The sequence below is a fragment of the Vicia villosa genome, unplaced genomic scaffold, assembly GCF_029867415.1.
Source record: "Vicia villosa cultivar HV-30 ecotype Madison, WI unplaced genomic scaffold, Vvil1.0 ctg.002086F_1_1, whole genome shotgun sequence".
Taxonomy (NCBI): Eukaryota; Viridiplantae; Streptophyta; class Magnoliopsida; order Fabales; family Fabaceae; genus Vicia; species Vicia villosa.
In genome coordinates, this window is record NW_026705834.1 from 1 (window position 1) to 53,135 (window position 53,135).

Below are 53,135 nucleotides of genomic sequence, written 5' to 3' on the forward strand. Positions count from 1 at the left end.
TGTCGCGGGCGAAAAATCGTTTTGTTTCCTCTTTTTTGTGGATGAGACACCTGATGCCTTCTTTGGGCTTGAGTGCTCAAAAAAATGATTTTTCTTTGTTTCGACCAAACTTTTTATTGTTTCCAAAGTAGGAAAAGGAAAAAAGCTGCAATAACCTAAAAAGCGGGGGAGAGATTCCGGGTAACAGGGTTGGTTATACGAAGGGAAGGTATTAGCACCCAACGTATCTATAGTACTCTATAGGTTTCTTTGTTATGTTTATTCCATTCTTGTTGTGGTGGAGGTTCTTGTGAGAAAGAGGTGGGACCTAAGGTGTTTGTTTGATTATGCTCGCAAAGATCATCGCGATCCTCTGCATACATATCCCTTAGAGGGAATCAGAGCATCTGTAGCTCGGGGTCTACGGGTGCTAAGGTTTGAATGGTTTTTTTGTGTTTTGTTTTGCTCGCCAAGGATCGACCTTGTGCCTACGTATTCTCAAAGGGATGTTGAGAAAGTCAGAGCAATCGTAGTTCCCACTTATGCTAGTGGAAGCAAAGGAAAATAGACAAATGTCGTCTAAATGCTAGATGTATCTAATCTATATCATCACATACATCTGTTTGTTTTTGTTTGAAAATCTTTTCATTATAAGCCCGGGGCCATGCCACTTAGGGTGCTTAGAATGATAAAGATGTTTTTGTGCTTAACCAGCCTTGTGGCAAAAGTTTCAATGAAGTCAGCCTTGTGACAAAAACTTTGATTAATCAGCCAGCCTTGTGGCGAAAGTTTCAATGAAGTCAGCCTTGTGACAAAAACTTTGATTAATCATCCAGTACGGTGGTAAAACAGTTTGATTGATTAGCCAGCCTTGTGGCAAAAGAGTTCGGTTTATTGATTGATTGATTGTGATGATATAAAAGAGATACTCCTAGCATAGAGATGAAAAATGTCTAATCTCCTAGGGTATTTGTTTTGGATATTGGGGATGCTTATAAGAAGCCCGTGGGTCCTTGTACGAAGCCCAAGAGGAGGCTATCCGAGGGTCCTTGCATTATAAGCCCAAGAGGAGGCTATCCGAGGGTCCTTGCATTATAAGCCCAAGAGGAGGCTATGGGAGGGACAATCCAGGGTCCTTGCATTGTAAGCCCAAGAGGAGGCTATGGGAGGGTCACTCGTTTGTACAAAGCCCAAGGGGAGGCCTGGTATAGTTGGTTTGAGCTCTTAGAGCGATTTCACCGGGAAACCATACTCTATGTCCTAACCTAAACTAGTGGAGATTCTTTGCACGAAGCCCAATAGGAGGCTATGGGGAACCTAGTGTTGTACTAAGTTGAATAAGCATATAACACAATCACAAGTATGAACAAGTACGAACAAACATGAACAAGTACATGAACAAATATGAACAGTTATACATATATGACAAAGTGTGTGTGTATAATGGAGTTTATGAAGGAAATATACCTGTAAGCATGATCCATTTGTATACACAGGGCTCGGGACTCACACTCGGGGAGAGGTCCACTTGAGTTTATTCAAAGCTATGTAAACAGGTATTTACAAAGGGGCTTGGGACTTATACCTACATGGAGGCCCATGGTATATTTTTTGGGAAGATTTAAAGAAACCTTCATTTTTGGTTTGTTATTAAAGTTAAAACAAATAGATTGAGCTATGTACCAAAGGCGTACAATGAAATACCTAATTTCATGTACTAGAGTGGGTATGTACAAAGGGGCTTGGGACTTATACCTACGTGGAGGCCCGTGTTTTATTTACAAAACATGGTTGACTGTTTATTTACAGACGTGTTGTTTGAAAAACGGTTTGAAGATTTGTTTTGAAAGAGTTTTCTGTACAAAGAAAAACTGTATAAAGAAAAGGAAAGGGACTTATACTCTCTAATATTCGAGAGGCCCATGTTTTATTTTCATAAAACATGGTGGATGGTTTAAAAAAGAGTTGAAAGATTTGTTTGTTAAAAAAAAACTGTTTGGAAGTTTATTTGGAAAAAAGTTTTCTGTTAAAACAAAAACTGTACAAAGAAAGACGAAAGGGACTTATACTCTCTAATATTCGAGAGGCCCCACATCGTTTTGAAAATCAATTGATCAATTAAAAGATTTAATCAATAGTTTCAAAAAGAAATGGTTTATCGTTTTGAAAAGAATCGTGATCGCTCGTTTTTAAAACGATTTGAATTTTGAAAGAAATCAATTTAATCAAGATAAACAAGAAGATTGTCTTCAATTAACATTTAGATGATTAGGGTTTGCTTCAAAAAATATTTACAAGTGATTAAATTTGAAAATCAAATGAAAAATAATATTTAAAAGTATTAAAATTACTTAAAAACAAGTCATTTTAAAACCAATTAAAAATGTATCAAATAAATATTTTTTTGATGATTTTTTTTGATATTCTTAAAATATATATATTAAATGAGAGGTGTGTAAAAAATGAATGAAAAATGAATTGATTTGGTTAGTTAAATAATTAAATGAAGTTGTGTGAAAAATGAGAGAAAAAAAGTTGTAAAAAAAGGTTTTGGTCCCTAAGGGTGTTGAACCCACGACCTGGAGGTTATTTCTCAAAACAAAAGCCAACTGAGCCACGCTTGTGGCTTGTTACATACGCGCGTCCATTCAATTATATTAAGAAACGAAAATTTGAATTTTCTGAACAAAAAGCGCGCCAAGAACATCATCCCCTTTTGATTTTGAAAATCTTTGAAACTGGACTGTTTTGATCAAGTAGATAGTCTATCTCACTCGGTTTTTCATAAGGAACATGATGGTGATCTTTAATTTCATTTATTTTCAATCTAAGGCTATCAATTTTCTGATGAACACGAAGAACCCTAGAACTGAAATTCAATGTGAAATCGTGTATGATCATGTTATGATGCAATTGATTGAGGGTTAATGATCCTCATAGGTGCAGAAACAAGATGGTATGCTCATATTTCATTTATGATGCGTGCAAGTATGAGTTTGAAGTTCAAGTGACTTACCTTCAAAAACGGCCAAACTGGAGATTTGATTCTTCAATATAAGTGTTACAGATGCTTTGTATCAATCTGGATAGCTTCAATGATGATTATGGAAGGTGTCTGGATGTCTGGAACAAGCTGAATTCATCTGAGCATGGCCATGGCACCTGAACTGCAGTTGCTTCAAGTATGAATCGAATTTGAAGATGGAGGTGTTACAGGTCGTATGTGAGTGTTTGGATCATTCATATGAAGTATATGGAAGGTGTTAGAAGTGATAGTTTGGACAGAAATGATCTGGAATGAAAATTGGCATGATAAGGTTCAATATGTGTTCATATGGAAGTGAGGTAGTGATTTTGAGTTCTGAGTGTTTTTGGGGTGTGTGGATGGATCAAACACTTCACATTTGATGTTTATGGGATGTTAGAACCCTCACTTTGCTTAGAAATTGCAAGAGATGGAAATTGCAATTCTCCCTCTTTGAAACTCATGAAACTTGTAACTTAAGAAAGAAGAGAGAAAACCTATGATTATGAGGTTTTGGTGTGATTTGAAGAATGTTTTGAACCTCTATTTATAGGCCAAAGTTTCTGAACTCCAAGCTTTGCAAGTTGATCAAAGAATGGTGATTTGGCACTTAAGAGATAAAATGGAATCTTACCATTAAATGCATATGGTTAAAGTTACCAAACCATGGTTAAAATTGGCTATGCTTCTTATCTCTTTCCCATCTGTCTCAAATCAGAAAAATATCTCCAATTATTGCCTCTATGCATCATTACTTGGTCCATTTGGCAATTTAGTTCATAACTTTGTGAAAATGGCTTGAAATTTCAAGTGAAAAGTTCACTAATGGCAAAATTCAAAACCATAGCTACACTCCATATTTTTTCATGCTCTTGGACATTTTGGAAAGCTCATGTTACACACTTCAAAACCTTAGTTGAAAGTTTCTTCAAGACCTTTAAGGAAATGGGTGAAAAAGATCCATGAACTTTGAAGAAAATGAGATTTCAAGTGAAGTTTTCAAAAAGTACCAACTTTGAAGCACCATATCTCTTAAATGGTTGATCTTATGGAAAAAATTTATATGTGTCAAAGTTGTTTATTGGATCAAAATCTACAACTTTCATGTTGGAAGTTTTTTTTAGTTTGTAGGTGAAATTTTGAGAAATTCCCTTTCAAAGTTTGGAAAAAAACCATGAAAAACACTTAGAAATTTTTCTAAGTATGAAAAGTCAAACTTTTGACTTTTGATTCTTGATTATTTTCTTGATTTTTCTTGATCAAATGACTTCTCATATCATATATTGATGATTTTAAACTTCAAAAGTCATGGTTGACCAAAATTCCCCAAAAGTCAATGGTGATCTTGTACAGTTGACTTTTTCAGACGAATCGCGTTTCTGGAGATTCCAAATGAAACATGCTATCCTCACCATATGAATGGTATGAATGAATCACATTGAAGCATTAGAGGATATTGAGTCATGTTTTGAGTTGTGGCACCATGTCCTGATTAAAAGTCAGTTGTTCAGTGAATTAGGTCAAAAAACCCTAATTGTCGACCTGATGAAATTGATGACTGTAGGTCTTGAATTGAGATGCAATTTCCATGGGATATTGTCATAGGGATTATTTGAGGATGATTGAAACCTTTGATTGACTTCCTGGGGGTTTTTAGGGTTTCCCAAATGTGATCCCTGATTTCAGTCCCTGATAGTTCAAAACCCTGATCTGAGGATTTGTCTGATCAATCTTTGTGTAGGAGATATTCTGAGCCAATGGATTAGGTCAAAGTGATGTACTTGGGGCCTTGAGGTCATGTCCCAATCCATTAGGTCAAATTCTGAGCAAAAGTCAGGGGTATGCTATCTTCAGGCAAAACCCTAATTCAGTCGATTCAAAGCTGTTGAGTTTGTTGAAATGAATCTCTGAGGACCAAATGTTGATTGTTGATGAAGATAGTTCTTTTGAGATGAAGGGAGAACAAAACCCTAATTGATTGTTACTTGTACTGATGAGTGATTTCCTGATTAAATCCTGCTGAGTCACAAGTAACAAACACAAGCTATGCAGTTTGTTAGAGATGCAAATGATGCATATGCAAATGATATGAGGTGGTATCTTAGGTCAAAAATTGGGGTATGACAATGTCTTCTGTAAGATTACTTGAAAAGGTCTTTTTGGAATGGAAATGAATGTTTGTCTTAAAGAAGACTATCTGAAATGATTTATCGAAATGGTAGCAATTTGTCTTAGAGAAAACCACCTGTAAAGGCTCTTAGAGTAGATAGAAATTCGTCTTAAAGAAGATCACCTGAAAAAGTTCTTAGCAAGGAATGAAGAATGTCTTTAAAGACGACTACCTGAAAAGGTTGAAAGATGTCTTGAAGAAGACTACCTGAAGAGGTTCCTGAGAGGGATGATGAATTGTTTTTTGAAAAATACTACTTGAAAAGGTACTTAGGACAAGAATGTCTCGAAGAAGACTACCTAAACAGGTGCTTAAAAGAAAAATGTCTTGAAGAAGACTACCTCAAAAGGTACTTGGAAAAAGAAATGTCTAAAAAAGACTACCTGAAAAGGTGCTTAGAAAAAGAATGTCTTGAAGAAGACTACCTCAAAAGGTACTTGGAAAAAGAAATGTCTTAAAAAGACTACCTGAAAAGGTGCTTAGAAAAAGAATGTCTTGAAGAATACTACCTCAAGAGGTACTTGGAAAAAGAAATGTCTTGAAAAGACTACCTGAAAAGGTGCTTAGAAAAAGAATGTCTTGAAGAAGACTACCTCAAGAGGTACTTAGAAAGGTAATGTCCTGAAGAAGACTGCCTGAAAAGGAACTTAGAAAAGAAATGTCTTGAAAAAAGACTACCTAAAGAGGTTCTTGGAAATGGTGATAATTTGTCTTGCATGAGACAGCTTGAGGAAACTCCTAGAAAGGATTGTAAGATTCGTCTTAAAGAAGACCACATAAAGAGTTACGGTGTAATGTATCAACCAATGTATGTAATGCGTGATTTGTATGTATTTGTGTGATGCTCCAATGGTAGGTTATTAATAACCAAAGCGTATATAGTTCGCTGGAGTTGCAGGTCTGTTTGATAAGATGGGGTGTGATGCTAGCGCGATTCCCCGATCCTTGTTTTTGCATTTGAAGATCGTAGTTAGGAGAAAGATTTGTAAAGTGTGGGAACACCTTTTTTCTTTTGTTGTGCGCCTTGCCCCAGTTTTCCCCTTTGAATTACTCCACGCCTTTAACCTTTTGAATTGTTTACTTTATGGATTTGATATCCAATGCCCCAATGTTTAGTGGCAAAAGATGCCTATGATCTCCAAGCCATGAAGGAAGTGCCCTGAGCAATAACCTTGTCATATGCTTCGACGTTTTAGATTGCAGGGTATGCTCTTGATCTCCAGGATATGGAGGGTTAACCATGGCGTTCTATCCTTTGAATTTGAATTCTTCCCATATTTGACATGCCCCTGATTGCTGTTGCTTCGAGATGTGCCCCAGGTCATTTGAACCTTAGAAAGAATGCCCCTAGTTAATAGGATTTTTGCTCGTATGCCCCTGCGATCCTCGAGTTTTTGCCCCTGTTAAGGGGAACCCCCTAGATGTGATTCCCCCCATTCCAGAGTCTTTATTAGGAAGATCGTCTTTTATTAAAACCAATTTCGAGGTCTCCTCGATGCTAAGTGTATACTTGTAGATGACGTTGTACCCTTTGAGAAGTAGCTCCAATGGAATGCGTATGCAAGTTTTGAAATCGAAGTCCGTTATGAATTAGGACTGGATGGTTTTGAAAAGAATGCTTGAAGAAGCGTAGTGATTAGAAGTAGTTTTAACAAACCTAGGAGTCGGTATAACAAATCCTGCTTAATATGCTTTCATAGTTAACCTTGCCTCAATTAGGACTTTTGAATGTTGTAACTTGGCCTGGTTCATGTTTTAAGAAACAATGGATATAAGGCTCAAAATTTTATTTAACCCACCCCTTTCTCCTTGATGTTCTCCAGATCCTAAAGTTCGCCTAATCCAATGTGTTTTGTTTGTAAGAGAATCGTTTCAGTTGAGCAGAAGCCTTTAGTGAAGATCCAAGCATTGATGTGAAGCTTTGATGGTTTAGCAGTCGTCAGATTATCCTTTGTATTTCGCCTTTGTTTTTATCCCTTATTTTTGCATGAACCAATTTCTTTGAGTTTGGTTCATCAGGATGCCCTAATTTTTGCCTAAGTCATTTCCGTTTTCTTTTATGAAATTTTCATTTTGACTTAGCGGGCGTTTTCCTCTCTTTTTTTTTTTTGAATGCTCCTTTTGATCTTTGGATTTTGAATATTATGACTGCCATGTTGACTTTGATTTGTAAGCTTCGATTTTGATACTTCCTCGATCTTGAATGATGTATTGAGGAAGAAATATGTTGTAAATGTTACCTCCATTGCTTCCTCAATCTTAGATGAATGCGAGGAAGAAGATGTGCTTGAACCTTGCTTGGATTGACTGATTCTCTTGACAACCAAAATACACCATTGAATTAATCGAAATCTACCCTGCCCCTGGTTAAAATCAAGGTTTATTTGAAAAGTATAAACAAACTCCAACTCCTGGCTCGACGGGGGTAACGAGGGATTAACATCCTTATATCTCCACTGTTTAGGAATTGAAGCAATGCCTGTACATCCTCGGCTCGGTCTTACCTTGAAAGCATATGTTTAGCTGGACTTAGTCATTTGTATTCGTCATTCTCCCTCAATTTTGTTAATAATTCTAAAAATAGAAGTGTGCGACTAGAAAGTCGTAGTAGTGAGCGAATGAATCGACTCCAAAACCTGCATGGTCATCTTATTAGAATTGCTAAATCCGAAGGTACAACTTCTATCCTGAGTGACACTTAGCGATCGTAGGGGTTGAAATTCTGAGCATGGTAAACACCTATTGATCCTAGGGATAATCTCCTTTGTAGATCCACTGACCTTGTTTCACTCCTTAGTTATTTAGACTTGTAGAAGTGAGGGCAACCTCGAATTTTCCTTGGGCACGTCAAACCTGTCGAGAATAAATTGTTAGCGGTGGGTTTTCGTCGTATCGGAACTTCATGAGTTTCCTTTGACTGAACCTCTTTTGCTTTCCCTAAGGATAGTATCCCACCATTGCAACCTTTAAAGTTTGTAGATTGATAGAGAGAACGCCTATGACCCTTTTGCCCCTTGGCGTGGAGTTAACACACGTCGCATTTCTCCATCGTATTTATGCATCTTTGTTCAGGATTTTGCCCCAGTTGGACTAATCCTTGCCTCCAGGTTATCGTAGGGCATCCTTGTAAGTTTGATATGTTCTAAGATGAACCCCTTTATGACTAGATACATCTTGAGTGTATCTATGAGGGAACTCTTTGTTGAACTAATCCTTGCTCGATGACAACCTTTATTGTATTTATAATCCTGTTATGACAAGGCATGGACATGCGGCTGGCATGGCGGAAGGCATCCTTTTTTCCTTAGTAAGACTAAGATCCTTCTCAATAATTTATCCTCCTTTCTCCATAGTCTACGATCCTTTGATTTTCTTCGGGAGTTTTGGGAAACCGGCTAGCACGGTAAGTGTGGATGCGGGTGAAGATAGAAATGCAAATGTAGATGCAAATGTATGACTGCATGAAAATGTGAATGCATGGGTATGCGGGACTCCTTGTATAGTAACTCCGTGTATGCAATGCAGACGTGTGACGTGTGATCCTAGGGATAGCCTTAAAGGCGACATTAGACCCTCGTGGAATCTTTGCAGGATAGATGTTATGACACGCTAAGGGAAATCCCTTAGATTCGAGAGTATGCAGAAGGTAGCGGCTGATGACTGTTCAAGACAGTCACCAAATCTCATGGCCATCGAGAGGCCAATCAACGTGTGTCAATGAAGTTGTCCTTGGTGGGAAGGTTCTCTATGCGGAACGCAACCTATATAAGGACGATATCGAATGAAGTGAAATCCCTATAGGCTAGGGACAAAAGATGTATAGATGGAAATCCAAAACCCTATAAATTAGAGAGTGCGCGGAAACAAACATGGAGTGACCGTTCAGGACAGTCACTAGATCTCATAGCCATCGAGAAGCCAATCGAACGCATGCTAATGAAGTTGTCCTTCGGGGAAGGACGCGTCGTTGTGAAAACACATGGGTGTAAAAGAAAAATCCCTATAGGCTAGGGAGTACGTAGGAGTAAGCATGGGGTGACCGTTCAAGACAGTCACTAGATCGCATGGCCATCGAGAGGCCAATTGACGTATTCTAACAAAGATGTCCTTCGTATGAAGGATGCGTTTTTAGAAATATAATCCCTACAGGCTAGGGAACGCGTATATGTAAGCACATGGTGACTGTTCAAAGTAGTCACTGGATCGCATGGCCATCGAGAGGCCAATCGACGTGCGTAAACGAAGATGTCCTTCGTGGGAAGGACACGCAGTTGTAAGAATACAGAGATATATAAGGAAAGTCCCTACAGGCTAGGGAGTGCGTAGATACGGGCGCGGAGTGACCGTTCATGACAGTCACTAGGTCTCATGGCCATCGAGAGGCCAATCAACGTGCATAAATGTAGATGCCCTTCGTGGGAAGGACATGGTCTTGGAAATAGAGTCCCTGCAGGCCAGGGAACGCGTAGGGATACCTGCAAAAATTAAAATGCAAGGCATTCGCAGTATATAAATTGCACATATATAATAAGCATGTAAGCACATAAGCCCTAGGTTCATAGGTTCGACGTAGCGGCTTAGGGTGCCTACCCTCCCCATTGGTATGTTCTAGAAGGTCTCATGGGGTCGTTCGTAGCCGCCGAGACTTTCTGTCTCTTTGGATTTTAGAACAACTCATTTTATCCATGAGGTTCGAGTTTTAGGGGTAGGTTCCCAGAGAGATCAGCCAAATACCAAGTCCAGCCCTCAACAAGGTCAAGCCTCGTATCAGACCTTTCCGGATATTCAACCCACTCTGAGTGGAATTATAATAAGACTCGTAGGCGATGTAATTCCCCTCTGGTCATTATTATAATTCCCACGCTTAAGTTTAACAACGATTTATATATCCCCAAAATTTACAGTAAAACAAATAATCATTTAAATAAACATTTATTTAAATTACTATAAATAATTACTGTAAATAAAAACCGTAAATAAATAAATAAAATAAAATTTAAATATTTATAAGAACCTGATCCCCAAATCCGCCATTTATAGCTCCAAAAACGCCGTACAACAATAAATATTAACGTAGACAAATATTCATTTAAATTGTTGTAAATAATGATTGTGAACAGGAATTGTAAATAAATAAATAATTAAAAAAATTAAATATTTAAATAAAAAAAATGAAAACCTAAATCCTAATCCAAACCCTAATCTTGGCGAATTAGCCAAACCCTAAAAAGTTCGCCAAAACCTAAAAAAGTTTGCCAAAAATCCTAAACCCTGCCAAACCTATAGGAGCATAATAATTTACAATTTTGTTATCACTATCCCCAGCAGAGTCGCCAGCTGTAGCAACCTGCCCTAAAAATTAATGTTTTAGAGTCGCCACCTATTCTGAAGGGCGAATAGGAAACCCTACGCAGATATGAGATTCGGGGTAAGTTATTATAATCAGGTCGAGGGAAGGTGTTAGGCACCCTCAACCCTTTCCTAAAGGCTAACATTTAAAGATAGAGGTTTATGGCAAAAGATAAGGTTTATAGCTAATGAAATGAAAAGGGTAAAAATTAAGATTTAAAACTGAATTGAGATTTTAAAGGGGGAGACTCGCCTTGTTACCAAGTGCCTACGTATCTCCTTAGGGAGAATCAGAGTCAACGTAGTTCGGGCACAAGGTTGTACGCCTTTGAATTTGAATTTGAGATGAAGTTGTTTGAAGGCTTTTTGAATGGCCTGTCGTAGTTGTTGAATTTGTGGTTTGAAAGGCATTTTGAATTGCCAGATTGGAAAGGATGAAAATCCGTAGTTTGTGGTTTGATGTGTTTTAAGTGTTTGGGCGTACAACCCTGATTTGATATGGCACCGTTAGATGCGGTGACCAATAGATTTGGTCAGTATAGCTAACGGATTATGGGGCATTGCTGGTTACTCAGATCGATAGATTGATCATCGCGGGCAGCAAATTAAATATGTTTTAATTTTATGTATTTTTGCTTTATTCAGATATTTGATCAGTACGACATAGAGAGTCGACTAATTCGAAGGCGGGATGAAATAGATATTCATCCGCCATTTATCCGTTAAATGGGAAGTTAGAGTTTATTGTTTTTATTATTTTTATCTCTCGTCTACTGCGACTAATAGATTTAGTCGGGTCGAGGAGAGAATTGATTAAGGATTAATTAAATTATTTTATCCCTCGTCTAATGCGACTAATAGCTTTAGTCGGGTCGAGGAGAGAATTAATCGAATGTTTGGTGTTTTGTCAAATGCAATGGGACTGGACAATTGTCAAATGCAATGGGACTGGACAAACTCTAATATGCATATTTTCCTAGGGTTCTTCGTCATTTTCAATAATTAAAATTTATTAAAATAAATTAAATTGAAGAAATCGAGATAATCGGGATAATCCTAATTAAATATAATCCTACTCCTAATTCTAATTTAATTACCTTACTAATTTAATTTTAACACTTAAACTATATGTATAAAGATATATTAATCTAATTGTGCCATTAAACAAATAAATGAATAAACAATTAAAAAAAACCTGGATCAGATCCTGTGTGTGTTATCTTTGAAGGTGCATGATAGACCTGCTGGTTCCTAGGCGTTAGATCTTTGATGATGCTGATCCATTGGCCAGATGATGAGGCGCATGGTGGGTGAATCTTGGCTGTACGCATCAGATCTGTAGGCAAATGAGTACACACAAGTAATAAAAATAAATGGTGGACCACTAGGATCGAACCCGGGTCCGTTAGGTCGAGTACACAAGGGCCTTGCCACTGATCCGTGTGCTTTAATTTGTCATGCTGGGAGAACGATAACATGATAACAATAGATAATGTTTGATTTGAACCAAACACGCACCAGCTGGTCCTTCTTCTTCCTCGCGATACACGTCGATACAGCCATGGTTCTACTCCATTGCTAAAAGATCTATCCCATTCAACCTGTAAATTAGCTCCGAAAACCACAATAAAATAGCACAGATTGAGTATAAACCACCTCACGGATTCGATGAACCTATTAATTTGACGTGAAATTGATTCTAACAATTTATCCCCAAAATCAAGAATATAACCCTAACTATGGTGAATTATTCAAATCGCAACAAGAATCAAATTAACTGTGCAGAAACAATCTCATCATCAATCTAAACATGATTACGTGATCGAAATCTATTCTTGATGTCCCTGCGAGCGTGATTAGGCATAAGGCAGAATAGTCAAACTCGAGCAAACGTGGGGGACGGTTTCGTGTGCTTCGAGCGTCCGACACCATCAAGTTCAATCCAGGGGAGGTCGTAGTCATGGTATTAATCTTCAAAACCGCTCGAAATCTCCTCCCACTCCTTCTGCCATGGCATTCGTTTTTCACGGTTTGAACTTGGAGGCATCGTTCTTCAGCGGCACCAAATCCCCCCCCCCAGGATTAGAAAAAAAAGGTCCTTTTATCATCTACAAATTAGGTTAGGTTTTTTTTATTGCTAGTGGGCCTAGTATCCAATCAACCTAATAACCCAAAATTGATATACTTATAATATTAACCTAAAATAAAATACTAATTATTCTAATCCTAATAATAATAATAACTTTAATCCGAATAATAATAATAATCATAATATTATTTCAACTGTTTAATAATAATACTAAATCCTAATATTAATAAATAATAATGGTTTTAATAAAATTATAACAATAAAATAAATATTGATTAATTATTATAAAAGAAAACAAACCTTCTACGGATAAATTGGGCCAACTGGTTGGGCCCAAATACCTGTTGATTACACCCCTGCTTTAACTCAAAACGGTTTATAAGAGAATGAGTTTAACAATAGAGATGTTAAACCCCATGACCCTTATTTTAATACCACTGATGAATTAATAGACGTAGATTTTCATCGGGCAAATTTTGGGGTATGACACTTGCCATTTTGATAATGCCAAAGGAGAAGAAGTATACTATCAAGGGGTAACATACACTCTCTATATTTTTCATAAAGAGTTTAACCACTCCAATCTATCCTCTTTGTTTCGTTGTTTTTCCACCAACCTGAGATATGTGTTGTCATCATAAAAAAGAGGAGAATATAAATCTACGAGCTTAAAGGTATAAAATTAGCAAAAACCTGTTGATTTAGTTTTGATGTTGACAAACATCTTAATAGAATTCTTTATCATAAGGGCTTTTGGTTTTGGTAATGACAACTGATATCATCGTCTAATGTGATTAAGTGATGGTTCTTGTGATCAAGGGTTAATGTGATCATGTGGTGATGGTTGAAGATTAAGGTTTAAAGTGATCAAGTGGTAGTGCTTAATGATCTAGATATCATTTGTTGAGATGATCATGTTATGTTGATCAAGGTGAGTTAATCAATATGAAGCTTGAAGATCAAGATGATCGAGTTATGTTAACTAGTTGGAGTTTAAGAGTTTGGATGTCATCTGATGCAATTATCTAGTTGATGTGCTCTTGAAGATTAAACTAAGTTGTTTTGGTGATCAAGTTATGATCACTTTGTGATTAAGTTCTTGGAAATAAAGTTATCAAATACTACCTTTGAGAACAACACCTTATGCAAAGCACCGTTTAGTGAATTTAGTGAAGATATTTGATCAAGTAGTTGTCTAATGGTGGTGTTTATTTTGAAGAGTTATCACAAGCCTCATCAGAAGAATATTCAAGTCTCATCACAAGTCTCACCGTTAATAAATCAAATTACACATACACTTTCTCCACCTGTAAAGCCTCTATATATTCATTCAAATCACCAAAAAAGTGTTTTTGTTCCTAGCTAATTTCATAAGAGCTTGAAAATTTATTCATGGAGGGTTTTCACACTAAATAATCGATTAGCCATTAAAGATAATCGACTATTCAATTTGCAACGCCTTAATAATTAACTATTAGGGTAAATAGTCGATTATGAAACAAATAATTTGAAAACCTTCCATTTTTGGACTTGATAATTGATTATTGGATAAGCATAATTAATTATCAACCTTTAAAAGCCCATGGTGGTGTTTAATAGTTCTTTTCAACCTAGATGTTCATTGGCGTTGATGGAGGTTCTTAGTAGTCATTATGGTCTAGTTGATTTTGGAGTACAACGATCGATGATTATTATATCACTCCAAATAATGTTTAGCAAACTCTCGTATCTAACAATGTGTAGATTTGGGGTTTTGACTAAGGTTCGTCATTCCTTCCGAGGGGCAGCTTTTTAAGAGTTCTTGATATTATGAGGGAAAGCGATTGGTAGATAATTAAATCAGAAAACTTTGAGAAAATCATTTGAAAAGTGGTCTATTTATGCTTAATGATTTAAAATTTATTATTGGCATATTTTTATCAGGGAGTTTTTTAAAGCCCTTAAGCCACAATGTACAAAGATATAGGCTAAAGAGGTGCAAGTATGATTTTTAGGGGTGTCAAAGGTAATATCTTTATCCCAAACTCATGTGAAGGCCCAAAGTAAGTAAGGAAAGCTAAAAACAACCTGATAATTGATTAGTACAATGGGATAATCAATTACAGCTTACTTCCTCCTCGAGTTTTCAAGTGAGATCATAGCAAATCGCTTCCTAAATAGATCAAATAAGCTATTATTAATCTCAAAATAACTGAAGATCTAATCAATTATGCCTTAGCTATAATCTATTAGATAGCTCATTTTGGAATAATTTCCCAATCTTCTCTTTCTTGGAGAAAATTTCCATTAAGCCTAGAAGCAAAAAGAATGAGAGCCTCATCTTCTCCCCACCTCTCCGATGACTTCTCATCCCAAGAATAAGAAACAATACTTTTTAAGATTTTGTAAATAAGATTATCTTACCAGTTTATTCCATGGATGAAATTGAGGTTAAAGATTGTGAGTTATTCTAGAGTTTTGAAGAATTAAACTTGAAGGGTTTTATCAGCAATCCCTTAAGAAAGATGTATCCATCTCTAATAAAAATGTTATACCTAAATCTCTACAACATTGATGGTATTATCTATTCCAAAGTAAAAAAACTTAAGATATACATTCCATTAGAAGAGTTTGGTGAAGTTCTGGATCTACCCTATATCAGACCTTTCTTCAAGTCAGATGAACTAGAGGAAGGCAACAACTACAATTATGAGATTGATGATTCATCCTTTTCGCAAAATATAGCTTCCAGTATTTCTACTTCATTCACTATAGGCTCTGTGCGCCCAGGTATTTGTCTCATTCACTATGTAAATAACGACATTCTTTTTACAAGGAAGAGTAACTTTAGTCATCTAACTAGATTTGAGGTTGTCGCAATACGTCAATTTTTAATAAAGTTGAAAAAAATTGAGCAAATGTAGTAATCTACCACATGTTAGGAGAAAAAACAAAGGCATGTGTCTTCCATATAGCGATTTGATTACGAAAATCTCAGAACATGTTGTTTTCAACCTTGGAGGAGAGGAAACAAAACAACAAATAACAATAATAGGAGAAACTACATTAGGAAAACAACGCTTCAAATTTTTTAGGGGAGATATTTCAAAAGCCTCCAAAAGGGAAGAAAATATTTATAGGTCAACAAGAATCAAAATCATCTTCTAGGAAAGAAGACTCTGTAAATCTAGATGACTTCGATTATGAGATTGAGATCCCTAAAACACCCTCCATTGAAGCCCTTTATCCAAGAAGTCATCCCAAGGAAGAAAAGGATAGATAAGAATATCAAATTCATGGCTCATAATTTTACTTAAGATATAGTGTACTTTCCTCTAGGGTTGTTCAATAATGATGATGGGGACGCTGAGTAGTTATCTCACTTTTGAGTTTCATGTTTTTCGCATTAAACGCTTATGCATGCATTTGCTGATCTATGTGCTTGAATACTTTGCCATATCCGTTTATTTTTTTTACTTCTGTTTTGATAAGGCTAAAGGAGAGAAGTTTTCTCATAGAGAGAGTAGGGTATACTCTCTCTTTTTTTCAGATGGAGTTTAACTTCTCCAATCTATCATCTTTTTCTTTGTTTTTCCACCTCCAAATGAGATGCGTTGTCATCATCAAAAAAGTGGGGGAGAATGTGGATCTATGTTCTTGAAAGTATGAAGTTTGTAGCAACCTGTTGATTTGGTTTAGATTTTGTTAAGGTTCTTAAGATAAGTCTTCATCAGAAGTACTTTTGCCTTAGATGATGACAAGTGATGTTATCATCTAATGTGATTAAGTGATGGTACTTGAAGATCAAGGTCAAACGTGATCAAGTGATGGTGATAGAAGATTAAGGTCGGATGTGATCAAGAGATGATGCTTGAATATCTTGATATCTTCTCTTGAGATAATCACTTTTTGTTGATCAAGATGAAGCTTGGGGATCAAGATGATCGAGTTATGTTGATTAATTGCAATTGAATTGCCTAAAGGTCATCTGACGTAGTGATCTAGTTGATGTGCTCTTGAAGAACAATCTTAGTTGTTGTGGTGATCAAGTTATGTTCAAGTTATGATGAGGTTCTTGGAGAACAAGTTACAAAGGCTACCTTAGAGGAAAAGAACTTATGCCAAGCAGTGTTCTGTGAAGTTAGTGAAGATCTTTGATCAAGAGTTATGTGATGGTGGTGTTTATCTTGAGGAGTTATCTCAAGCCTCATCAGAAGAATATTCAAGGTTCTAGTGAAGCGATATCGTTAAAGATGATATGGCAAAGAACCAAAAGTTTTAGGGTTGTGAAAGAAAAGAAGTGTAAAAGTTATCCAAGGTGGTGTTGACTGATCAGTGTTTATAAATGTATAAGACTAACTCTCGATGTTACAAAGACAAATCACACACACACACACGCATACACACACACACACACACACACACACACACACACACACACTTCCCACCCTCTGTAAATCCCCCCTCTCTCTCTCTCTTAATTAAAATCATAAAAAATTGTTTTTGTTCCTAGCTAATAGGCTAGGAATTTGAAAAGTTGTTTATGGAGGATTTTTGCATTGGATAATCAATTAGTCAATATAGATAGTAGACTATTCCTTTTGTAATCTCTCAATAAACAAATATTATCACAATGGAAAGGAAAGCTAAAAATAACCTGATAATTTATTAGCACAATGGGATGATTGATTACATGTTACTTACTCCTCAAGTTTTCAAGCGAGATCATATCAAATCTCTTCCTAAAATAGATCAAATAAGCTATTAGTTAAATATTGCTCCATATCCCAAAATAACTAAAGATCTAATCGATTATGCCTTAGCTATAAACGATTAGATAGCATATTTTAGATAATTTTCCCAAGCTCTCTTTTCTAGAGAAAATCTCCACTAACTTAGCTCATCCAACATAACAAGGCCTAGTTAAGGCAGATTGACTAGATTGTGTTGGCCCAATCCTAACATAGAGGAAACATTCATATTAAGATACGAGGGATAACACAATTATGACTAATTCTTAATATTATGGTCCAAGATATGTAAATAAAGTCTTATTTCAATTATCAATAAGAGATCACGCTAATCTGAAACAATCACCTTAAATGGGCTTTGATGGGCCTTGAGTAATTAATAGGTTGAAACTACTATATAAGAAGATGAATACCAAGAAAAAAGATATACAAAACTCACATAATAAACGACTGGAACTTTTTACCATGGCTGATAAAGTTACATTTGTGTATTTTGTTTAAAAAAACTTAAATATAAAACTTAAAATTTTCTAGGTTGGAATTAAAAAAATATTTATTTTATTTTAAATTGTAATAATTATAAAAGATAAAAATAAGTTTTAATTAAAATAATAAGGTTAACATATGGTATTCAAATCAATATTAATGACACTTTTCACACGATTGACGGTTTATTCGAAGAAAAAAAATAGACTTATTTTTCTTAACATCATTTGTTACCTTCTCTACGAAAGTGAATGAATACTATATATTTATTCGTAGTAGTGTTAGTTACATAATCCATTTAAATATATTTATTCAAAATTAAAGAGTAATTAATTTTAAAAAATAATAGGAGTAAAACTATATATGTATAAAAAATTTGTAGAAATTAAAATATATATTTTTTTAAATAAAATAAAAATAAAATTTTAAATATTTATAACATAACTACATAAGTACCAAAAACCTATTTAACCCAAAAATATATCCTTAAAACATGTTATTTCTCTATTCAAAAGAAACACGTGAATTAGAAACACACAAATGAGAAACACATGTTCTTAAAGAAACATTAACAAAGTCTATATAATTGAGATGAGTTTTCAGACAGATACACATCCCTCTTCATTATCTCTCTCTCCTCTTTACTACAACCACCACGTATTCTCATGGCTTTCCTTCATCCATCTGAAAGTTTTGAAATCAAAACCTCTTCAGAACCATCAGTTCTAGACATTGAGGCCACCACAACCATACCAGAAGGTAACCACCATGGTATATGCTTAACATGGAAAGATATATGGGTGAATACAATAGCAAAGGGAAAGAATGGAAGAAGATCAATTCTTCAAGGACTAACTGGATATGCTAAACCAGGTCAACTTTTAGCCATTATGGGTCCTTCTGGCTGTGGCAAGTCTACACTACTTGATACGTTAGCAGGTACTTTCATAACTGCAATGCATAATATAAATTATCTAAGTTTAAAAACTTTATTAATGCAAAAGCATGCTGGAAAAAATAATTCAGTTGAAAGCTTGAACTTTTTTAATATCAAAACAGCGATAAAAATTAAGTATGTTTGCTTGCTTGCTGGATTATGAAATTATTTATATTAAAATATGTAAAAAAAAAAAGAAAGAAAGTGAATGAGGTATTTCAACTGATATGTACTAATTAAATTAAATAAATTTAAATTATTAGTCCTAGGTTCATCCATTGCCATCAAGATTTATTTACATTTAAAGTACCAACAACTTATAAAACCTCAAATAGAAATATGAATGTCAATCAATGAATGCAGTTAATATGGACAGCTTAATATTCAACAGCTCCAACTGCACATTAATAGCAATTTATTATTTTTAATATGATAAATTTGTTAATAAATGTTGTTTTATTTTATTTAAAAATGAAAAACCTTAAATATTTATTCTTTGAGGTTTCTAACATACATGACTGATTTAAAAGATCATTTTAGTTCCAATTGGTATTTGGTAGGACGAGTTAGCTTATATTAATTGATATTTTAATTAAAACAGTAAAAAATGACTTTATTAGTTAATATTTTGAAAAAAAAATACAAGATGTAATAATAACTATTTAATAATTAAATATTATTACATCTGTCGTTAAATATAAGACACGTAGATAAAATTACGCTAATTAAAAAAGTTGATTAGAATATTAAATTTATTGACTATTTGTACAATTTTACAAATTTATACTTAGGAGAAAAAAATAATTGATTTTCGTACATGCGTATTTATTATTGATTGCAGAAAAAGATGTGATATAATAGGAGTGTATTTGAAAAAAATGAGTAATTAATATATTTTAAAAGTTGAAGAGAGTCTTATAAAAGGGACAAGAAAAAAACACAAGAGAATCTTATAATTAAGAATAGTAATTAATGATTAAAATTAATATCAATTTTTTTATAAAGAATAAAACTAATTAATTAATAATCATACTAGTTAATAATAATAATAATAATAATAATAATAATAATCTAATATTAATATTGAATAAATTTATAGTTATATAATATTAATAATTTTATAAGTTATTATTAATGGTTATTGACTGTCAGTTTAAAAAAATTTACACTGTCATTCCATCATAACCATTCATAATTATTATTTTATATATAATTAAAATAAAAATCAAACATAACTTAAAATCTGACGGTTACAATTCATTGACAGTGTAAAACTACTTTATACCGTCGGTGTATTCCCATTAAATTCATATCTAAATAGCTACTTAATAATTTTATTAATTTATAATAATATTCATAATACATAAATAAAGTGCAAATGAACATGCAATTAAGAAATTTTTAAATAATTTGTAGTGTTTAAGTGAATTTGATGTGATAGGAAGATCATTTTTAAGAAATTCTAACCTACCCTTTGGTTCTCACACTATGTATTTCTAAAAATACTCCTTATTTTCGGAGGCTTATCTTCGAAAGCATTTTTTATATTTAATGTGAATTGTTTCGTAGATGCATTTACGGAATTTTTTTTTAACGTTGTTTAAATAAAAAAATTATTTTCGAAAATACACCTCTGAAAAGAGAGGGCAAAAATGAAATTTCGCCATTTCTAAAAATAGAAAATAAAAATGAAATTTGGTCATGTGGTTAAGAGTGAGTGGATTGAGATAATGTTTTTTTTTTTAAATATGTAAATTTCTGAAGTCATAGTATTTAAATTATTTGAGAATGAGATGTATCATCAGAGATATTTTAACTCCTAATTTATGTTATTCTACTAAAGTGTGAATAAGTTCTATGATTTAGAAAAATAAAATCGATGATAGGTGTGAATGAGCGGAGTATTTAAGAAAAATCAAATCATTTGATATTCTCTCTGGTCTTATTTATATGAAAAAAATTTACTTTCTAGATACATTGAATAATTAATGTATTTAGACAATATATGAGTCATATACATTGTCTTTTCAATGAACCTAAAAAGTAAAGTTTTTTTATAAATAAGACAAGAGGGAGTTATTTTTAACCTAGTTTTTAAAAAAGGACTTTTTAATTGCACCTAATTCGGTTAAGAACTAAAATGTGATTTTAGAATAAAAGTCACTTAGAAGTTATAATTTCTTCAAACAGACGCTCTAGCTTCTCTTTATCGTGATAAAAACGAGTTTAGAAACCTAGTAATTTAGAAATGACTTCTTTATCGCATTGAATTTGATTAAAAATTAGGGTCGGCCCAAACTATTCTTAGGCCCTATTTTTACCATAGATTTTTTTTTAAAAAAAATTTAATTAAAATTTAAATAACATTAAAAATTATAAAAAAATATAATTACTAAAAATGATTCGATAATAATTTAGTTCATATATATATTTTTTATTTTTAAAGTTTTTATCGCGATTATAATTACTAAATCAAATTTAAATTATGAACCACGACCACCTCTAAAAGAAGGCGTGTCGCAATTTCTGACTTGCGCCGGTATCTGACAGTGATATGTCACTTGTGATGTCACTTGTACGACACCTGCTAGAAAACTCTTACAAAAGTATCAGAAAAGTCAAACAAATGTCACCCTTAAAACATTATTATTTTTCTTTATTTTGACACTCTTTGAATCGGTGTCCGACACTCATATAACATACAGTACTCGAACAATTCAAACAAAATATTTAAAAAAATTATTATTTTTTCTTCAACCCAATTATATTTTCTCTTCAACCCAATTATATTTTTTTGACAAATCTCTTAGAAAAGGGTCAAATTAGAGGTTCATTCGCATTTGATTGAAATAAGAGTTACTTTGGAGATGAATTTTTTTATATTTAACATTTTAGTTTCTCTTTATCAAAATAACTATGGCTCTAGAAACCTAATTATCAAAAAACATGAATACAATTATAAAAATAATTATGGCCTACCACACAATTTTTTTTTGTTGGGAAATGAAGTCGGCATCATTTCCAAAAGAGAAAACAACTATATTTGTTTTATGACATTGATAGACCTAAAATGAGACAAATATTTGTATACCCATGTTTCATGTAGGGGACCATATATTTGTTTCACTTTTTTTGGACTCATATATAGTATGTGTTTCATAATAGACCATATATTTGTTTCACTTTTGTTGGACTCATATATAGTATGTGTTTCATAATAGACATAAAATGACACAAATTTATGGAGACCAATCAATTTAGTTTTGAAATGTTGATGTTACATAATTTGGAATCTAAGTTTTAGTGTCAAATCTACCACACCTTTGATAATTTAAAGTTCGACCGACAAAAGCAGACAAATATATTTTTCTTTATTTTTCAGGAAGATTAGCCACAAACACAAGACAAACGGGGGAAATTCTAATCAATGGTCACAAACAAGAACTATCATATGGAACTTCGGTACAATGTTAATTAATATTAACATTTTCCAAATAAAATAGGACTATGATATTGATCAATTATTAACTCTTTTATTAATCTATGTAGGCTTATGTCACACAAGATGATACATTATTAACAACCTTAACTGTTAAAGAGGCAGTGTACTATTCAGCTCAACTTCAATTACCTAACACAATGTCCAAACAAGAGAAGAAAGAAAGAGCTGATTTTACAATCAAAGAAATGGGTCTTCAAGATGCTACTAACACAAGAATTGGAGGGTGGGGTGTTAAAGGAATAAGTGGGGGTCAAAAAAGAAGAGTTAGCATTTGCATTGAGATTCTAACACGTCCTAGACTTCTTTTTCTTGATGAACCAACTAGTGGACTTGATAGTGCTGCTTCTTACTATGTCATGAAAAGAATTGCTTCTTTGGATCAAAAAGATGGAGTTCAAAGGACTATTATCACTTCTATTCATCAACCTAGTTCTGAAGTTTTTCAACTTTTTGATAACCTTTGTCTTCTCTCTTCTGGTAAAACTGTTTATTTTGGACCTGCTTCAGCTGCATGTGAGGTCAGTAGCTATCTCATTTTTTATACGCGATTAATGGTTATGTATCTTCAGTGTCTTACACTAACATCGAACAACAACTCTTGCTATGTCTGCGAGTTGTGATTGATTATCAGTATAAAATCTTATATCGACAGTGAATATCTGATTTTCTTTATTAGAAAACTTTTTTTTATTTTTTATTTTAGTTTAAATGATGATTGAATTTGGTTTTATTTTGTTGTAGTTTTTCGCCTTGAATGGATTTCCTTGTGCTCCTCTCCAAAATCCGTCCGATCATTTACTTAAAACTATAAACAAGGATTTTGATCAGGTAACTTGTTGATCAAGCATCAATGACACATTCGTGTTTATTCATGATTTTGTTCCTCTTCAATGCAACATACTTCAAAAAAATAGTAAGAAAATATATTTGAAATACACGTTGCAATTTTTTTAGGAAACTGATACAGAAATATCCATTGAAGAAGCAATTAGTATCCTTGTGAGTTCATATAAATCATCTGAAATGAACAAAGATGTACACAACGAAGTAGCAATTCTATCCGAAAAGGTACACTTTGTGGCTTACTAGATCATAATTACTTAAGATTAATTAGTTCAACATTAAAATCAAATTTAATTGATTGACTTTATGTGTATTTTTTCAGCAAATGAAACCAATGGACAAGAACAAAGGTCATGCAGGATTCTTTAATCAATGCTTAGCTCTTATCAAACGATCATCATTGAACATGTTTCGTGATCTAGGCTATTACTGGTTACGTTTAGGGATATATATTGCATTGGCCTTAAGTTTAGGAACTGTTTTCTATGATTTTGATACAAGTTATGCCTCAATTAAGGTAAGAGATTAAGAGCTCATAACTATGATTTTGTTGTCTGTTTGTCTGCTATTTCTGTAAAGTTTTTATTATATATATGGATATATGAATTTATATCTAAATTATAATTTCAGGATCGTGGTTCGCTTCTTTCGTATATCTCTGGATTCTTAACTTTCATGAGTATTGGTGGATTCCCTTCATTTGTGGAAGACATGAAAGTATTTCAAAGAGAGAGACAAAACGGGCATTATGGCGTGGTAGCATATGTGATCGGAAACACATTTTCATCGGTTCCATTCATTTTAGTGGTTTCGATAATTCCATCGGTTATAACTTACTACCTATGCAGTCTTCAAAAAGGATCTGAACACTTTTTCTACTTTGCTAGTGTTTTATTTTCAAGTCTAATGTTAGTTGAGAGTCTCATGATGATAGTTTCAAGCATTGTTCCTAACTATCTAATGGGAATCGTAACGGGTGCTGGAATTCAAGGAGTCATGATGTTGGTTGGAGGGTTCTTTAAATTGCCACATGATCTTCCCAACTTTTTTTGGAGATATCCATTCCACTACATGGCATTTCACACATATGTAACTGAGGGATTGTTCAAGAATGAGTATGAAGGACTAAGATTTGATGGTCCAAATGCACAAGGCGTAAATATCCACATGACTGGTGAAGAGGTTTTGACAGAGATATGGCAAATTGGCATGAGTTATTCAAAGTGGGTTGATCTTGCAATTATGTTTGGGATGATTGTTTTGTACCGTGTTTTGTTTCTTTTTATCATCAAGGGTACGGAGAAGATGAAACCTATTGTTGGATCATTGTTGTATAGGATGGGAGAGTCTTCCAAGACAGTGATACATGTTGAGAAGCCCGATGCTACTCCTTTGAATGAGCACGTCGTGTGATCTTAAAAGTGAAGAAATATCAACTTTGCATTATATAGATATAGATGTGAGCTATATGATTCTAGTGAAGTTTTTATTTATTGTAGTTTGGTTGTGTAAGAAATGGAGAAGTAGTGTCAACTTCACATATATATTGGTGGGTTGTAGTAATAACTTTTTAGTAATTTGAATTGTTAGTCTAAACTTTTGAGAAGATAGCATCTAGTAAGCTATCCTAAACTTTAAAACTGAAATATGTTTCATGTTCGTCTCTTTTTATACACTTATGCGAATCTTGGTTAACCACTCATAAGTGGTTAGTTGTTGAACTAAAATCTTTCAAATTTTTTAAGTAAAATTATCGATCGTATCTAACCAATCGTCAGTTGGTTCAGTGGTGATTGACGTTAGATTTGATAGAGTAAAATTTACCTTTTTAAATAATGAGAAAAGCTATTTATACACTAAAGCATACACATACACCGTAATTTCTATGGTAAACATACGTATTCATCATTTTTTTAATAATTTTTTATGTTACTTTGATATATGTGCAGCACAACACAATTGGACTATACGGTGTAATTCTATATAAGGTGTAACAAATCCATGTAAGTATAGCATAGCTGTTAAATAATTAAGGTTTCAAAGTTTTTTTAAGTTTATTTCTTAAACTAAAATAACAAAGTAAAATAAAGATAGAACAATCAGAGAAATATTGGGACTAAATCACAACAAATATAGGATTCGATTGTTTTAACTTTAAAAAATAAATATTTTTTTATAATTTTTTTAAAAAAATATTAAAATAAAAATTAATTATTTTTTATAAGTTTAAATATTAATTTTGTCATTCTGTAACATAAATATACATAATTTAAAATTGAAACATAGTGTAAAACATAATTTTTAAAAAAAGATGTATCTCAAATATAAGTGATTTTTTTAAAAAAAAAATTGATATCTAAAAATAATTATAATAAAATGATGAAGTATTTAAAATAACATTTTAAAAATAACAGCTTAAATACATTTTTTATTTGAAGTTTTGTTTTAAAAAATTCTTTGTAAATTATTTTAAAACTAAAAAATGTAACACTATGAAAACTATTTAAAAAAAACTGAAACAAACGGGCCCATAATTACATGTGTGTCAAATTATCAGCTATGTTAATTTTAAACATTAATCCATATATGTTATCACTTATTGTTCAAAAACATTATCCATGTATGAAATATCATCGCGATGTCAATTGTATTCTTTATGTGTGCGTGTGTGTGGCCACGTGGTAAAAGTTTGGGTCTTGAGGGTGTGCTCCCCTCAAGGTCTCAAGTTCAAATCGAATTAGTATAAATTAGAATCTTAGCGTTAAATTTTAGGGTGTTCAATATGTACAAATACTTAATTTTACTCAAAGTACTAGGTATATCGAGAAACGAGTGCTGAGAAATGTACGTATGATTCACCAACATTTAATCAAATTTTCAGTTATTCCTGTTTTTACTTTATCAAAAGTCTTTTAATTTCTTTTTACATTTTGAGTCGAAGCCCTTTAAATTATCTTTACTTTTCCTGCACTTTTTACGGTCTTTTAAATAAACCCTTTACTTACAAAACAACTAAACAATCGAGAGATATGTAACAAACGAACATAAAAAATCTCAAAAACCAAACTATATCCTTGGATCAATCTAGTCGATCCTGCGAGTAACCAATAACTTTCGTTTTTGAAATACTAGGGATTGTTTACGGATTTCCAGTGTAAACAAATTGGCACACCTGGTGGGATTGTGTCTGAATTTTTGAGTCACATATTCGTGTGTGTTTTCTTTTCTTTTTATCTTTTTATCAAACTGTTCAATTATCCTCAGATTTAAAATAGCAAATCAGGATATATAGTTGCGAGAAGTGACCAAGATTAACAAACATGGCTTCTGATCCTATATAAGTGCAAATGAAATGGTAAGAACAACGACATAAAATCAAACTTAACCAACGACCATAATATACAAATCTGCTATAGACAACAAAACTCTGACAAGAGCCATCCAAAACCCCGTCTAAGTTTTCTTAATAAATCGTAAAGCATAAATTCGACAAAGTGCACGGTATATCGAGACATTTTCCAATGCATACAAAACAACATCAGATGACTGAATCATGATGGAGATGAAACAACTTCATTAAAAATATGAAACCATGAATAACAATAGAACATATAGGCATAAAACACCAATACTAAAACCGTAAACAGAAGAAAATCATGTGCAGATGATTTTGAAAAAAACATCAAATGATTGTATTGGGATGGAGATATTACTTATACTTCATTAAAAACATGAAACCATGAATACCAATATAAAAGATAGCCATTAAAAACCAGAAATCAAGCTGTAAACAAAAGAAAAGTCGGTGTAGATGAAGTAGAAAACAAAATGCATGCATCAATAATGAAGTATAATGAATTAGTAAACAGAAGAAATGGAGGTGCAAATTATATTAGAAACGAAAAAAGCACGAATAGACGGAAATTATATAAAGGATACTTATATTGGTAGGGTTTAATTTTAAGGATTGCATTGGTAAGTTAAAAAACTTTACGTCTTTCTTGAGAACTTACGTTGCTTAGCCGACTAAAGTAGTGCAGATGCACTAGGGAAATGAAAAATATATTAAATCGGAGTTGAAGATTGTGAGTCATGCGTGATTAGAATAAAAGTAAATAATCACTAGTGCAAAAAGAACAATATAATTTTAAAATTTACACCCGATATATTAAAAATGGGTGTAATTAAGAAGCACGGTGGCAATTTTGTAAATAATAAATCATTTTAAATATTAGTATGTGTCAATTTACACCCTATTTTTTAAAAGGAAAATGCTTATTAGTAAGAAAGTGGAAAAACAAGAAATGCAAGAATAGATCCCAACTATTCATTATCACCATAACTCCCATGATCCCTATTAAAAAGGAAGTTAAATTTAAAATTAATTTAAAATTTATCACTAAAATAGTGACACATACTCATTCTTGCATTTCTTCTTCAAATTGCTTCGTACTAAATCGCACTACTCTTTTTAAAAACGGGTATAAGTTAAAAATATTATTATAATCAAATCTCAATTACTCCCATTAAATTTAAAACAGATGTAAATTTAAATAGACCTAAAAAATCATTTAATTTTATAACTTAAAATATTAATTATTAATAAAAACCCATTTAAAAACCACAATCTATTTTAATAAGGACTTATGTAATCTATTTTATTAAATTTACAACTTAATAATATTCAATAGTAAAAACATTAACAAATTCGAAACACAATGTTTTCGAAACCCATTTTTCAATTGCATGAACTTTCTCTTCGAAACCCGTCTCATTGCCTGAAAGAGTGCAAACACGTCGGAGAATTGGGAGAGACTGAGAAGCGAGAGATCTAACCATTTTCTAAACTCCTTTCTCGCATTTCCATTGCGTATTTCAGATTTTTCGATTCACCTAATGACTCCGTCATCAGAAACGTCCATTCGTAAAAACACGATTCCTTCATTTCTCTACGGTTCTTCACCTAAAACCCTATCGATTTTTCACCAGATCATTAACTCCGGCCCCGCTCCTTCTGCCGCTGCGACGTCTTCATTGATCAGAACAAGATAGATCGATTGGGCTTTGAAGCTTCTCCTAAGGAATCCAGTAAGATCGAGATGTACTTTGGATTTGACACAACTCATGTTGCTGCTAGGTAAATCGTTGAACTTATTTCATTTTTTGGATAATTCATTTTTCTAATTGTTGAATTGACTTGGAGTTTTCGATATAGAGCACGGGCTTTGAAGCTTTGATCTTTAGAATATTCATTCACTGTTTGATGAATTGATTCAAAGAGCTTATGATTGTGTTTTGTCTCCGAGTGGGACTTCTACTGCCGCTTTAATTCAAGGAAAGTTCCTAATGGTTCCGATTCGACGGTTTTGACGAACTACTCAAAGAATTTGAGTTCTGGTTCTGGTTCTCGAGGTGGTTTTGAGAAGCCGGATTCCTTCAATTACTGCTTCTTCTACCTTTGTTCATGTGGAGAGAACAGTTTATGCAAAGGCTTCTGAGTTGTTCACAAGAGATGATAGTTATGTGAGCAAGTCCAAGTCTACATTTTATACAACGGGTATGAAATTGAACTGAATTTTGCACCCAAACCCCAAATAATGGATTCATCCTTAAAATCCACAACTGCTGCAAGTATAATATTTCAATATGTTGATTTAGTTAGTCATCTTATTGTTTGTTTAAGTAGCCATATTCAAGGTTTTTAATTGAGATAGTAATGATAACTTTTGTTTGTGCTGCAATCTTAAATATTGTTATGAATTGTGGTGTTGAATGTGTTTGATGTTTGATAGTCCAGTGCAGAGAATTGAATCCATCATTCATGAGTAGAGGTTGGAAACTGCCTGGTTGCAAGTCGTAGAAAAAGGTTCCCTTTGTTCATTGAGTCGCTTGAGACCTAAGAAGAATCAAGTCCTGCCTCAGGATGGTGCTTATTGTGTAAGCTCAATGGAGACCATGGATTCATTAAGATTTTCCTCTCAACAGGATAGAGAAGATGGCGCAAATAGCGATCTTAAAATTTTGGGCCTTAAAAATAGAAGGGTCCTACCGAAGGATCAGATTGGTAAAAGATTTGCAGGTTATCAATTTGACTATGTGTTTGATTGGACTATATTGAAGTATCAACAAGTCAGATCCAGCTCTAGAACACGGGTGAGTACTTCTTATAAATAGTTTTCATCTTCATCTATAAATGAACAAACAAAATTGTTTATTAAGTGTAACAAAATGAAAAACTAATATTGTGTAATACAATTAACAATGATATAATTATTAATAACACCTTTGAATTTAATAACGATGACTCTACATGCATATGCTGAGAAGGAAAAATGTTAGGAGTTGGTGGCCTCATTCTTGATGTTGAATTCTCTCTAGTGATTGCAACATGCATCAAATTCAGTAGTAATAAATAATTGTGTGTAAATGTGTGTATAACATAAATATACCTAATCAATAGAAAAATATATGGTTCTACCTTTGTTATTCAAAAATAAAAAACTAATCAAGAGTAAAATGGTAGAGATGGTCTAATTTTCAAAGGGAAAAATAATAGTTCATGAAGAGTGAGTGTGATGCAAAGAAAACAACACAGGTGTGAGAGATATATATTGAAATTGAAAATGAATGTGCCTTCCTTTTTTTTTCATTTCTTTTTATTTTTCCAGAGAAGTACTACCTGTAGTACTGCTACCTAAACATGTTTTTATTGTGATCCAAAAGATTCTTTATAGCAAACTAAAATGTGATCTAAAAAAATTTCATAACAAGAATCATTTGCAAAATATATATAGGAAGAAACTTCAGCCTCTCCTTTTCACCAATAATAGTTATACTTTTAATTGTCTTTCTCTAATCTCAATTTGTTCAAGTTTCACACGTTATGGTCCCTCGTCCTATAGATTTTATAAGAAATAAAAAAGCAGTTGTCCTGTTGTGTTTTTTTGCTGCTGTCCTGTGTATTTTCGTCTGGTGGCTGTTGTCCTGTTGAGTATTTATAGGACAAACTTTGGTCTTGGTCTGTTGGGCTGAATGTAGATTGGGAACACAATTTTTATTTCTATAAGCTTTCTCAGTTTGTACTACCTCATTAGAAATGCTATAGGAGCTATATCTGTTGTTTTTTAAATGCCTATTTGGATTCAGTTGGTTTACCGAATTTCCATCAAGGATGCAACTTTGCAGCAGCAGGTTCGACTATCCTTCCAGCAAATGCAGCATCGATCAGTCCATTCGGCTTTGGCGTTCAAGTATCTCAGTTCCAGCTATTCAAAGCCCGAGTTCTTGGATTTCTTGCAGGTACATTACTTCAGTCTCAAAACCAAGTATGTATGTTATCTGATCAATTTATGCCTAATGAAAATCATCACAATAATGTTTCAAGCAAGAAATTTCATAAATATGTCCCGGCCGAAGATTACTTGTAGAAGGGGTTATACATGTTTGACATAGGCCAGAACGATATTGGCGGTGCGTTTAATTCAAAAGACTTGGACCAATTACTGTATTTAATTCCAACAATTCTACTTGAATTTGAAAATGGAATAAAGGTTGGTGACAACAATGTGTTTAACAAAATAACTATGGCATTCTTACATTCTTGAGTTCCTTAGTAGAAAAAAAGTTTTGTTGAAATTAACATTCACTCTCTTATTTGTGATTATTTGTGATAGAGACTGTATGAAAGCGGGGCTAAGAATTTTTGGATACATAACACGGGTCCGCTAGGATGCTTTGCTCAGTATGTTGCCACATTTGGCAATGATCCGTCAAAGCTCGATGAATAAAGATGTCTTCGTGCACACAATTCAGCTGCGAAAGCCAATCTACAACTGCAAGAATTTTGTACTAAATTGAAGGGCCAGTATCTAGATGTAAATGTTACATATGTTGAAAAATATTATGACTTAGTACATGAAATATAATTTTTTATGTATATGATATTACAGTATTTGAAATATTATGACTTCTTAGCACATGAAATATGAAGAAACGTGATAACTAAAATAAGTTGTAATGTAGCATATGAAATATGGTAGCATATGAAATAGGGTGTAAATGGAAATAAGGTGTAATGTAGCATATGAAATAGGGTATTTACACCTGATTTTTATTAAAATAGGGTGAAAATAAGAACGTATTTACACTCGATTTTTATTAAAATAGGTGTAACATTGAACATATTTACACCTAATTTTTATTAAAATAGGGTGTAACTAAAAACGTATTTACACCCGATTTTTAATTAAATAGGGTGTAATTAAGAACGTATTTACACCTGATTTTTAATAAAATAGGGTGTAATTAAGAACGTATTTACACCTGATTTTTAATAAAATAGGGTGTAATTAAGAATGTATTTACATCCGATTTTTATTAAAATAGGGTGTAACGTAGAACCTATTTACACCCGATTTTTATTAAAAAGAGTGTAACATATAATGTATTTACACCCATTTTTTAATTAAAAAGGGTGTAAAATAGCATGTATTTACACCCGTTTTTAAACGGGTGTAAATTTGTTAGACATTTCTCACCCGGTGAATATACACCCGTTTTTTATTTAAGGGTCTGTTTGGTTCAACGGAAGGGAGGGGAGGGAATTTAATAAAGGGGAGGGGAGGGGACGGGAGGGGAAGGGAGGTATTTTAATTAAAAGTATGTTTGGTTCAAACGAGGGGGAGGGAAGGGGAGGGAGAATTTTTAATTAAAAATATGTTTGGTTCAGGAGGGGAGGGGAGAGATTTTAAAACTAATTTACCTTTTAACCCTTAAAATAGTATAACACTCATGCTAAATCAAATAAAAACAATGTGATATTCTTAATTTTTTTTGTCAATTCAAAAACAATATAGATAATCAAAACAAAATATTTACTATTTCAAATACTTTAAAATATATTAAAGCGTAAATAAAATATTGATAAATTCCATACAATAATCATATGATCCATGATCAGATGAATTATTTTATCATCTTGATGATCCATCTAATTCCATAAAATATTTATAAAATTAAATTTTAGATAATATATATAGCTCATATACTATAATTATATTATATATAAATATGTAATACAACAAAATAAGTTATAAAACAATTAAGTTTTTACAAAATAATAAATCAAAATGAATATAATAAAACACATGAAAAAATGAAGAAAGTTGAGTCACTATATTAATATAAAATAATGGAGTTACCGTAAAAAATGGAGAAATTCTAATTAGACGATAAAAATTAACGTATAGTATGTATTAAAAACAATTTAAGATTTTAATTAAAAAGTGAGGGTAATTTTGTCAATATAGAAAAAATAGATTTTATCATAACTCCTCTCCCTCCCCTCCCCTCCGAATCCCTCCGATTTGGGGGAACGAAAAGTTGCTTCAGGAGGGAATCTGATTACCTCCAATCCCCTCCCCTCCCCTCATAAAAAATTGAACCAAACATACTTAACTTAAAATATTCTCTCCCCTCCCCTCCGAAACCCCCAACCAAACAGACCCTAAAAAAATGAGTGTAAATTTAATAAAAAACGGGTGTAAATTAAGCTTTTTGTAACAGTGAATAGTTGTAATTAATTGAGTCTCGAAGTATAATGTGTGTGAGAAATTACATTGAAGAGCTTGAAACAAGCCATTATATACTAGTTTTAATTAGGTTATGTAAGTAATTATGGTAGGAATTAGTTTTGTTATTATGATAGTAGATATTGAGTTTAGCAGGTGTTCTATTAATACAAACGGCTTATTAAAAAAAACATGAAATGGGCGCTAAAGTGCCATTAGAATAAATGACGCGGTAGAAAATAGAGATTTCTATTAAACCCTTCGCATTTGCAAAAGAAAATACAAGAGAAGATCGACAACAAAATCTCTCACAATTTAGGTATACTATCGCAAATTTATACTATCTGAATTGATTCATCAACGGATGAATACTGTGTGAATCAATTAACCTGTTGTTGAGCGCTTTGTGAATTGTTTCAACTTAGCCTAAATTGATTCCAGAGTTATTTCTCATATCAATCAATTTTGTTAGTAGTTTATGAATCAATTTTGTTACATTTAATTTATTAATTTTTCAAATTATTTTACTAATGTTATTAGATACTGAGACTGTTCAGCTCAATACGGTGTGCTTTGTACATAGATTCGTGACAGGGGAACTAGAGGCCGCGGGCGTGGAAGACCTCAGATGAATTGGGGACTCTATTGACAGGTTTTCAAAAATTTCCCTATTTCTCAAACATATCATGATGATGATACTAATCATAACATAATGAAACATGTTACTTTCTAAATTATACAACATTATCTTTTGAATGAGATGTTTCCAACAAATATAGATTCGAATTCGCCTTTATTACCATATAGCTTGGGAAATATATGCTTTGAGTCATTACAAATTGAACATAGAACTCTTCTTTATTACTTGAGCTAAACAACTCACACCCAAAGTACAAGTATACTATTTTTACATTTGACTTGTCATGTACACAAAACATTGTTTAGAGTTCATCCATATTTGCTGAAGAGAAGGTTTTTGTTTGGGGTCCATTTATTAAAAAACAATAGGTTTTGATTTCTCCTTGATCTTATTGATGACCAAGAATAGAATTCGATAAACAACAATCATTCCAAACATGATAGCAAGATCAACCCACTTAGAATGACCCATTTGCACATGCCATGTATCACTTAGTATATCTCTACCACTAACGGTTATCGTACCTCCATCTTGATACCAAACAAATGTTAGGCCTTCAAATTCATTCTTGAATGATCCTTGGAAAGCATATGTGAGGAAGGAAATGTAGTAGCAAGGGTACTTCCATAATAGATTTGGAAGATCGTTAGGAAGTCGATAGAATCCAGCTGTTAAAATCGCAAGTCCTTCAAATCCACCAGCAACGATTACACCCATCACATAATTTGAGAAGATACTCCCCACCACCATCATAAGGCTCTCAACCCACATCATAATGGCAAATAGGATAGAAGCAAAGTATAGATATTGCTCTACTCCTTTGTGTAGTCCAGAAAGGTAACACACTATTACTCCGGAAGTGAGAGAGATCATTATCATGTAAGGTATAGCTGATAATATGTTGCCAATGAGAAAAGCAGCAATGCCGTAGTGCCCATTCATTCTCTCTCGCTCAAACAGCTAATATGGTGGAATGAAATCTTTTAGTTAGGCATGAAAACAATATTGCAGATGCATTTGTACCCCAAGTTACACACTTTACAGTCTAAAGTGAGTATTATCAACAATTGATCAACAAATCAAATATGAATATTGCTCGTGCATCATAATAAACTTTGAAAGTGTGCAAAAATCAATGCACTGAAGCTTCGATTACAATAGATAACAAGTTTACCTTCATTTCCTCAACCAAGGGAGAGAATCCACCAACAAGTGTCATGAAAGTCACGACTGACATAAAAAATGAAAGTAGTGATCCTCTGACCTGAAGCATGCCACAAACAAGAAAACAATTACAGTTCAAATTTATAAATCACGCAGAATGCTGGTAATGTATTCTCTAACATACTTTTTTTAACACTATTCTTTACATGATAAAATTGACGCTGGTTCCACTAAATTTTGTAGGTTATGTTTCAAGCATTTTCATTAAATTTAATAGTGATGATTATTTATATCATATCATTAATAGTTAGTTGTCTTTTAAAGCATGCTTTCATAATCATTTCGTATTTTACCTGAATAGATCTACTACTTGAGCCAACATGATAGAAGATAGTGCCCAGGCTTATAGCTATTGCAATAAAGACAACAAGACGTAACCAGTAGTTGCTGATGTCACGATACAATTGCAAGGAAGATCTTTTTATAAGAACCATGCACTGACTCAGAAATGGAGCGTGTGTCCTCCTATTCCTCATTGCGCCCAAATCCTAGTACGTACAATTTCATAAAGCAAAACGTTAAATCTTACAGTTTAGGTGGGTTCTACGGTGGACCATCTTGATAAGTGAATATGGTGGATCAGTACTTAAAAATCACTTTGAAACTCTAATAACTATCGATAACGTCCACTGGAAGTAGAAACTCGTGGTCCTCCATATTATATTTGTTTTCCTTTTTATTTTTTGAACCGACACTGATCAAGTCAATATCTTAGTCATTGGGATGAGAAGACGAGAACCTCTACTTACAGAATATGACGTTTGTCGTCGTTGAAGTTTCAAATGGTTTTCAGGTAGTCATTCACACTGAGCCATCTACCAAAGTGATCCACAGTAGAACTTGTGCTCATTATTGGCTTTGAATCATATGTTGTATTCTGTGTTTTTCTAGTCTAAGTCTAATTTAAGAATGTACTATGATACTTACGCATTCACTTATTTTTGTCACTTCAATCTGAACTTGACTTTTCATTTCGGACGCTTTATAAGAATTAACAAGGATACCATTTGCTTCTTCAGTAATAACTCCTTTACCAAAGCCTTCTTCAGTATCCTAAAAATGAAGTAGATTAATCCATTATGTTTCAGATTTTCAACTGTTTTGTGCCTTATAATCTAGAGGATTCTCGATTTTGTATATATATAACAGTAATATATATATATATATATATATATATATATATATATATATATATATATATATATATATATATATATATATATATATATATATATATATATATATATATTCAAATTAGACTCAAATACACTATTTAGACCCGAGGTTTGCATAAGTACCTGTTCAAAATCTTTGTTTATGATCCTTAAGTAGTGATCAGAAGGATTGTAGAGAGTTGGGCAAGGGAAACCAGTTGAAGCAAAAAACTGCACTGGATCAAGTGTCACAGTATATGTATTTTGTCAACTTGAAATCAATATATGGTACAACAGTTTTAGTTCCTAACCTGATTTGCTTCAGAAGCCGGACCAAAATAGACTGTCTCTCCAGAAGAAAGAAGACAGAGGTCATCAAATAGTTCAAAAACTTCACTACTAGGCTGATGGATTGATGCAACAATTGTCCTTTGAATACCATCCCTTAAACGTAAACTTGCAATTCTACTCATTACATAGTAGGAAGCTGCACTATCAAGTCCACTCGTTGGTTCATCCAGGAAAAGAAGTCTAGGGTGTGTTAGCATCTCAATGCAAATGCTCAGCCTCCTCTTTTGGCCTCCACTTAGGCCCTTAGAACTATACCCTCCAACCCTTGTGTTAATAGCATCTTGCAGGCCCATTTCTCTGAGTGTGATATCTGCTTGTATCTTCTTTTCTGCTATGGACATTGAGTTTGGAAATTGAAGTTGAGCTGAGTAGTATAAAGTTTCACCAGTTGTTAAATTTGACAGCATAGCGTCATCTTGTGTTACATAGCCCTGAATATTCACGGGTGTAAAAAAGGTCAGTAACAGAAACTAATCTATCTGCTTTCTAAAGCAATTATTTTTCTCTACCAAAATATTGTTGTTTTCTTAGAACTTGTGTAGTATTCAGGAATTTAGTCTTACTGATGTTCCATAAGCCAGTGTTTGTTTTTTGCCATTGATTAGAATCTTCCCTGATTGCTGTACGTTTGATCTCAATCTTCCTGCAATGTTGCTCGGATCATATTATAATTGAAAGGCAGTGACTTAGTGGTTCTAATACATACAAGTATATAAGAATAATATGGTATGAGACTCATACTCATTGGTCACACATGCATGTAAATTGCAGTAGAATACTATAGTACTGATCTAATCACCTGCTAATGCATCAAGGAGGGTTGATTTGCCACAGCCTGAAGGGCCCATTACAGCCAAAAGCTTCCCTGGTTGGGCATAACCTGTAATTCCCTGCAGAATATGTTTTTTATTCTTTCCTTTTGTAACGATGGCTTCCAAATTCTCCCATGTCACAGTAATGCAACCTTTTTCTCCATCATGACCACCCATGTCAACTCCACTAATCTATGCGCATCTTGCATCAATTGCAAATGGTTATTTATGGATAAGTTTCTGATCAAAAGATAACATATTATTGCATTGTGACGGAAGTTCAACTAAATAGTTAAATAGATAAATACATTATCAATTGGATATATATCATTAATAGTTTCCTATGATATTTTGTACTATAGAATCAATTACAGATAGTTATTTATGGATAAATTTCTGATCATAAGATAACACATTATTGTAGTGTGTGTGAAGGAAGTCTTTCTACTAAATAGATAAATACTTCAATAAGGAAATCTGTTGTCATTATTAGTTTCCTATTATATTTTGTATGATTTAAGAAGTTACTAATTGTATATAATTTTTTCGTTCGATTTCGTTATAGTTTTCCTTTTTTTTTTAATTGTTTAGTTATTTTAGTCCTATCCATAAAAAATTCAAATGCGAATATATGTCAATTTAAAACTTGCACCGGTCAGAGCACTGGTTCAGTGATTGAACCAGTGGGTCATTTATTGGAGTGCATGACTATTAATCCGGTTTATATTTACAAAACCTGAAAAAAATCTTACCCATAATATTTATATTTAAAGTACATATAATGGTAAATTTATTTTATAAGTATTGAGAAACCATAATATAACCAATTACTATCGAAGTTTAATATTATTAGTATATATAAATATGTATCATTGTCTTAGGGTGTAATTATATCTTGGATCATTGCTTCATTAAACCTCACATGTAAACAATACTATATGTTATTCTAGTGTTAAACACATGGGATTACCTTAAGCGAATTTACAACCAATGTTGCGAAAAGATTTTAGTTGGAGCTTGACATAGGTAATTATTGTCAAAGCAACCTTTTGAATCAAGATTATTATTTCGGGTTCCTTAATTTGTGGACTAAACATTCACTTATTTTACATGACAATCTTTCTGGGGCCGCGCCAAATATGTGCTGTTCAATCTGTCTATGAAGTCTGTAAGCGGGGTCAATTTCTAAAGAAATTTTGATAGAATTTGAAGTTGTATGTGCTGTATTGGAGAATCGATTTCACCTCCTTATTTAGATGTTTGTCTTGGAGAACTACTTCGGGAGGAACAATGTCTATTAACTCGAGGGACTGCGGTAAAGGACAATACTATTAGAGATGTTTTTTTTGTGGCCTATTCTGACCAAGGTAAAGGGAAAAACGTGATATGAAGTAAGTTGTTTGTTTTTTTCTGCAAGCAATTTGACCACATTGGTCACAACTGCAATAAGAAAATCTGCAACTATTTTTCTTTCACCACAATTTCGATTGATCAAATGGAAACATATTAAGATCATATTTAGACACATATAAAGACATTTCATTCTTTGATAAGGGAGGAATAATACAAACACTCAAATAGTGCTGACTAATTGTAAGTACTTAGTTAAAGAATTTCTCACTGATGTTTTATATCTCATTATTTAAGTTTATTGTTACTGCAATTAATATGAAGAACTCAGGTGAGGATATATCCAAGCAAAAATAGGTTTTTCTTAGTTGCCTTTTGAAATTTGTAACTCTTAGTGGATTTCAAATAGTTGAAGATATCATGTAAATATGTGTATACACTACTAAGTATTTATGTTAAGAGAAATTATTTATGTTTGATATTATGAATGTTTAGTGTTACATTTATAGTTTCAAGACTGTTCAATCCATTGGAATATGGTTAGTTAGAAATTTTCTTAGAATTCATGTTATGTTTGTCTTGTCCGAAATTCTGAGATATTGAGACTGTTCAACTCAATATTTTGTGCATCAATTGTATATAGGTTCAGGGCGAGGGGAAGGGAACTAGAGGCTGGGGGCGTGGGAGGCCGGCCTTTGGTGAATTGGTGATAACAGCTTGGGAAGTTGTGCATATTTTATTGTCAGGTTGGTCAAAATTTTCCCTGTCTCATAGATGTCACTGTGGTGATAACAATCATAACATAATGAAACATGTTACTTTCTAAATACACAATATCTTTTTATTTAGATGCTTCCAACAAATATAGATATGAAGAATTTGCCTTCATTATTGTAGAACTTGAGAAATTGTTGTTGTGTTAGCACACAAAATACAAGTTTGATATTTTAAGGTACATTTGACTTGATGTTTTTTTTTTCTCCATGATATTGTCATATCCTGTATTACTTGGGATTCAACCATATTGGTTCTACATAATGTTTTTGCTTGGGGTCCATTATTTTATGGTAGGACTAGGAAGAGTTGGTTTTGACTGCTCCTTGACCTTAATGATGACCAAGAATAAAACTCGATAAACAACAATCATTCCAAACATGATAGCAAGATCAACCCACTTAGAGTGACCCATTTGCACATGCAATGTATCAATTAGGAAATCTCTACCACTAACAGTAATGGTACCTCCATCTTGATACCAAACAAATGTTAAGCCTTCAAATTCATTCTTGAATGATCCTTGGAAAGCATATGTGAGGAAGGAAATGTAGTAGCCTGGGTACTTCCATAGTGGATTTGGGAGATCATCAGGAAGTCGGAAGAATCCAGCTGTTAAAATTGCAAGCCCTTGAATTCCACCAGCAATGATCACACCTATCACAAAATTTGGAAAGATACTGCCCACAACCATCATAAGGCTCTCAACCCACATCATAATGAAAAATAGGACAGAAGCGAAGTATAGATATTGCTCTAGTCCTTTGTGTAGTCCAGAAAGGTAACACACTATTACTCCGGAAATGAGAGAGATCATTATCATGTAAGGTATAGCAGATAATATGTTGCCAATGAGAAAAGCAGTAATGCCATAGTGTCCATTCATTCTCTCTCGTTCAAACACCTAATATGGTGGAAAGAAACTTTTTTGGTTAGAGATGAAATAATGCAGAGACATTTGTATCCAAAAGTATAACTACCAAAGGGCTAAAAGAAGGGAAAAATTTCCTATTTTTCTTTCAGAAGTTGAAACAGTTACATAAAAATAACATCAACCGAAAAAAACAATTTAAATATGATTTTTATCATCAAAGACCAATACAGTCAAATTCAAACCAAAACTGTGTGTGTACTACACTCATCAAGTGGCAATCATTTAAACAGCAGCAGAAAAAATCGATCTCAGCTGTTCACAACTGGAACTATTTGAATTTGCTGTTAATACGATGATCCTGCTGCTGACAAATTTCAATGTCGATCCTGTCTGATTTGCTGTGATTTTGACTGGATTAGCATGACATAAGTAGGGGGAAATTCTCCTATTGGTGGTCCGAGAGTGTGATTGGAGGCCTACAACTATGTTTTTTATGAAGTTGACAATAAGCGAGTGTGGTGCCTTAGAAGGATGGAAAGGCTGCCACTATTCTGTCATAATGCTCTGATTGGAGCATTAATTATAAGTGATATGATGCAGGGCCGGATAGGATGGTGTGACCATGATGGAATTGGCAAACCGCAATGGCTGCATTTTCACTAGGCAAGGATAGTTTGACGAAGCCGACAAAACAACAAAAATCAACAAAAGCAAAACAAGAGGAAAATGATGGTTAAGGATGGAAGTGACTGTTTTGTGAGGAGCATCATCTTCTTTGGAGTTACTGTGACAAATTGGTATTGGCTTGACAAGTCGGTATTGCAGTGACATAGAGGGTTGGAAGAGCAACTCACTTTTGAGTACAAAGTGAGTATATCAACAATTGATTAACAAATCCAATGTGAATATGTGCATGATAATAAATCATGAATTTTTTGTAATAACAATCCTTGATTTACTCTCTTTAAACTTGATTCACCATCGATGAATCAAATTCTTTTAGAAGATGGATACAATAGTACTTTTAGAGTTTAATGTAGTGAAGCTTCAATTACGAAAGATAACAATTTTACCTTCATTTCCTCAATCAAGGGAGAGAATCCACTAACAAGTGTCATGAAAGTCACGACTGGCATCAAAACGGCAATTAGCGATCCTCTGACCTGAAACATGCCATGTACAAGGATACTGTTACAGTTCAAATTTATAAATAACAGGGAGTGGTGGTAATATATTCTCTAGTATTGACAATTATTTATTTATATTGCATAGTTAATAGTTATTTCTCTTGCAAAGCATGCTCTCATTATCATTTCGTATGTTACCTGAATAGATTGATTACTTGAGCCAATGTGATAGAAGACAGATCCCAGGCTCATAGATATTGCAATAAAGACTACAAGACGTAACCAGTAGTTGCTGATATCACGATACAATTGAAGGGAAGATCTTTTTATAAGAACCATACACTGAGTCAGAAATGGAGCGTGGATCCTCCTATTCCTTATTACACCCAAATCCTAGTACGTACAATTTCACAAAGCAAAACGTTAAACTTGTAGTTTATTTGGGTTCTACTGTTGCCTCCTTGATATGGGGTTACGGGGAATCAGAACTTAAAAATCACATTGAAACTCCAACGACTATCGACAATGCCCATTGAAAGTAGAAGTTCACGGTCCTCTATGCTATATTCATTTCTTGTATTTATCAGAACAACACTGATCAAGTCATTGTCTTAGTCGTGAGGACGAGGAGACAAGAACTTCTACTTCTGGATGTAGGTGTTTGTCGTCGTTGGAGTTTCAATGGTTTTTCAGGTACGGAGTTCACAATGAGCCATCTACCAAAGTGATCTAGAGTAGAATTGTGCTCAATATTGGCTTTGAAACATACATTATATTTTGAGTTTACCTAGTCTAAGTCAAACTTAGGAATGTACTATGATACTTACACGTTTACTTATATTTGTCACTTCTATCTGAACTTGACTTTTCATTGCAGATGCTTTATAAGAATTTACAAGGATACCAATTGCTTTTTCAGTAATAATTCCTTTTTCAAAGCCTTCTTCAGTGTTCTGAAAACAAAATAGATTAATCCATTATGTTTCAGTTTTTCAACTGTTTTGTGCCTGCCTTCTAATCTAAAATTCCCAATGCTTTCAAATATACACTTTTTAGAGTCAGGGGTTGCATAAATACCTGTTCAAAATCTTTGTTTATGATCCTTAAGTAGTGATCAGAAGGATTGTAGAGAGTTGGGCAAGGGAAACCATTTGAAGAAAAAAACTGCAGTGAATCAAGTGTCACTATATATGTATTTTTTGTCAACTTGAAATCAATATGTGCTTCAAGGATTTCAGTTCATAACCTGATTTGCTTCAGAAGCTTTACCAAAATAGACTGTCTCCCCCGAAGAAAGAAGACAGAGGTCATCAAAAAGTTCAAAAACTTCACTACTAGGCTGATGGATGGATGCAACAATTGTCCTTCGAATACCATCCCTTAAACTCAAACTTGCAATTCTACTCATAACATAGTAGGAAGCCGCACTATCAAGTCCACTCGTTGGTTCATCAAGGAAAAGAAGTCTAGGGCGTGTTAGCATCTCTACGCAAATGCTTAGTCTCCTCTTTTGCCCTCCACTTAAGCCCTTAGAACCATACCCTCCAACCCTTGTGTTAATAGCATCTTGCAGACCCATTTCTTTGAGTGTGATGTCTGCTTGTCTCTTCTTCTCTGCTATGGACATTGAGTTCGGAAATTGAAGTTGCGCCGAGTAGTATAAAGTTTCACCAGCTGTTAAATTCGACAGCATAGCATCATCTTGTGTTACATAGCCCTGAATTTACATGGTGTCAAAAAGGTCAGCAACAGAAACTAATCTATCTGCTTTCTAAAACAATTATTTTTCTCTATCAATAGATTGTTGTTTTTTTCTATAACTGATGTAGTATTCTATGATTTTTGTCTTACTGATGTTCCATAAGCCAGTGTTTGTGTTTTTCCATTGATTAAAATCTTCCCCGATTGTTGTATGTTTGATCTCAATCTTCCTGCAATATTCATTGAATCATATTATAATTGTCTAATAACTAGCTTCCAATCACATTAAACTACAAATAACATCTATACTACTAGAAGTGGTTATGATTCATAAAAGATACTAATTGGTCACATGCGCACGCGCATGTAAGTTGCAGTAGAGTACTATAGTACTGATATAATCACCTGCTAAAGCATCAAGGAGTGTTGATTTGCCACAGCCTGAAGGACCCATTACAGCCAAAAGCTTCCCTGGTTGGGCATAACCTGTAAGTTCATGCAGAATATGTTTTCTATTCTTTCCTTTTGTAACAATAGCCTCCAAATTCTCCCATGTCACAGTAATGCCTCCCTTTTCTCCTTCATGACCACCCATGTCAACTCCACTAATTTGCGCCATCTTGCATAAATTACAAATGCTTATTTATGGATAAGTTTCTGCTCATTATTATTTATTTTCAATTCATGACAACAGACCATTATTATTTTTATTATTATTATTGTTTCCACTTCATCTGTTTGTAATTAGACCTATAACGCAACCATCATTTTTTCTAACTTTTTGTAACCAAGTCACCACCATCACTTTTTCTTACTTCTTATAATAGCCAAGTCACCAATTTAAGCCACGTAACATGTAGAAACAATATAAGTTAAAACAATTGTTCGAGTAAGGTTGAAATTTCAAAGGAGGATTCTGCCAAAGAAATAATCAAAGGAGAAACTCATACTTTTATAAAGCCACTCATTTTCCTCCATGCCTAACTAATTAATGGTCATGAGAGGATTGCAAATGCTCAATCACAACCCGTTAATAGCGGAAGGTCAAATTTTTTTATAAAATGTTCTTAGTATTTCACTCTTTTTTCAAAACATATGTGTTCTTCGTTTGTCAAAACATATGTCATGTTTTGTAAAATTGTCTGTTTTATTAACACTTTGAAAATACAATTGTAAGGAAAACATCTAAATTTAAAATAATTGAATTTTTATTTTCATCAAATAAAAATCAGACAAACGCAAAACACCTGAATATGAGATTGTAAAATCTTTCTTAATCTACATAGTTTCGCAAAAGTCATGGAGGGTTAGATTGTTCGATTAATAATTGAATTAATTAAATATAAAACAATATAATGAATTATTAAAAAATTATATTATGATTACTTGTTATAAAATATTAATTGTTGATGATTAATTGATTGAGTTTTGTGTCTGAATGAGCTATAATGGATTGAATCATTTAGTTAAGTTTCATGAGATGTTTTTCCTCACCCATTTAGTTATTTAAGTGTTACTTCGTTAAACAATATATATAATGTTCTAAATGACAAATAAATCTCCTCAATTTTTGTGAAATATACAAATATAAGAAGGGTGTGAGTATCATTTTATCGGGTGAGTCTAATTTCTGGAGAATTTATATTGTCATCCCTAAATTTAAATTATGTATGACATCCCCAAATCTATCAAAACACTAAATTGTCCAACCAATTTTTATTATCATATTTTCACAAATTTACGGGAAGAATCGAATTTTTCAAATTCTCTGACGATACTGAAAATTTCGAAGGTGTACCGAAAATTTGACGAAAACAAATAAGATTTACAATATATTGTGAAATTTTCGAAATATTGTACCAAAAATTTCAAAATTTCTGGTATTTTCTACCAGAAATTTAAAAATTCTCGGTATTATCATTTACCAATATTACTTGGAAATTTTGAAATTTTTGATGCGTATTATCATACCGGAAATTTTGAAATTTTTGGTATTTCAATTTTTTTTAAAAAAAAAAAGCTATTTTCCTTATATATTTAAATTTTGCAATGAGAACCAGAGGCAAGAACGGTTCTATTGCGGGACAGACCATTAATAGAGTCGGTGCGGTTGCTCGATGCATTCAGGATCCTTCAAAAGTGCCGGCAAAATCTCAACCGTTAAAAAACCTGATATTGAAACATACTGAAAATGTAAGTTCTATCGAAAATTTCCGGTACTGAAAATTTGATAGAATATACCGAAAATTCCGTCCAAAAATTCTTTTTATCTCTTCAGAAATTAAATTGGAATAAAAAAATTGAAGAATAATATAATTTGGAGGGGGCCAGATAAATTCTCACTTTCTCTTACAAATAAGAGCGGGTAGTATAGTTGTTTTAAAAATAAAAGGAATATGTGCACGTCTATTAGATATATCTTATGGATGTTGATTGTAATATTTTCAAAGAAAAAAAGTATATATTATCCAAAATCGTGCTCTATATGTTATTGACATCCAACCCTCGTGCAAATATAAATTAGCACCCTTAATAACATTCTTGGGAAAATATATACTAATTGGCACCAGGGCCGGTCCTGAATTTTTAGAGACCCGGGACAAATAATAAAATGAGCCCTAACAAAAAAATGAACAATTAATCAAAACTAGAATCGTCTCATACAATTATTTTTCATAATTTTTGTGTGTAAAATTTATTTATTTATCGAATTTTTATCATATATGAGAATTATTGGATCAATCATATTTGTCTGTTCACACAGATAAAAAAATATATAAATGTACAAATAATATTAACTTGCATATACAAATAGTCTTAGTACAAAATATATATTAATATATGTTTTTTCTAATATATATCTTTAAATAATACTTAAATTTTTAGGATATATTTTTAAAAGAATACTTAAAATAATTTTACTATAGTTATATAGAAGTATAAATAAAAAGGTGTGAAATGGTGGAACAGTAGAGTAAAATGTTGGATACGGATGGTTTGAAACAATTAATTGAAAAAAAAGTAGGATTCGAGCACACTAGTTGTTGGTATATGAGAAAATTCTTTTCCGCTTGGCTATATTGAACAGAACAATAACTATATACAACCTTAACATATTTTATATTTTTAACACACCCAATCTATAATTTGAGGCCCCTAAAATTTTGAGGCCCTGGGTTGTGGGCCTGCTTGCCTTGGCCCAGGGCCGGCCCTGATTGGCACGTTGGATGTGAATATTAATCATGTAACGTCTAAATATGGATTTATTTATTAAATTTCTGATCAAATAATTAAATCAGTTTGTGAGATTGGAGAGAAGAAAAGAAGATTTTGGGAGATGGACTTTAGAACATTGAATTTATTATGAAATAAAGATCAAAAATAAAAAAGAGAGAATTGAGATTGAAGCTAGCCGTTGTGGTATTGAGTTTAGATCAGAAATAACATAGATTAATTATACATTAGCTTTTGAAGGCTTTGAGTGGGCTTTGGAAAACTAAGATTTCAAGTAAGTGTTTAATTTTTGGTTAGAGACTTCTCTTAGATAGATTGCCTTCCAAAGTTAATTTGGCTAGAAGGAAGATTTTGGTTGATCCGTCGGCTTTGTTGTGTCCGTTGTATGGTTTGGAGGAGGAGACTTCGGAGCATCTTTTTGCTTCTTGCACGGTTTCTAACCAATGGTGGATCTTGCTTTGTGGTTGGCTCCGGTTTGATGTGGCTTCCTTTTCGGGTACTCTCTTTGACCGTCTTTGTCTTTTGGAGTCCTTGTGTAGATTTAAATTCAAAACCCACACTAGATGGCTTTTTGGTATGGCTTTTTGTTGGGGGGTTTGGAAGTGTAGAAATGAGGTGGTTTTTAATAATGTTGTAGTGACTAATGTTGATGTGTTTGGGATGATTAAAGTTCTCACTTGGGAGTGGTTTCTTACTTCATTTAATGGTAGAGACTCTATTATGTGGGTTATTGGTGTAATAATTCAGGTTCTTGTTTATGATTGTTTAGTGCTTGTGGGTTGGTGTGGTCTTTTGTAGGGGGTGAGAGTGTTTTTGCTTCTTTCTCTTTTGTAACCATGGGTTAGCACCCCGTGTGCTTGTTATATTCCATCTTGGCTTATCAAAAAAAAAACTAACTAGTTTTTTAAAATAGTAACTTTCTAACAATTTTTTGAAAACCTGTTACTAAAAAAGGAAAGTTTGTTATAAACTGCAAGTGGTCTTGAACACACCATCACTTTAGTGCTTTTATGTTTTCTTTTTCAACACTCTCCCTCAAACTTAAGCAATTGAATTTGTAGCTAAAGGTTTTGCAATGAAATATCCCAGTTGCTCTTGGGAAGGTATATGCAGCAATTTCAACATACTTTGTTGGATTTTCTTTCTTACTAGAATGATAATCAATATTAAGGTGTTTTGTCCTTTCATGAAAAATAGGATTTGATGCTATGTGTGATGCATTTTGCTTATTCTTGGAAGAAAAATAAGAGGATTCTAAGTCCGCCTAGAGTATAGCTTCCAGCTCGGCTAAGCAAGGACTCCAACCTTCCAATAATTTTTTTTATTTGGGAAGTCAAAAGTATCATTGACACCTCTTCATCTGGAGAAAATTCTTGATGTAAAAACACAGATACAAAAGGATCCTTGTAATACTTTATTTTGTAAGAGCTCATTCATGCTTTACCTCTTCACTCCCTATCGACTAGAGCATAAAGGAGCGATCCCTGTCATCCATATTGTGAAGGTTGTCACAATACAGAACATGTGGATTGAAGCATGTAATGTGTGAATCTCTTAGAATGTAGAGGAGTCAACCCAATTCTTATGTGGCTGATTCAAGAGCTCTACACTCTACTTCAGAAAAGACCTAGATATTGTTTGTTGCCTCTTTGCTTTTCAAGATACAAGAGATGAATCAATGAAAAAACAATACACCTTGATGTGGATTTCCTTGAATTAATGCATCAAATCCAATTTGAATGAGAATACCTTATAATTTGCCTATTAGAATATATAGAGAATAACAACCCTCTGCTAGGATTTGCTTCAAATACCTGATGACTCTATAAGCTTTATGATAGTTCAATTGAGTAGGATTTTGGAGAAATTGACTCAATTGTTATGTTGCAAGGGTTATGCCCGACCTTGTATTATTCAAGTATACCAAACTACTAATGAGTCTTTTATATGAGGTAACATCTTCAAAAGTTTTGCTTCCTTCTTGATGCAATTTTGTTGACTGATTCAAGGGTGTAGGAACAAATTTTGATGCTAGTAAACATGTATCATTTAATAAATATAGGCAGTACTTTCTTTGTGAGATAACAATTTCTTTCTTTGAATGTGCAACCTCAAGGCCAAGGAAATGTTTCAGGACTTTTGGATCCTTGATTTTGAAGTTGCTATCAAGAATGCATTTGATGTTGTCAAACTCAAATAAATATGTTCCTACTTTTATAACGTCTTCAACATATATAAGCAGGAAGGTTATCCTTCATAAGGGTGAACATTGAATAATCTGAATTTGATTGAGTGTAACCAAGCTTTAGGAGCAACAAAGTGAGTTTCTCATACCACTTCCCACTTGCTTGTTTTACTCCATAAAGACTTTTAACTAGCTTGCATACTTGATTTGACTTAGTGCATTTGATTCCTTGAGAAATACTCTGTTGGACATGTGACTTCACATAGAAGAGAGGTGAATTGTGTGGCTAAAAAAATGGTTTTAAAAAACTTTGCGGATAAAAATTAGATATTAAAAACATTTTAAATATTAAGTACGGAAAATAATTTGCAGATAATAAAAAGTTTAGGGAAAGAGAAGAACACCAAAAATTATACAGGGTCAGTCAAGAAACGACTTAGTCATATCCCCAAGAATTAATCTTAAGAGTATCTAATAAACTTTGAAAGTTTTAGTAGGTAATACTCACGAACCCCCTTATACAAGGAAACTGGTTAACTTCCAACCAAACAATAGGACTTGGAATATAACAATTGAGTCTTCTCGTTCAAATGGTAAATTGAAGCGGTCAATCCTCTTTTCACAAACAGTACATTAAAGCGTTATTCTTCTTTCCACTAGAATCTTGAAGCGGCTAGTCCTCTTTCCACAAACAGTAGATCGAAGCGTTAGTATTTTTTCCACGAGAATCTTGAAGCGGTTAGTCTTCAAGCTTCTAAACAAACTTTACAAGCTTTTATCACATGCTGAGCTCACGAACCTTAAACCCTGGTTTTTCACGGGATAACCAATAACTTAGGAAATTTTAATACTGAACTATTCTCGAACCTTATCCAAGCTTTTAACACATGCTAAGCTTTAACTTAATCTTGATTTTACCCCGGTCTAACTAAGAACCTAAAGAGATTTTATCAAGGGCTGATCTCAAACCTAAGGAAGGGTTTTATCACATAGTTCCCAAATCAAAAGCTTTTACGAGTTTAGCTTATAACCCAAATAATAACTTCTAAATGGAAAATATTCAACCAAGATGTATACAAAATATTCCCTTCCAGAATTACAACTTATCATCATTCACAAAAGAACTTTCTCGCAGAAGCACTTCGGCTAAAATATTAGAGAGATAAAGTAAAAAAAAGTTTAGTGAGAGTGTGAAGTGTCAAAACATGTTTCTGGAAATTTAAATTGAGGGAAGAGACTTCTATTTATAAGCTAGAGGTTGGCTTAAAAGGAATTTGAATTCAATGCTTTTTGAGACATCATAATCGATTAGCACCTAATTGCAATCATTTAGATATTCAAAATATAATCGATTGTAAGTTCAAAAAAAAGGAAAGAATAGATATCTAGCCGTTGCACATCATTAAGATGATGTCCTAATCGTTTAGAGATCAATTTTGAATTGAGCTAATTGATTAGGTCAATGTGCCAATTTATTAACAAAGACAAAATTATGCCCAATGTTATTCTGACAACTCCCAATTCACCTGACTTATCAGAAGACATTTTTCATCATCAATCAGTTGTCATTATTAGTTGTCATCATCAAAAGTTGATATCCTTGTTAAAACCATATCACCTGCAAAACAAGGTTCCACATACTTATGTACACATCATCCTCTAAGTCTCCATGCAGAAAGTCTTATTCACATCTAAATGATGCAAATGCTAATTTTGACGGATGTAACTGCAAGTAAAACTCTGACACTTGTGAAAATATATAAAAAAAAGTTCAATTCCTCAATTTGACTTTACCATTTGATAGACAATCGTACTTTGTATCTTTTTATAGAACCACCAGCTTTGTGTTTTACTTTGTAAATCCATTTTCTCTCAATAGGCTTGATATTTGATGGTAAATTAATCAAATTTCAAGTACCATTGATGACTAGTACCTCTAATTCATAACTCATAGCAATTTGTCAATTTCCCCCCTACAAATCTCTTCGTAGGTTGTTGTTGTGAAAAACGATGTCAAGAACAATATATAATAGGATATTAGGGAAGAAAAGAAGAACACAAGAATTGGTTATAACTGCTATTCTTTTACTTTCTCTTAAAACAAGATTACAAGTTTACAAGAATAACAAATAACCTCTCTCACCCTAAATTAGGATTTGCAGCTTAGCAATGATGAGAGACTAGTATGCTATTTATAATAAAACCTAACATACTAACTAATGGGCTTTTTCCACAAGGCCCATTACACAAGCCAACTTAATAAACAAGCTAACTTAACAAATTAGGGTTTAAACACTAAACTTAATTTAACATGCTAACAACCCTAGCATCTTTGACACAAGCATGTGAACAACCTTCGACTTCATGCTTAATCCTGTCGAACCAAGAAACTATCCTTCGACCATACTAGAGTTAGATCCAATATCTCACAAATCTCCACCTTGGACCTAACTCTACAACGTCAAGGGAACAAACTAGCTTTCTTCATGCAGCTTTATCAACTGCATACAGTGGAAAAACTTGCAACTCGGCAATGTCTTGGTGATCATATCAGCAGCATTGTCTTCAGTCAAAACCTTCAGCACTTGGACTTCTCCACGCTCGATTACTCCTCTGACAAAATGCAGCCTCACATCAATTGCTTAGTTCGCTCATGATAGGCTGAGTTCTTCGACAGGTGTATTGCACTTTGACTATCACATTTAACAGTGATACCTCGACCTTGAAGTTTCAGCTCCTTCGCAAAACCTTCAAGCCACAATGCTTCTTTCACAGCTTCAGTTAGGGCAATATACTCCGCTTCAGTGGTTGATAGAGCAACAACCTTCTGAAGTGTTGCTTTCCAACTAATTGCAATGCCAAACATAGTGAAAACATATCCAGAAATAGATTTTCTGGAATCCATACAACCTGCATAATCAGAGTCGACATATCCTTTAATTGCTGCTTTACTATATTCACCCAAGGCTCCACCATAAATTAGGACTCTGTTCAGAGACCCATTTATGTACCTTAAAATCCACTTCAATGCTTGCTAGTGAGCCTTTCCAGGGTTCGCCATGTACCTGCTTACAAGACTTACTGCATATGCTATGTCGGGTCTAGTACAGACCATATCATACATCAAAGAACCAACTATATTAGCATATGGGATGCTATTCATATAGGCTCTTTCGACATCAGTACTGGGACACTAATCAATACTCAGCTTGAATTAAGGGTTTGTTGGAGTCACAACTGGTTTCGAATTCGACATACCAAACTTTTCAAGAATCTTCCGTAGATATGCCTCTTGAGATAAGCATAACTTCGACTTCTTTCTATCTATTCGAATGTCAATTCCAAGAATCCTGGAAGCAACTCCCAGATACTTCATATCGAACTCCTTTTTGAGTTCAGCCTTCACCCTTGTCACATCTTCAACATTGTTGCTTGCTATGAGAATATCATCCACATAAAGCAACAAAATAAAAAATGAATTACCAGGTCGAAATCTGAAGTAAACGCAGTGGTCGAACTGACTTCTAATGAAACTTATGCGTGCCATGAACTTGTCGAATCTCCTATTCCATTGTCGAGGAGATTGTTTCAGCCCATACAAAGATCTCTTTAACTTGCACACATAATCTTCCTTCCCCTTTTCGACATACCCTTCAAGTTGCCTCATCAGGATCGTTTCATCTAGATCACCATACAAGAACGCAGTCTTCACATCCATCTGTTCCAGTTCAAGATCGAATTGTGCCACCATGGCAAGCAACATTCGAATGGACTTATGCTTCACAACATGAGAAAACACATCATTAAAGTCGACACCTTCTTTCTGAGTGAAACCCCTTGCAACTAACCTTGCCTTGTATCTTTTCGACGTCACTCCTTCAATTCCTTCCTTAACTTTGAAAATCCATTTACAGCTGACTAACCTAGCCCCAGCCGGTTTCTTGATCAGTTCCCAAGTATGATTATCATGAAGAGATTTCATCTCATCATCCATGGCCTTCAGCCATTCAGTTTTATTTTGACTCCTCATAACTTCCTTGTAGTCTCTAGGTTCTTCGTCTAGAACCTCACTTGCAGAGATTAAGGCATAAGTTATAAGATCTGCATATCCAATTCTCTGAGGTGGCTTGATGGCTCTTCTCGACCTATCTCTTGACAATAGGTAGTCATCGACAGTTTCCTCAATTTCCTCAGCATCTTCTACTTCTTCTTCGACTTCATCAGGGATATGCAATTCAGCATCAACATGCTCCACCTCAACAGGAATCTCTACCTGTTCCAGCTCTTCGTCAGATGTTTCTGCATTTTGACCAACATCAATTTTCTTAAAAGTCATTTCAGCTTCATTGAAAACTACATCTCGACTGGTGATACACCTCCTGTGACCTGGCTTTAGGCACAATAGCCTATAAGCTTTGACTCCTTCAGGGTATCCCATGAACATGCATTTCAGAGCTCTAGGTTCGACATTGTCTTGTCTAATGTGAGCATAGGCTACGCAGCCAAATAATCTCACTTTGTCGAGATCTGGTGGATGTCCCGACCAAACTTCTTCAGGTGTCTTCATATCTAACGCTGTCGAAGGACATCTGTTTATCAGATATGTTGCTTTCGAAACAGCCTCAGCCCAGAACACCTTCTTTAACCCCGCACTAGTCAACATGCATCTGACTCTCTCCAAAATAGTTCGATTAAATCTTTCAGCCAGACCATTTTGCTGTGGAGTACCTGCAGTAGTTCTGTGCCTTGCAATACCAGAGGCAACACAAAAACTGTCGAATGGCTCATTGCAAAATTTAAGGCCATTGTCGGTTCTCAACCTCTTGACCTTTCTGCCAGTCTGATTTTCAACCAGAGTCTTCCAACTTTTGAAATTCTCAAAAGTTTCATCCTTAGTCTTCTGGATGAATACCCATAATTTTCTGGAATAATCATCTACTATGGATAGAAAATACCTTGCTCCTGAATGTGATGGACACCTTGCAGCCCCCCAAAGATCAGCATGGATGTAATCAAGGGATCCATGTGTT

General features: G+C 33.5%; 1 protein-coding gene, 1 long non-coding RNA gene and 1 pseudogene across 3 annotated transcripts; 2 read left to right on the forward strand and 1 right to left on the reverse strand.

Moving 5' to 3' along the window:
* Positions 1 to 18,444: 18,444 nt before the first annotated feature.
* On the forward strand, positions 18,445 to 24,786 carry LOC131637789 (ABC transporter G family member 1-like). Its single transcript, XM_058908366.1, has 7 exons — positions 18,445 to 18,767; positions 22,148 to 22,227; positions 22,315 to 22,785; positions 23,009 to 23,095; positions 23,222 to 23,335; positions 23,433 to 23,627; positions 23,741 to 24,786. The coding sequence occupies exons 1-7, from the start codon at positions 18,494 to 18,496 to the stop codon at positions 24,521 to 24,523; spliced, it is 2,004 nt and encodes a 667-aa protein (XP_058764349.1). The 5' UTR covers positions 18,445 to 18,493; the 3' UTR covers positions 24,524 to 24,786.
* Positions 24,787 to 27,848: 3,062 nt separating this feature from the next.
* On the forward strand, positions 27,849 to 30,522 carry LOC131637823 (uncharacterized). 2 transcript variants are annotated; one of them, XR_009294494.1, is made up of 4 exons: positions 27,849 to 28,247; positions 28,326 to 28,667; positions 28,903 to 29,263; positions 30,299 to 30,522. It is a non-coding gene; the product is annotated as an uncharacterized LOC131637823 (long non-coding RNA). The 2 variants fall into 2 exon arrangements; XR_009294495.1 differs by having other exon boundaries at positions 30,302 to 30,522.
* Positions 30,523 to 33,504: 2,982 nt separating this feature from the next.
* On the reverse strand, positions 33,505 to 43,391 carry LOC131637824 (uncharacterized; annotated as a pseudogene).
* Between the last annotated feature and the right edge of the window lie 9,744 nt (positions 43,392 to 53,135).

What these genes read in the sequence shown, in the direction of transcription:
- LOC131637789 (XM_058908366.1), top strand. Translation starts at nt 18,494, where the DNA reads ATGGCTTTCCTTCATCCATCTGAAAGTTTTGAAATCAAAACCTCTTCA. An exon ending in ACTACTTGATACGTTAGCAG is followed by an intron (nt 18,768 to 22,147) that starts GTACTTTCATAA and finishes TTTATTTTTCAG; the next exon opens with GAAGATTAGCCACAAACACA. An exon ending in TAAACAAGGATTTTGATCAG is followed by an intron (nt 23,096 to 23,221) that starts GTAACTTGTTGA and finishes CAATTTTTTTAG; the next exon opens with GAAACTGATACAGAAATATC.